We start from the raw sequence: 72,089 nt of genomic DNA, 5'->3' as shown, positions 1-72,089 counted from the left end.
AGGCTCAGCGGCCATGGCTCACGCGCCCAGCCTCTCCGCGGCATGTGAGATCTTCCCGGACCGGGGCACGAACCGGCGTCCCCTGCATCGGCAGGCAGACTCCCAACCACTGCGCCACCAGGGAAGCCCCTCATGGGTTTTTTATAGATTAAATTAGATAATTCATGTTAAATATTTAGAGTAGTGCCAAGCACATAGCAGTGTTGATTAGGAGTTAACTATATTTATTACAGTTTGTTCTAAGTATTTGTTGAGTTAAATTAATTCAACCCTCTTGGGTAAAACATTTCTTATTTTCTCACCTCCTATCAAAATCCTATTCTAGCTTTAAGAACCTGCCCGTGAGCTAACTCCTCTGTGAAATCATTCCCAATGCCACCAGGATTATTATTTTCACAGAGTTGTACACTTGCAACCTTATATAGCAGCTGACTATAAAGTTACTTCAGGAAATAGTTATGGTTAACTATAGTTGCAATAATGTAAGAAATTGCTATAGAGTTATCAACTTTTTCTCATGATAAAAAACATGATTGTCTAAACTCTTGTGTTTTGAATTCAATCTTTCTACTGACTTGCCTAAGTTATTCTAAAAATTGTTCTTATGGTAGGTAGGATACTCTGACAAACCTGAGTGGGAATATACGAAACTCTATACTTGGTCACAACTACAGCAGAATTTTAATTTATAAATTGGAAGGAAAAAAATCTCTCAAGGTACCCAGGTAGCATTAACATATCAAAGATGAAATGTTTACTCAATACTCTAGTAAAATCCCAATTTAATTCAATCTTTTCCCATGCAGGAATTGTTTTGGTATCTGAGGAACCATACTCAATTTTCTAGGTAATATTAAGGCATGTTTTTGATGAGGTAATCCATAAAATTTTATTTTCCTATAATGAAAAGTAAATATATACCAGGCATTTTCCCTGAATAAGATGAAAGGGATTTTACAATTGTCAGGACTTGATAGCTTGTTAGCTCAGCCATACTCCATGATGTGGTTCAGGAGAGTGGTGCAAATAATCAGCAGTGAGGTTTGGTGATGCCTTTTGCAACTGAAACATAAGAGTAATCTAAGTCAGTCATTGGCTAATGTGGTTTTTAGCCCTGAAATAATTTTTCATGTCTTTTCTCTAGTTATTTAATGAGAATAATCTATATAATATTAGGTATTATTTCATATTTTAGTGAGATCATACTTTAGTTGCACCATAGCAAACACAAATCTGCCTTGACCCAGTCCTAAATCTTGTGAGATTGTGTGTGTGTATATATATGTGTGTGTGTGTGTGTGTGTGTGTGTGTGTGTATACATATACACATATATATATATTTAATGTCTGAGATGATCTTGACTTGTAAAATGCTCATAGTGGCAAAGATAGAAAGAAAAAAGAGGAGAGTTGGATGTAAAATGAAAGTGGAAAAGATAAAGCCTAAAAATCCAAAAGTTGAGTTTTCTCTCAGGGTTTCTCAATGAAATTGTTTTCTCTTGCACGGACCACTTTCTGTTTCCCTGCTACAAGTGTGAGGAATACAAGAAAAATAATGTCAATTACTTCAAATTCATGTACCTGGATTTCATGACAGAAGGGTGTTTGATTCCACCAGTAATTCAGACATATACCTTTCAAGCCCTAGAGAATCCTTGGATCACAATGAAGCAAGCATTTTATCAAGTGTCTAAGAGCCTCTAATAATAGGTCATTTCCTTCTCTTTCAAACATAATGATTTTCAAATATAAGCTCTACATATTTTGAAATCCATAAAAGGACATGTAGTGGTATGATTTATGTATACATCATAAATATTTGAGAAATTAATTTCACATATCATCTTTGATCTAATTCTAAGTTCTTATTAATTTTAGGATACTCTTAGCACCTGTCAAAGAGAATAAGACACAACACACTCAACCACTATCTCTTACTACTGTTAAAATTGGCATTGATCAATTAAGCCTTCTAAACAGATTCTTTCTTTGGAGTAAACTGGACTATAAGGTAATCCTAAATATACAGTACTGAAACAGAGACAGCCAGTGCACCTAATGTCTTCATATCCCTTTAACATCCTTTTTAGCTTATACACAGGGCTGAATTTTTCCCCCTCCTAATTCTCGCTCCTGCCATTTCCTAAGATATGACACATACAAAATTACAATAACTAAAAACAACCTTTGACAATGTGACTCAAGGCATGTTAATTTTTTAAAATTAATTTGTTTGGAGTATATTTGCTTTACAGTGTTGTGTTAGTTTCTGCTGTACAGAAGGCATGTTCAATTTGAAACCATGGATTGAAGTGGTCTCTCCTTTTCATGAATAAACACAAACTAAAACCTAAAATGTAACTTTAACAAGCTCCAGGCCTAAGGAAAATACAGACATAACATATCCTCCCTACTAAGAATAGCACAAAACAACCAGCTGACTTTGCAATTGACAGAATTTTCAGTATTTCTGTTTTCCCCATGGTACAAAAGCCCCCACTTCTGGTAATATTATTAGGCTCCACATGTGAGGATCAAGAAGCCAGGTGAAGACAATGACAAACAGAGTTGAGACAGGGAGAAATAAACTCAGAGAAGGAGAGAGATAATGAATTTATAAACGAAAATTCTAAAACACGTGAAGGAATCAAATACCAAATACAGCTGAAACGAAATCAAGAATTGGCACATTCACTTCAAACTAATGGGATATTCCACTAAAGATTTTAAATATCTACATTTAAGATACTCAAAGTGATAAACGGAGGAATAACTTTTATTTTTTAAATGGGAAGGAATTATTTTTTTATTGAAGTATACTTGATTTAAAACATTGTGTTAGTTTCAGGTGTACAAAATTATTTTTTTAAAGAAGAAAAAAAATGGCTAGGTATGAAAAAGAACAAATTCTATATTTTTAAATAAAAGTAATGGTTATTGAAATGAAAAATAATTCTATATTAGGCAAAGTAGAAGAGAGAACTAGTAAATTGGAAAGATAATTCAAGAAATTAAGAATGAAGGACAGAGAACAAGGAGAGAAAAATATAAAATAGAAACTCAAAATAACATGGTAAAAATAAGTCCAAATGTATTAGCTTATCGAAATACCATGAATGGCTCAAACTCCTTATTAAAGGACAGATTATAGGTTGAATTTTTTTTAATATAGCTCTAAGTTTCTGGCAAGAGATATGATAAAGTTATGAGGAAAGCTATGTTATTTCAATATTAATCATAAGAAAACTAGTGCAGCAATATTAATATCTGATGGCATATAATTTAAGGTGAATATTAATAAGAATATCATGTACAATAATAAAGGATAAATTCACTAAGAAATGGTAACAATAATGAGCTTATTTTCAACTAAGAATTAAGAGTCTTAAATATTTAAAGCAAAACTGACATAATTACAAGAAGAAATGGATACATTCATAATATTAGGAGATTTCAAGTAATGGTAGTCAAAGCACACTAAATATTAGTTAGAATACAGGTTTTTTTATTAATTAATTTTTATTGGAGTATAGTTGATTTACAGTGTTGTGTTAGTTTCTGCTGAACAGCAAAGTGAATCTGTTATACATATACATATATCCACTCTTTTTTAGATTCTATTCCCATTTAGATCATTACAGAGTATTGAGTAGAATTCCCTGTGCTATAAAGTAGGTTCTTATTAGTTATCTATTTTTTCTATATAGTAGTGTGTATATGTCAATCCCAATCTCCCAATTTATCCCTCCCCCCCTTTTCCCCCTTGGTAACCATAAGTTTGTTTTCTACATCTGTGACTCTATTTCTGTTTTGTAAATAGGTTAAATGAATGTATTGTTTTAGATTCCACATGTAAGTAATATCATATGGTATTTGTCTCTCTCTGTCTAACTTCATTCAGTATGACAATTTCTAGGTTCATCCATGTTGCTGCAAATGGCATTATTTCATTCTTCTTATGGCTGAGTAATATTCCATCATATATATGTACCACAACTTCTTTATCCATTCCTCTGTTGATGGACATTTAGTTTGCTTCCATGTCCTGGCTATTGTAAATAATGCTACAATGAACATTCAGATACATGTATCTTTTCGAATTATGGTTTTCTCTGGATATATGCCCAGGAGTAGGATTGTTGGATCATATGGTAGCTCTATTTTTAGATTTTTGAGGAAACTCCATACTGTTCTCCATAGTGGCTCTACCAATTTATATTCCCACCAACAGTGCAGGAGGGTTCTCTTTCTCCACACCCTCTCCAGCATTTATTGTTTGTATATATTTTGATGATGGCCATTCTGACTGATGTGAGGTGATACCTCATTATAGTTTTGATTTGCATTTCTCTAATAATTAGTGATGTTGAGTAGTTTTTCATGTGCCTGTTGTCCATCTATATGTCTTTTTTGGAGAAATGTCTGTTTAGGTCTTCTGCCCATTTTGGGATTGGGTTTTTTTTTTTTTTTTTTTTTTGAGCTGCATGAGCTGCTTGTATATTTTGGAGATTAATCCCTTGTCGGTCGCTTCTTTTGCAAATATTTTCTCCTATTCTGTGGATTGTTTTTTCATTCTGTTTATGGTTTCCTTTGCTCTGCAAAAGCTTTGACTTTTAGTTAGGTCCCATTTATTTATTTTTGGTTTTATTTCCATTCCTCTAGGAGGTGGGTCAAAAAGGATCTTGCTGTGATTTATGTCAAAGAGTGTTCTTCCTTCATTTTCCTCTAAGAGTTTTATAGTGTCCAGTCTTATATTTAGGTCTTTAATCCATTTTGAGTTCATTTTTGTGTATGGTGTTAGGGAGTGTTCTAATTTCATTCTTTTACATGTAGCTGTCTAGTTTTCCCAGCACCACTTATTGAAGAGACTGTCTTTCCTCCATTGTATATTCTTGCCTCCTTTGTCGTAGAGTAGGTGACCACAGGTGCGTGGGATTATCTCTGGACTTAGAATATGGTTTTGAACAACAAACTTATGAAGCATGACCTAATAAATATATAAAGAACTCTGTACCCCCCCCAAAGAATGTGTACATAGAGTAATAATTACATTGACAATGCAGTAGATCATAAAGGAAGTATTATCACATTTCAAATAATTGGCAGTCAACCACATTCTATGACAATAGTCTAATGTAATTTGTACCAATTATTAAAGATCATAAAAAATTAAATGTCCTGTTAAATAACTCAAGTGTTAAATTACAGTGGGAATTATAGAGGGAAACAGGAAATAAAAGGGAACAAAAATGTTTAAAATGTTATATATATATGTATTCACACATATATTTTTGAGGTATAGGTAAATATCTCAAAATCAATTCAATGCAGTTAAAAATATTTGGTTTATTTTAAAGTATTATATGAACTTTTTTAAGGGAAAGGATTAAAAATAAATAAGACATACAATTACTTCAAGAAGACAAGAAAAAGAAAATAGAAGCAAGTGAATTAAAAATAATACCAACTAGTTGTATTAATGATAGAATTTGGCAAGATGCATAAAAGAACATGCAAAATGCAATACTGTTCTTATACATTATTGGCATAATGACCAAAATATCAAACTAATAGCTAGTAGGACTAATGAGAAACTTTGGCAAAATAGTTGAATAAGTGACAAATAAAAATCAAGTGTTACGAAATATCAATAATTTCCCTAGGGCTTCCCTGGTGGCGCAGTGGTTGAGAGTCCGCCTGCCGATGCAGGGGACGCAGGTTCATGCCCCAGTCCATGGAGGATCCCACGTGCCGCGGAGCGGCTGGACCCGTGAGCCATGGCCGCTGAGTCTGCGCCTCCAGAGCCTGTGCTCCGCAAAGGGAGGGGCCACAACAGTGAGATGCCCACGTACCACCAAAAAAAAAAAAAAAAAAAAATTTCCCTAAAGAAAATATAATAGGAAAAAGTGATTCATAAGAAAATCCATGAGTACTTAGGAGTATATCTGATAGTAAATATGCAATGTATTCATGGAGAATGTTATAAATCATACAAAAAATGAATAAGAAATATACTATTCTCATGGGTGGAAAGACTCAATATTTTTAAATGTCAATTCTCCTCAAATTAATGTACACATTCAGTAAAATTCCATTAAAAATCAAGTTTTTCATGAAACTTGGTAAGCTGATCCTATAATTCATATGGAACAGCAAGGGGCCAAGAGTTACAGAGTTTTAAAGAAAAATGTGTAGGAACTTGCCTCACCTAATATCAAGATCTACTATAAATCTATAGAAATTTGGGCCATGTAGATCTACAAAAGGAAAAAGAGAAGCAGAAATATATCCATAAATATATGACAATTGTCGCGTTAGAGATACACATTACAAATTCCATATTCCCACCTACCCTTTGAGAACCTACAAACATTTCCTTTATAGTGAGTCCCTCTATCATCCTGTGCCTCCAGTTATGGGGAAACAATGGATTGCATGTAGAACAAACAACTGAATAAATTTTTCTCTTCTAGGAGTTTAGAACTGAGATCCAGGTAACTCTAAGCAGTTAACCTTTGGACATATATAATCAGGATGCAAGATTACCATTGGAAAATTCTACTTTAGGGACCATGCATCTTGAAGAGTAAGTTGAAAGAGAAAATCCACTGGCAAAAAACAGAAAAATAAAGTAGACTCAGAAAAGGGAAAAAAAGATGGGAAAACAGGAAAGTCGGGAGAGATTCCATTTCTGATGGCTTTTCATGACCCGGCTTCTGCTCCTACTGATGCCTGTTTTCACATCTAGCCCTGGCGTAGTGGTCTTGTTTCCTTAAGATATGTTTTTTTCTGTGTGTTTTGTTTTGTTTTGCTTAAACTACTTTGAAAGATTTTGGTTATTTCCAACCAAAGGGCTTTGAGTAATGCACATTGACTATTATCAAAATTCCCTTGTCCCTAACAAAAATGATAATGTCCAACTTTATAAAATATCATGAGCTCTACACCTTCAGTGATAGAACAGCTTTATAGATACATAAAAGTGACCCCAGTGACATTTTAAAAATGAACAAAGAGTACATAGAGAAAGACCACTATTCAAAAACTGTTCCTCTACGCCCTGTAAGTGTAAGGCTGGGTTGAAGTCACCAGAGGCACAATGCTTTTAGGGCAACTATGCTAGCCTTTTGCCATTCATTCAGTATGAACATATTTTGTGGTCTTAAATTATCGTAGTAGCTCTTTGGATAAGGTTCCAATACACATATCACTTAAGCAGAAGTGAAGGGAATGCTGATCCATCGTCATTCACAGTGTCAGCACAGCACACCTGTGTGAAGTGAGGCCAAAAGTGATGGTTATTGCAAAGGCCAAAACTAGATGGAGTGACACTGGTTCTGCCTTAAAATGTCCTTGTCTCTTATTGAATATCTTGGGTCATTTGTTTATATTTTAATTTATTTTTGCTACTGAAATACTATTAGCTTGTCTCATGATTGTTAAATGCCAGTAATATGTAGCTTAATTTCCAAAAACATTTGTTTCTCTTACAAATGATGAGCAGCATGTACACTCATAATACAGCTTCCAGCAACATAACGCCATTATAATTTTGAGTAACACACAGTGGCTTCCACAACTTTTGCTAAAGTTTCTTCCATCTTGTTCCACTTTGACTATCCTGGATGGTGGAAGTATCATGTCCTGTGCCCTCTGAATAGGCTATAGGCTATAGTATCAGGTTCCACAAAGTTATGGTTATCCAGTGTCAGTAATGTAAATTACTTCTTTCTAATGGATTTTGACCAGCACATTCTTTACAAAATGTCCCTACTTTAAAAAAAAATCATTGCCCTCTGCAATACTGAATCTGCAAAACTGTTGCTCTTCTTTTCTTCGGCTGACCAGGGACTGGTACATCTGTGTTATATTCTACAACCCTAAGGACAAGAATTCTGCCGGTAGGTTATAGATGGCGTTCATATTGGAAGTTTCCCCTTTTATTCTTGTGAAACGGAGTGATATACACCTGCTGGCTAAGATATTCTCTTGGACTTTTAGGCTGACCTTAGCATTTTTCATCCAAATCATTTTACTTTTGAAAGTGAAAGGAATGCTATTAATAATTACACTGGGACATCCAGCATAAATAAATACTATACCAGTCACATCAAGATGTATTCTCATTGTAGTTATTATGTTTGTAAAACACCAGTTGTAATGAGGCATTTGGAGGGTTTTATTCTGATTTCCTTGATACCTAAAATTATTGTGCTAAAAAGATGGCACATTTATGAAATATAAGAAGCAAAGTGCTTACAGGACCAAACATTCCTTTCTTTGTGCCACTTCTGTGCTTAGATCTTACCTCTATTGTTGAACTGGTCACAAGATATTGCAATTACTGGTCTCTAACTTCTTCGCTGTACTCAAGCTAGGCGAGATTTGGGACTAGTGCAAAGTTTGTGTCCTAGAAGGAAGTCAAAGTGTATTTTTTGAGGTCATTTGAATAAATTGAAAAGAACAGAATACTTTTGGGAACTTTCTTTTTTTAGGAGCATTAATAAAGATAGGATTATCTATGCAAGGTATATGGTATACTCATATCTCCTAGTATGTAATGTACTTATATGTTAGTATAGCACCATGCAGCATACTAACATATAACTGCAATTTGTAAGATAACTTAGTATATTTGAACTGAAGCAACAACATGGTACAATGTTTAAGAGGATCAGCTCTGGGGAAGGACTGATGGAGTCTGAATCTAGACTAGCATGTGACCTTGGGAAAACCAGCCTTTGTGCATCTATCTGCAAAATGGGAAAGTAATAACACTTCTCTCATGAAGTCATAAAACATAAATGAGTTTTTCACATAAAGAGTTTAAAACAGTGCCAAATTATTGTAAACACTCAAAAGTTGGCTATTGTGTTATTATAACAATAATTATTACAACTACTATTATTATTATTAAAGGCTGAACCTCACATGCATAGATCAATAGAGATACAGATGTAGATGCTATACTCAAAGATTCAGGCTGCAACTGGTTTCCTTACTTATTCACATAATGAAAAATCAACATGTTACACTTAAATATTAATTTAAGCACAGGAGTAAGATCATGTAGGCTAAATAATTCATATGGGAGAAGACAACCGACTTAAATTGAAGTCTATATGCCTGATCCCAAATATTGAAGACTATGAAATAAATATGAAGGACACTTATTATCTCTTATCTCACTTTCCTTTCCAACTTTCAAAGTGTAGAAATGTGTTTAAAATATACCCACTCGTATCTGTGAAGGTAGGAAATAAGTTATCCTTTCTTTAACCTTTATTCTCTTTCTTAGGCAGGACTGAGAAGTGAGAAACACAGGGAAAGTTTATGTGCATAATGAAAAATGACAATTTGAATTTTCCCAAAGATTTATGGATTAACTGGGAAGAGTCACTTAATGTGTAGTAACAAAATATCAATATCATTTGTAGAATGTATGTGTAAAAATGATTTACATGTGTGATATATTCATAAATACCCCACACTAAAAATTTTTATAAACTGTACATTAAGACCTACATAGAATTATTAAAAGTAGGTTATGGGTTATTTAAGTGTTTAAAAAGAGAATTTCTAACATCGTATAGTGATTTTTAAACTCTCTCTCTGCTATTATGTTTTATACAGTGTGTCTTTAGGAAGTTTTAAATGTTTCGACTCAGAACCAACTCAACTGATGCATGATACTGATGAATTCTACAATAGACTAGACATGTATGTGGCTTTTCTTTAAGTCTTAAGAGACTAATTGCTAATGGTCTTAAGCTGTTATATGGCATGCTACTATATTTCTAGGCCATATACTGCTTTCCTTTAGACTCTGCCTCCCAAACAGGCATATCTTTGTGTTATCATTTTAATTTCATATCTAAATATGATAGAATGAATCTCTTCAAAGAAAGGATAAACCCTTTATATATTATATTATATATATTCACTGTGCATAGTATTAGTAGACTGTTTACTGCCATATTGTCATTTATCAGATCTTAGAATACATGTATATATGTGTGTGCCTTTGTGTATATGTGTGCATGTATATGTGTATGTGTTTCAGTATATATAGATACTCTCATAGGCTAATCAGGCAAATTTCCTTTTTAAAAATCCAGTTACTATTTTTGCTAGTTGTTCTGTTTGCTTATCTTAAAAGTTGACATGCAGAACAGGTGTGAAATTCAGAGATCAGCCATTTTCAAAGGGCATGGCAGCAGTTGGGAAGATTGAGTTTCTTACACTTTATATCTTGTGATGTTTGTTGGTTTTTAATCTACTAAGCTTCTTTTTCTGAGGACATGCCTTGTTCTCTTAATTTTCACATTAGCCAGCAAATTAAGTTATGTGTTATTACTCTTTTAATATATAATATGTATAGTATTTCCCATGAAATAGAATGAAGGGAATGTTTCCTGTGCTAGGAAGAATTAATAAATATAGAAAACTAATTTAATTGTTAAGAAGAATGGAGAGGAAGGATTTTTTTCTTTCTTTCCCACATCCCAGATCCACTGTACCACTCTGTCTTGTAGCTACATTCTCTTTGCCTTTTTCTACATTGTCTTTGGTAGTTTATGAAAACATTCCAGCTTTGCTTTGATTAAGTTTATTCATTCTAAAATCAGACCTCAAAGTATCCTGTCCACGTTTCAGGGACAGCATAGGAAGGAGACATCACTGCAATTCAGTTCTATCCACAAGTATTGACTGAGGATTCCTATAAACTAGACCTTGTGAGGTGACTGGAGTGAAGAAGCCACGTTCCTGTCTTGAACAAGCAGATGGTCCAGTTAGTATAATCAGTCAAATACCTAACGCAGGCAAGACAGTTAGTGTCATAAGAGACCTGAAAACGGAGAGATCCCACCAACAGAAATATTAGGAGACTTCAAAAGGATGGGGACTAAAACAGTACATAGAAAATGTACAGAGTTGGGTAGGAAGAGAGGAGGAAAGATAACTGAAAGCGATTTCTAGACAGAGGGGCGTACACGAGCAGTCACAGAGGAATGGATGAGCATGGCATGTTCTAGGGACAGCGTGACTTGCTTGACTGACAGAGGACTTGAAGCAAAAAGCAGTGGAGGGCTTCCCTGGTGGCGCAGTGGTTGAGAATCCGCCTGCCGATGCAGGAGACACGGGTTCGTGCCCTGGTCCGGGAAGATCCCACATGCCGCGGAGCAACTAAGCCCGTGAGCCATGGCCGCTAGGCCTGCGCGTCCGGAGCCTGTGCTCCGCAATGGGAGAGGCCACAACAGTGAGAGGCCCGCATACCGCAAAAAAAAAAAAAAAAAGCAGTGGAAATTAGGGCTGCGTGGTTCAGATGGGGTGATAAGAAGGACGATGCACTGATTCCAACCAAGACCAGTAACTTAATTAGGCATTGAAATATGCTGCAAAATCAGATCTTTGCATCATCTCAGACAAATAAAAGTGATTTCTTGGTGATCCACTATTGATTTACCAATGGTACTCTTTATTATTATGAATATAAAGAGCTGAATATATTAGGAAGAGACTTAGGGAATTTTTCCTTAAATTTTCACATACTACATTGCTTCATATTTGACGATTGAAGGTAGTATGTATGCATCTAACAAATATAGAAATGACACAAAATAAAAATGCTGAACTTTTTAAAGAGTTGTTTGTTTAATAAGGTTTTAACACACTGTAGTAATATTTCTTGTAAAACATGTTCAAGGTAGGCTGAAAGTCTAGTGAAATTTTGATTAGCTATTTAAAGAGATTTGGGTAAAATTATGAAAATGTATTGTATTAATGACTGAATCTATTTTTAAAAGATGAAAAGTAACTTATGTTGCCATGAGTTTTATTATGAATTATTTCTAAAAGTAGAAAAAAATTAAGTAGAAAAAAATTAAGCAAGCTAATTTAATCTGATAAATAAAAGTAACTTTTTTAGTTGTTCTCTTTATATAGGAATACAACTGTGGAGATGCTGGAGGAGCATGGCCTGTCATAGTCCTTTCATACCTTGTTGCAGAATCAGAGTCAGTCCTATTCCTCAGTTCCATGGAATTGGCTAAGACAGGACTTAAATGAACAAACCACGATCTTTATTGCATCGTTCAAATTCTGTATTCACTCAGTGAAATTTTAAAAGGTTAGAGATCATGACATCAGAAATCAGTAGATGTACTGGCTCTGGGGATGACAGCTTTCCTGCCTGCATCTTTACTAGTTTTCCTGCTAGTTTTATGTTTTGCTTTGTTTGCTTTTTTGCAAAAATTTATATGCAAAAATTGAGACTAATAAAGAAGACAACAGGTCTAGTGAGATAAAATAATATTCATGACTGAAAAAATTATTAAGAAAGTATCATGAATGCTATTGGGAAAAATACTTATTTCCCCAAATTTGATCTGGATATTTTTAAGTTTTCCATTTAACCAAAAGACTGGTTTAAGAGGACAGATAAAAGAGGATCCTGTTTCCCTCACAAAATGGTACAGAATATATATATATATTCTTTGAAAAAATTCACTATCAAAATATTGGAACTCATCAGGGAAACACAATTGCATTAAGCCAATGTTCTTGAATATTGAGAGGTGAATGTCATCTCATAGACCTATTTACTCTTACATTGAAAAATCTATTGAGATATTGGTGGCTTATACACATGTGATTTTTTGAGATAGTTGATTTCACTACCTACACTTGCTTGACTCACCAATTAATTTTTAGAACTTTGTTTCTAATAGTCAGAAGCTCAGCAAGATAAAAAGGTGATGGTTATTTATTACATCACATTTCTTACCCACTATAGAAGCAGATGTACAATATACTTCTTTTTGTTTATTCTCATGCCACACCCTTTTGGCCCTTAACCAATACTTGAGGGGACATGATGAAGGCAGCTATGCTTATAAAGTTGACCCTTGTCATGATGATTCACAGTCAAATCTTTATTAACCAGGGGCTGCCAGTTCTTCCTGAGATCCACTTTTCTTGTTCAGCATAGTGATGTGACCAAAACAGGTTGCAAAAATCTACCTCTCCACCTGGCAACAGTTTCATAGTTCTTATGACTTTATTTCTAATTCTTCATAAGTAATGTTTAGAAAGTCAGTTAAATCACCAATTATTTCTTCTTTGCCTGCAGAGAAGTACACAATGGAGTATTTTAAATCCTTTGAAACTTCTATTGTCATATTACAAATATGCATGAGAAGGTATAGTAAGTTAATGTTACTAAAAGTCAAATAAAAGAGATTTTAAAAGTTACATTCTTTTATGTATAAGGGAACAATTACAGTTTGGGCACCTGTGTTCATAAAGTAATATAGTTTTCTTTGCATTAATAAGATATGGCATATTGACTGAAACTCTTAAAGGTAGAATGCAAAAACCAAGCCATTAGGAACTGAAGAAATGCTAACCCTAACTTCGTTGTAATCTAGACCTGTCAACAAAATTATCAAGATAGCAATTTTAGAGATAATATTCTAGGTACAGCCTACAGTATCCCACTTGTATTTAATGAAAATATGCTCTCTCAAACAATCAAATATTTGCCCTAAGTTCTACTTCAGGATGCTTGTATTTGTTCAACTAAAAAGTTAAAGTCAAGCATTCAATTTCAATGGGACTTAAGACAAGCATGCAATTAGGGGATTTGGAAATAGTTGTGCACCTAATGAAAATTAAGGAAATCATTTACTACCACATGAAAGTCAGTTTAAATGCTTCATTCTCATGTTGTCTTCCCATGCATGTTTCTTAGGAGTGTAGGATGATATATACAAGTGTTAGTCATAGAATTTACTTTTACAGGTTAATAAACAGATTTCTTTTTCTCTCTGAAGATCAATGTTATGTTCTCCATAAAAGAAATTTCTGTTAAAAAAGAAATCACCCAAGTGGGCTCCCTCAATGTGACTTTCTCCCATATTTCTGGCCAAGTCAAAAGCATCAAAATACATATTGATGCCTCCTCCATGAGGACTAGCCATTCAGGGTATCAAAGGAAGTGCTCTGCCATAGAACAGAGCACAAGGTTTTGCATATATTAGTCATTCAATAAATAGTTGTTGAAATCAATTGTATAAGATTATTTGCATTACCACTATGTGGCTAAAATGATTGGTTTCATTATTTCACATACTTAGCCATAGATAATAACAGTAACTGAAGTCACTGCTGTACTGGGTATTCATTTCTCTCTCAGTAGATCTCCAGATCTACCTATTTGTCTCCTTAAAAATTTGAGTTATCATTTAACAACCTGATAACTATATAATAAATATCACCAATGATTAGTTGTTTGTTCTCTAAATGCAACTTGGGAAATAATTTATTGTTTTATAATGAGAAAAGTTAAAAATTTTTTTGAAGACAAAAAATACTACCAAGTAAAATAGTTCATTAGCAAATCTTTTTTTAATTATTGTTATCATTTACTCTTTATGCTTTATAGGTACAAATTCATTCTGAAGCAGTGTTTCTGGAACTTTTAAAATTTCCAACTCTGAATAATAGTTGACATCAAAATTGTTCAGCTGTGTTATACAGTCTCCCTTTAAAAGAGAAAAATATTGCTTAAAGACAGGCCATCCCCCAAATTTTGTAGAACTGAAAGATCATCTCTTGATTGTTTCAGTCTTTGTCAAATTTGGCTTACAAATGCCCTGACTTTGTAGGTATGCAGGATATAAAACATGTGTATGTGTATTCAGTGTTATTCAAGTGCACAGTGTGTTTCTTCAGGTTAAATCTACACATTTCAATATGCATGGGTGTTGTTCTTAAAAATATGTAATCAAAGTTGAAAGATTCGCTTTATCAAAATGTGCTGATAAATGATACAGTGGTAAATGCAAATTTCATGGTCAGTATTTAAAGACCAAAAAAAAAGTCCTCTGCCATTGTCCATGTTTTATCTATTTTTAAAAACAGTAGAGGGAAAAATACACTCAGGAAAAAAAAAATGAAGCTTTACTGCAAAAGAAATGAATGCAAGAAATGGCACTTTAAGTAGTGAAGAGACATGAAGCATTGAAACTTCATAGCCTGCTAAGGAGCAACAGCTGTACCTAATTTCAACTTGATGTGCTTCAGATCTCATATTCATATAGGTATTTAATGATCCAAACATAATGGTCCTATATAGAATAATTACTTATATGAAGGAGCAAACTTCATACGCATTCCTTTCTAAATGATCCTTCAAGAGAAAAACTGCGCTGGTTCTTTGAACAACGAATAGTCTCTTTCACCAATCCAAATGTTTGGGGCTAAATAGCTTATCTTTTAAGAGAGAATAATAATAGTGCTGAGGTTACTTCTTTTTGACAGACTCTTTTTGTCTTCCCCCTTCCCAGCACAGCCAGTACAATGAAAAAACGTAGAATGCCAAGCCGGTCATTAAGTCATACTGATAGATGGTTACAAGAAATATCAGAAACAAAAGGAAATAAGGTATTTTAGAGTTGGTGTATTTCGAAAGCAGAGATTCCCTTTGAGCTTGACTTTCCTGGGCAGGGAGACTGTCAGAAGCAAGGCTCTCAGATTCCTTGTCTCCTGAAGAGCACAGTGATTGTCCAGAGTTTATTAATCCTTCTTTTTCATTCCTTACCTCTTCCATGTTCTCAAAAGCTTCACTGATTAAAATCGTTGGCCCTAGAGATTTCTCCACACTGCATTCTCCTTGTTGGACAATCTGGCCTATACATCTTTCCCTCCTACTACCTGATGTCACTATTCTTGAACTTTCGGAAACTTCTTCAGGTGTAGACGCAGGATGATGGTGATTCTCAGCACCCTGGATTTCACTTGTTGGATTACAATTATATTTTGATTTAGAAGAAATAGATTGGAGAGTCATGGTAGTAATTGCATTCTCTATAGCAGTGGCCTGTTCATGAGATGGGAATGAAGTTTTAACATGGTGATTAGAAATGTGAGAGCCATTCTGAGAAGCTCTATTAGTGTCTGAGTTTAAAGCAGAATGAATAATGGCATCTATATTCGTTTTCTTTGATAATTCTTGGATCTGCCCGTGATCTCTGTTTTCTGGAAATATTTTTTTGTCTGTTGGTAACATTCCCAAATGTAAATCTAGTTTTGAGGCTGCTTTTTGATAGTCTGTAATGACCTGTGAGGCTTCTTCTACAGATGTTGTATTTCCAATGACACATTTCTTCCTGTCATGTGTCTTCCCAGGATTGTAAATAGATATGGTTTCTTCCATCTCCATTTCATCTACATGTACATTACAAATACCTAAACGTGATTCCTTTTCAAAATCATTGTCATAGATTACACCTACTGTATCTCGTTGACAAAGGGTATCATGTGAATCATCATTTCTCCCTTCATGTGGATCAAACGCTGTTTCCTTTACCTCGATGGGCCTGTCACTTCGTGCTGTCTCTTGAGGTAGCTTAGCAATTATTGCTTTTTCTCTAGCAGACATGCTTTCTAGAGTATTTTCTGATGTTGTCTTAATTATATAAGCTGAACCTGCTTCTGCTTTCTCAGTAATACCATGATCAGCTAGAGAAGACAGTTCACAGCTCGCTGTTTCCTGGCAGGTAAACAATTCTTCTGTAGGATTAGCTTTCAAACTCCTTGCATTATCTCTTTTTTCCCACATGTCTCCACAATCTGCTTGTTCTTTGGTCTGCTCTGTTATATTTGTCTTACTCTCTCTTGCTTTTCCCTGACTTTCCAGAACGTTCCAACTTTGTTTATGCTGGGTGTTCTTATGTTGATCTTCCGGATTAATCGAAGCTGATTTTTCTTCTTCAACTTGGAAAAGATACTCATTCCTCAAAACATTTCTATTTCTTGGTAAACAAGCTTGACCAGGCATCCCTCCTAAAATAGTGCCTTCACTAGTCGAGAGATCAAGGTCTGAGGTTGTTAACACAGCTTCCTCCCAGCTTAGATTTGTCCTTGGTGAATGAAATGTATCTGCTCTGATTGACTGGTCATGAATTGGGGTATCCTTACTCAGCAGAGCAGTTAGGTCTCTGTTACTGGCCCCCATCCCTTCCACACTTATTTCAGAGTGGCTCATCTTCCTTTCTTGGTCATGTAAGATTGACTGAAAATTTTTGCTGTGTTTTTCGTTAACACCTAAGCATATTCTTTGCTCCTCCTCCTCATTCTTACCATTGCCATAAACTTTCTTGGAAGATCCTTTTTCTATAGATTCTTCTGAATGGAAATCTGAATGGAAATCACTTCTTAAACATTCCCAATCTTTTACTTCAGTTTTTTTAGCTTCTCCTTCAAGTTTTTGATTAAGGTTGTCTGCCATTAGTTGATCTGCAGAGGGACAAGATATTTGCACTCTGCCTCTCACTTGGGCTGGATTAGCATTATTATCCAGTACTTCTTTGCTACCAATATGTACTTGCACTAATTCATCACTACTAGTATTTCCCAATGATGGCTTGATTTCTCCCATATCTGAAGTAATTTCCTCTGAAGGTTGATAACTATACTTATTTCCTGAGGAATATTTTTCATTGTGGTAAAACTCTCCCTTTAAGGATCTTTCTCCTGATGAACTTGAAGACAAAGGCCTTTTAAACAAGTCAGTGTATACTTCATCTTGAATTTGCTTCTTCTGTAACCCCTCAGCTTTATTTGGAAAATTGACTGTATTCTTTTCATCTCTGGAAGCAGTACTTCTTATTAAATGTTGATTTATCTTAAGGGATAAAAACACAAAAAATAATGATCAAATGATTTTAAATATACAAAGCAAATTAGATAGGTTTCATTAACTTGGCTAGTAATTATCTGGTATATTTCCTTGATTCGTTTCATTTGTGGATTTTGCACAAATTGTGGAAGCTGGATGTTTTGGGGGGATCCTTGTAGGCTATGACTTGGGAATGAGATTAATAAGAAAAGGGGCCAAAATTAATCACTCGCTTTCCTAGCTTCCAAATATCACATTGTATTATTCAACTATTCTTGCTTGTCATTGCACTTTCTCCTCACTTAGGATATACACATTGATAGCTCCATGCTAATCAATTAGAAAGCAGCTTCCTAGATGCCCCTTTCTGCATTTACACTTGCTGTAGGTGCCCCTATTACAGTTTCTCTTATTAATATGTTTTCTGCAAAGCCTCTGCAAACTATTAATAGCAAAACGTCACTCAAAGAAAAGTGAGGGAGTTAATGTCTCTGCAAATTCTGTTTTAATGACCCTCTGCCAACTGGTGCTCAAATGTATTTGAGCTCTTCAGTGATGCCAACTGTCAGGATTTAACAGTGAGATGCCTGTGTTTTTTTTTTTTTTCCTCATAACTGACATTTGCATGATCTCAATAATTATATGCAAATCTTACGTTTTCCCCTTCTTCTCACATAAGGCTCATGTTACTTGTCAACTGCACAGCTGTCTTGTAAGCCAATGCCTGTGGGTTCCACAGATTTGGTTGTATTTCCATCTATTATAGAGCTTCATTGTTTTATGCATTAACATTAGCATGGAGCAAATTAGCATCTAAATTACAGCTCCCTATTCATTTATTGGATGTACAATCTCAGTAACTTCTAAACAAACTTTTATATTTGAGCCTGCTGATTGTAATGAGGTATATTGGTGAAGTATGTGATTTTTCAGGGCCCTTTCATTATATTCTGTGGTTTGAAAATGATGGCGATGTTAACTTTCAGTTGGTGAGAATTCTCACAATGGGTGACAACTTTGTAGTTTCTTAAAGTTGGAGCAAAGTAAATTGCATACTTTAGTGATGCAGCTTCTATGTCACTATAGAAAGGGTGGAATGTGTGGAGAAAGAGGTGAGCTCCATTTCTTTTCTGTTTCAGCACTGACACTTGAAGAGGCAAATGTCATTTTAATCTTAGATGATTATGAATCCATGTATCCTAATGATATGAGCTCCAACCAAATACAGTAAAGGATAAATTGCATTATGTGACTCATTTACTCCTATTTCTTCCTTTGTGATAAAAATGCTATCAAAACCATCCCCCTAAAAATCCCAAATAGATTGAAAGTTCACCAAGTGTGAAATTTATTACAAATTTAATACTAAATTGTACAGTTCTGAATTTGTTTCCTGTTTGAAAAATATGGCACAGGCTATTTTATCCTCATTTGCTAATTTAATACTTTCCAATGATATAGAACTTAGAGATTCTCACAGATGGAAGTAAGAAAAAAAAAAAAGGCTGCTAAATGCAAGAATCAGACTTGTAGAGCTGGACAGACCCTAACAATCATCTAGTCCAGCCCTCTCATTTTACAGATGAGTTTATGATAAGTGTACGCTTGTCACAAAGATTAGAATTGCACATCAGGATAGTACTACCTCTTCTGTAATTCCTACAAACTATTACTCAGAGCCACTGGTAAATAGGTAAGAAATGAATGTCATTAATTTACCATTGCAGAGACCAGAAGCAACATACTGAAATCAAAGTGCTTTGTTGATCAAGCTAGAGATGCAAGGACAGAATAGGCTGTGCTTTCACATTTGCAAATTATTTATTAGTTGAAGCTATTGAAAGGCAGGCATTGCAGCATCTTTGAAGCATAAATGGATTCATCTTCTCTAATGCCGAGGCAACCAGAACACTTACCATCAAATCTAATTCTTTTTCATTATGTTCATCATGTTCCATGTTTACATCTTTTACTTTCTGATTACTGGTTTCCAAGTCTTCCTTGTCCTCATGAGAAAAAACAATTGTTGGGATATAGGTATCTGAAAAGTTAAGAAAATTGCACCTATGTAAGATTGTTATAATTGTAGGCTTTAACAAAATAAATATATTCTGTTTAAAAAGTAAAGATATATTACCTGTAATCTTTGAATTCTCAGAGTTATTCTCATCTGATGTTACCAATGATTCTTCTTTACTGTTAAGTTTAAAACAAAATGTTATACTTTTTTCTGGGATATATTTCTAAGTATTTTTATAGAGAAGGAACTTCAAACCAATTACAAGCCAAACAAATATTATATAACCTTTCACATTTTCTTGCATTACTTTGTATATTTTTAAATTAAATTGATCTCTTAGAATGATGTAGTAATATATATTAGTTCTAGAAAAATGTAAAAATTATTTACACAATTCCATAATTCTAAATAAAATTATTTTACTCATATTAAAACACATAACCAAAGGAAAAATATATGTAAGTGTAGATTATTCCATCATTCATGAATTTAATCTTTGCAAGTGAAAACATTTTTCTCTTCTTTTAAATGATTAAGTTTTATGAACTGACAGTCCATTTGTGGTCATTGAAATTACTTTCTAACATTCCAATTATATTTTTATGTTCCATTTTACTCAAAATTCTTCCATTTGAACTGACATATTATTAACTCTCTCTCTCTAGAAAAGGAGAAAAAAAACAAACTTACTAGGAACTGAAAGGCAGCTAAATTTATACCCAGTTTAAAGACTTCATGTGTGTATTGCCAAAGGCCAATTTTACAACCAAGGCTTTAGATCATTCATATGGAAGCATACATTTTCTTTCTTTAAAATAATTCAGGTTAGTTATACTAGCTTTTCTCTCATATTCTGCATGCTTATTGAGAAAGATAAATACTTTTTTCTTTCAAATGTAATCTCTTTGTAGGTGTATTTGTGGAATTATAAGAATTTAGATTTGTCCATGACACTCAGCAAGAAAAGAGTTAGTGAAGAGCTCACTTTGTGTATAGTTATGTCACAAGTCAGTCTATCAGAAATGATTGACCCAGTCTCCACATTTTCTTGTACTGTCTCAGCTGAATTTTCTCCTAGTGACTTTTCTCAATGACTTTTTCTGCAATAAAAGAAGTACAGAGAGTTCACAATGGCTGATAAATTTGTGTAATAGAGCCTAGTTTTCGTTGCGTGGACAATGTTGATTCAAATCCCTGGAAGGCTAATCTTGTTTCAACAAATCACAAGAAAATTGCAAATTCTTTCATCTTGTCCATGTAAGAAGTAATTCAGCTTTGTATACATTTTATGATGCTTAATTTTAGCTTTACCAAAAATATTTGGTACCTTGAAGTGGGCCCAGAAATGAAAATCATGTTTTTACCTAAGTATAATTTTATTAGAAAAATATTGTATTTCCAATAAGTGATACTGCCTTAATCTATAAATCTTTATTGTTTAATGAGGCCTATAATTATGCAAAGATTCAATTTTTGTGTAATCCAACTGCAAGCTGACACATTTTTCTTTCATAGAGTACATAGAAAATCTATGTACTCTTAAAAATATAAACCATTAAACAGCATTTAATTATCCCTTCTTTATCTTTAGTACCATAGCAATGCTGAAAATCTCATTTGTAGAGGGAAAGATCATAACCATTTAAAGCTTTTTGTTTTTGCCTAAGCAAAATGCTATTAATCATTTTTCTTATTAAATTCTCTAAAATGCTTTAATTTTTTAAATGATTGCATCAAAAGGAAAGAAACCTGCTTTTAGCTCACTTTGGGGACAAATAATTAGGTATCAAACCATGTATTATTATATTGACTTCTTACAAAAACATATAAATACAGAAATATAGGAAGGAAATCTTAGATTCAGGGGTAAGTACAAGAAAGAGAACCTGAAATAGATGAAATTTAAATGTTATATCAAATATCTATTAAAAAATGAATAGAAAATGTGTAAGACTTCTACAGGGAAAAGAATAAAATTGTATCAATAAATATTAAAGACCTAGAAATTGTTGAGAGATATACCATGTTCATAGATAGGAAGAAGATTGTGAAGATATTATCTCCAAATTTGATCTACAGATTCAGTTCAATTCTAATCAAAATTTCAAAACAGGTTTTCACAAAATTTGAAAATATGATTCTGAAGAGAAGAATAAAGGACTGAAAATAGCTAGACTACTGAGAAATAGCAGGGTAGAGGAACCTGCTCTACCTAGTTTCAATAGTTCTTATGAGGATATAGTTATTAAGACAGTTATATTGGTACAGAGACAGGCAAGTATTGAGAGCTTAGTACCAGATCCCTACTTATATAGAACTTTGGTATATGACAAATATAGCATGTCACCAAGCAGGGAAATAAGGGACTTTTCAGTAAATGGAGATGGGGAAAGTGGCTACCCTCATGGAAAAAAGATGAAATAGGCAAAACATATATTCGATAATCAATTCCACATGGATTAAGATCTTAAATGTCAAAAACCTTGAAATTCTTAGTAGAATATGTAAATATCTTTCAGACCTCAGAGTAGAAAATGTTTTCTTAAATAAGAAAAAAAAAATAGTGACTATAAAAATTGTCAGTTTAACTCTATTAAAATTAAAAATTTTTGTTCATTGAAAGACATCTTTATAATAGAAAAATATAAATAAACTGTGAGAAGATGCTTATGTTATACAAAATCAACACAAAATAAATATCAAAAGTATATGAAGAACTTCTACAAATCAATAAGAAAGCACAAGCATTTCAATGAAAACAGGGGAGAGGAGCACACATTTCACAGAAGAGAAAATACATATGGCCCCTAAGCACATAAAGGATGGGCAGCATTATTAGAAGACAGAGAAATGCAAATCAAGACCACAAGGAGATGCTATTTTATACTTATTTAATTGGTAAAAATTGCTATCAACTGCATAAATTGAACCATTCCAAATGCCTATCAACAGAAGAGTAGATACAAAACTTGGAATACCACAAAAGGAATATTATAAAGCACTCAAAATTAATAAACTACAGAAACATACAACAATATGGATAAATCTTAGCAACATAATATTGAATGAACAGTGCTAAAACATTACATCAGAGGAGGTTCTTTTTTATTGAGCTAAAACCTACCAAAATAATTTAAATATATTTATCAAGGAATACATATAATATAATACATAGAATATAACAAGAAAGGTTGATTTTCAAGATTATGGTTTATCAGTTGGGTGAGTCAGAGGAAAGAAATGAGCAAAGGAAATGGTGAGAAGTCGATTGTTTCGAGTGGTAGTTTTGCAGGTGTTTATTATTTAAAATATATAAATGGTTAAATACTAGTTTTATATAATTTATTAAGACAAATGGGTTGCTGTCTGGCCAAAATTACAGGATGTTTATAGATAAAATTCCACTCCAAAATCCAAAGTGTCTGTGATATGACCAATTACATTTAAAGGGTTTAATTAAAACCACTTCAGAAAATTTGAGGAAAAAGGCAAAGAACTTGATGGTTGATGAAGATAGGACCCACAACTATATACAATTGTGGTATAAGTGAAATATGTTAGTGAATATTTCTAGTCTCCCCTTTATATTCCCTGAGTCCTTTGGGAGCAGGGGAGTTTCTTATTGATCTGTATTCCCAGTGGCTAATACATTACCTGACACATAATAATGGCATAATAAATGCTGCTGAATAAATGCACAGTGTCCTTTCCTCTCTTCCCTTCTGTCTACTTCTTGTCAAAATTATCATAACATTATTCTTCTTTTCTTTCCTCATTAAAATCTATTTTCATAAAAGATTCTAATAAATTAAAACGTGCATATTTTTGTGTGTCTTATAATGTTTACCTCCCACTCCAAAGTTAAAAACAATGCTTTTAATTATGGGTTTAAATAGCTAAACAAAAATTTTTAAATCTTCTAATATAAATTTAGAAATTAAAAAGTCAAAAAGGTATGTAGTTTGTGGAGGGATAGTTCATTTCTAGTGCACCTTAAATCATATAATATAGTCACTAGTATTATTTAATCATAAGAGGGGTCATTCATTCTTCTTATAGGTATTTTGAATATCCACTATATGCCATAAGTTCTAATAAACACTGGGAAATCAAAGATGAATAATATATATGTAGCCTCTTACCTCAAGGAAGCTATAATGTAATGATGGAAATAGACACATCAACAGGCAATTATTATAATGTGATAAATATTATAATATATAATGGGATATGATATTCTCTAGAGAAAAAATAACAGAAATGAGGAGAGCACTCAGTTGGAAGAATCAGGGAACTTTTCACAAAGGAAGGAACATTCTAATTAGGTTTTAGGGAAAATAGGAGTTCCTCAAATAGAGAAAAATGGTAAGGTCATTTCAGGCAGAGAGAATAAGAAGTGGTCAAAGAAGTACAGGTAAGAAAGCACAAAAAGAAGAGAACCATCCAGGAAAAATGACATGTTAAGAGGGTTTGGACTGTGTTTTGAGGAAAGAATGCCAAGGAATAGAACTGGGGTTGGTTTGAGCCAGGTTTAAATGGCTTAGCATGCCAGGAAATGTGGGACTGAATTCTTTCTGTACTTTTAAACCAGTGCTCCGGTTGCAGGGGAGGGGAGTGGAGTTAAATGGGAGAGAGACACCGTCAGATTTACATTTAGGGACCAATCTCTGGAAGTACATTTAAGGATCTATCTTAGGAGAGCCTGGATGGGATGAGCCATAGTGAAGCCGGAAGACAAGTCAGGAGGCTCCTTCAAAATTTCAGGCACAAATAATGACTGTTAAAGGTGATGGCAATGAGGAAAGAGAAAAGGCATCAAATATGAGTTAAACTTTTGATGTAGCATCAATGCGATTTGTTGATCAATTCCCTAAATGTAGATTTTAAAAATGACTTCTTTCTGCCTGACCTTGGCTGTGTTCATGAGATTTAGAAATCAAGTGTTGCCCTTTCCAAGACCTAAGCAAGGGAGAGTTAAGTCTGGTGGCTCCTGCACTGTTAAGTCGGTAAGGCCTTGAATTAGTCTGCTGGCTGGTTTCTGATGTTTTGTATACTGGGTAATCTGCTTCTCAGGTGCCCATGTAGACACCTTTCAGCCTTTTTCTCTAATCTCTGGTATGTGTGCCTGGACAGTGCATCAACAAGTTATACCTAGTTTCCTGGCTTTTATTCTAGTCAATTCATAGCGAAAAAGAGCAGAAAGACCTGGATTCAAATCACAGTCTTTCCTGTTATTTACCTTACTGAGTCACTTACTAGCCATGTGACCTCCGACAAGATACTTAACCTCTCTGTATCTAATTTTTCTCCAAAATATTGCCTAGTCCTTACACAGGGCAATTATTTATCATAATTCTCAATATGCGGAAGTGTTTAATAAATATCACTACTGTTATTACCATTATTATTAGTGACATGTAGTAAATAATGCACTGATCATTAGTTCTATACTGCCACAGTACCCGATTTCCGTGCTTCTCCTGTTACTTGGAATTATGTATATTTTTTAAAGTTTACTCCATTCTCTCATATCTTTAATTTACAAGTTACTTTTTTTTTACACAAGTTACTTTCAAGAGTAAAATTTGCAGCCCATGATGACATACTAGCTTAGTTTTTCTAAAGTATACTCTTATTATCAGAGGACCACCCTCCAAAGAAAGATCACTAGACCATCAGTGAAAGTAACTTTTTATTTAAAATACAAATACAGGGCTTCCCTGGTGGCGCAGTGGTTGAGGGTCCGCCTGCAGATGCAGGAGACACAGGTTCGTGCCCTGGTCTGGGAAGATCCCACATGCCGCAGGAGTGGCTGGGCCCATGAGCCATGGCCTCTGAGCCTGTGCTCCGCAACGGGAGAGGCCACAGCAGTGAGAGGCCCACATACCACACACACAAAAATATATATATATATACAGTGTGCATGGGAATGCTAATTCACACTTTCTGCTATTACCCAATTGATTTATTCACTGTCAGAATTTAGGCACCCTGTTAATATTCCTGCAGTTTCTGGGTATGTGGCACTTATGCTTTTGGAATTATGGTTAATTTTAACACTGTCAAAATGTAGTAGTTTTAGTATAAGTAATAATATCATTTTTCCTCGGTTTCTGTAATGCTATTGTGCTAAAAGCCCATATGTCTCTTAAAATATAAGTAAAACCTGTTTCACCCAGTCTAAGTCTGAAGTGATGGAATTACCCAACTAGTCACGGTAAATGTGAGGATTAGGTTGTAGGTAGCAGAAATGTAACTCTGTTCCAAGAGGAATCAAAAAGTTGGCATAAAAAAGGATCATTTCCAAAAGGAGTCATGAATATTGCATTTGCGTCTCTTTAACACTCTGCTTGAAAGTACTGAGCACTGCCTAAAGAAAACCAACTTGGAATTCTTAGGCATCACCTCTCACTCTGATAAACGCTAAAAAGTCAATATTGAACTCTTCAAGAAGACGTTAAGTGTGCCTTCTTTGTTCAAAGCTTGTGCTCTCATTTGATTTCCTCTACCCACTCTCCCTAAATGAATGGAGAGATTTTAAGTTAGAAATATTATGTACCTCACTTGAAATTTTTTTAAAGACACTTAAGAAGAATATATCAGGATTGGCATTGCTAAGTGGATACTTACAGAAATACTGAAAAGGTTTTCCTGGAATAAATAATTACATATTGTGTACTGTTTGTTTTCATAATTTTATGGTGATATTTTTCTAAAATTGGACTTTCTAGCATTCTGACATTTTATAGCCATAAATTGGAGGAGGGAGGAAAGCAGAAACTTGTACTTAATGAGAGGTAAAGTTCATAATACATTAACCAACTACTAGGGCTTAGTATCTATTCCTTTGGTGTTACAGTACCGATAGTCTTCTTTTGATCAGGAATAAAACCAGAACAGAAGAGAAATATTTGATCAAAAGAGAGACAATTAGAGCAATAAATGTCTAATTGTGAACAGAAGTGTCTAAGGAAAAAGTTTAAAGGCATAATGCAAGAAGGAATTTAGGATGAAAAGATGAATTAAAATTCAGTTCCTTGATGATAATTCCACAGAGGAAAACAAAATGAAGACAGTGGGGATTGAAAGAAACAAGAAATAATCTCAAAGAAAAAACATCAAAAATTTTAAATGGCTTCTATTTCCTTTAGATGCTGAATCTGGAGACTAATAACTAATATGGTAAAGAACATGGTTTTTGTGGGGTTCCTCATCTTCAAAGTGAAAGCTCTGGATTAGATTAGGGATATCAAATACAATACTCTCATGCTGGCCTCCTTCTCTCGCACCCATGGAAAGCACTGATAACAGATCAAGGGACTTCCTAGCTGAGACCAGATTGAGCCCTGTGATCCTTCTCTATACAACCAGGCAGCCACTACCCCTTTATTTCTCAACCCCTTAATTGCTCAAAATGGAAACAATTTGCCTTTCTCAATTTTGACATTAAATAACATGCTTTCCAGTTTTAGGAGTTCCATATTTATGTAACTAATAGTATTCCATAAATATGATTATGAAATGTAATTTGGAAATTTCTTAAATTTGTTTTCAAAAGATATAAATGCTAGTAGGAGCAATAGAAATAACCATTAACTTTGCAATACAAAGATAAATTCTCAATTAAATCTTATGGTCAGCATTTCAAATTTAATACCTACAGAAGTCCTATCCACATAGTTTGTGAGCTAGACTTACATTATTTATAATGCAGGTTATACAATGATTTATTCCCAAATTATTTTACTATGTCCAGGTAAAAGTTTTCAAATAGTGGAACATTATCAATATCTACAAATGATTGGGATAAACGAATATGTTGGATAATATCTATGATATAATCTAATTTATTACTTTTAAAATGTAAGCATAAACCATGGCAAACCACAAGCCCCTTGAGTAAAGTCTAGTGAACTGCTCAAGTATTCAAGTAACTAAGAACATATCACCACATTAGTGACCAGATGGTTTTATTGAGTCACTTTCCTGTTTTCCACAAACCTGAATTGCTATGTTCCTAAAAATCTTCTCTATTTCTTTTACTAAATTAAAACATTACCTATTGCTTCAGTGCTTGATCTTGAAAATATATTGAAAACGATGGTATGACGCCTTCTTGATGCAGGAAATTTCAATAGCAGAGAAAGAAGCAACTAAAAAGCATAACCTTGTTGAAGAATTCTTTGGTAAGTTTCTTTTCCAAAGTTGCTTCATTTCCTAACTCTTTGTCTTCTGCCAAGGATTGCTGTTTTCAAATCTGCTTTGTCATGTCAAAGCAGTGGGTGCTATTTTTTCTTGCTCACCCACCCCACAGAAATCAGGGAGAAAAAATTATTTGGATTTAATTCTGTGATTGAATCTGGGCATCATGTGCAATTTTGTAGAGATGGGATCTCCTTAGAGTGTCTTCCAAAGGAGTACTAAATTGCCAGAATCTAGTGCTTAATTAAGTCAAACCTTGGAGGTTCACGTGTGAACAACAACAAAAATTGTAGGTTGCTTTGGGAGAGATGTAATTACAAGCAGAATCCATGAATTTTCAGTGGAAGAAGAGTTATAGGTAAACCTGGCCCAAGGGACTTCTCTGCCACAATCTGCCAATTATATTCTACCAAGAGAGAAATGTAAGTGTTTTTAAGTGATGGATACTGGAAAAACTAAAGAATATACATCAGACAGATATCAGAAAAAAATTCTTAACTTTATTGGTCTAAAGTCCTTATTTTACCTGAGTTCTTAATGGAAGTAATTGTTATCCGTGGAGCGTGTGGGTGACAAAAAAATTAGTCATTGTCCAGCTGAGGTTCTTACTACTTCAGAATTCTGACATTCTGATTCTCCACAATTCCCGTATAAAGTGATTTCTAAGAACTTTATACAGTATCCATCTTTTGAAAATTATCAGAATATTGTTAATATCTATTTTTTCCTAAGGATACTAATTTTCAGGCATTATTTCCTTCATAAAGATATTGATTTGTTTGTGTTTGTGTAAAAAAGTCACTATCACAAAATCATGACTATGAGCTAACTAACTGCAATTAAGGAAATCCTGATTAAACATGTTTTCTCTGTGAAATCTACATATAAGTATCACCTAAGATATTTGGTCTGTTAAATACTGAGATTTGACATCCAAGCTCTACAGAATTTGTATTAAATATTGTTTTGAAAACTGTTTTAAGAAAAGGTAATTTAAAATGTAAATTGATATTCCCAGAGTATCTGTGGAAAGGTAGTATTTGGAAGGGCTAGGAGCGGGAAGGAAAACAAAGGAGCATGAGACTTCCAGACTGAAATCAAATCATTCGGAAGTGACACTTCTCAAAAGGATCTGTTGCCCAGCTGAGGGTGGCAGCCACTCCCCTGAGCATCTGTGCCCTCTATTGTTCCCCGAGATAGTAAAGTTTACATGGGGTTATTCATTTTGTTTTTTCTTTAATGGGGAACAAAGTGCCAAACTTCTTCAACTCTTTCCCCAGCTTTTCTCCTATTCCTGGCTCTTGACAGAGAATTTCAAGCATGTATCAATACTCTTCCCTTTATCTGGAGAGTAAATCAGGTGAAATGATGTATAATTCAGTAAAATATTGCTAAAGCAGTTCTTCAGTATTTCGTATAGGAGATGGTAGGTTTTATGTTCATAAGAAAAATCACCAAGTATCTTAAATATAATAATTAGGGCCAACAAAAGTCAGAGCGTGCCAAATCAAGTTAGAAATGTTAAAGTACTGCCTTCCTGTTACTGCTTTTAATTAAATGTTAAATTTAAAAGTTATGAAATCATTTTTTTAAAATCCTAGGACCTTTTATTTATGGCTATGCAATTAGTAAACGTCTTGTATTTTCTCTAAATTTAAAATTCTTTTATATTTAAAAATTTTTTATATTATCAGCTACTGCTTTTTAGTTTTAATAAGTGTTTAGTAACCTCTATCATATGAAATCCATTGGAATTCATTTCCATTTTCAAGAAATTCAGTTTCACAAACATTTTTAAACTACCTACTCTACTTATGCTAATCACAGCATAAATTGATATATCAGGGAAAAGAGAAATATGGTAAATTGGGTTGGATGTTTTGTGTTAAATTCCAAATAAGAACCCTATTATCAAACTGGATTTGTATTTAACTGCATTTGAAAAGTTTTCTAGGCAGACTTAGGAAGTCTTAAAGCATTATTTCTAAATCTAATGCTTTTGTGAACTTACGTCACACATTAAAATCATCTTAATGCACCTTTTTGTCAAATCTTCACAATAGGATTACAAAAGGAAGGGAGGAGAGGATACATTTAAAAAGCAAATGATAAAGAACTCAATGGAAGCCTATTAGGCTACCTGTTGATGAGGCTGTAAGAGAGTCATTAATATGCGGATCATTGACATGATAGTCCATAATGACTCCTCCAGGGACACTCATTCTATTGTGTCAGAGACTAGTTAGGGATTCATTAACGTGAAGACTCGTGACTTCTTAATATGCAAATTATTAATGCAGTGCACTGAGGCATACTCACAAATGTCCACATCTTGTGTTACAGGTTTTCTTTGCCAGCCCTTCACCCACACCTTTTGTGAATTAGTATTTTCTTTCTGTCCTCTTGCGGATTTCTTCACAAAAGATTCTGCACTCCTGTGGAATCTACCACTTCATATTCAAAGACCTCCTCTCCTTCAGCCCACATTTCTTTGATTTAAGGCAGGTTTATAAATACAAACCACTTGAACATTTTGACTAAGTCAGTCAAAATTCAGCACAAAATCTGATTTGATATTTTTCTGCAATGTCAAATTGCTTTTTGGCTAAAGGCAGAACAATGTGAATGAATCACTTGTTTTTAAAAAATGAGATTCTGAAACATGAATAGTGTAACCAGCAGTTGAATAATTTGCTCTGAAGGTGGGTAGAGAAGGAGTAGTGGAATCGAAAAAAGAAAAAGAGAGCAGAGAAAGGCCATGAAAGAGGACACAAGAAAGAAAAGTGCAATTAAACTAAGAAGAGTAAGTGTTCGTACCAATGTAACACATTAAATGAGGAAATGGATTTAAACTGCTCCGTGTCTGGCATACAGCAAGCAATCAATAAACATTAGCTATTATTATTACATCGACACTTTGCACTTTGCAAAAAGATAAAATTAATATCCACATTCCCTGTTGAAACAATAAGAAAAATGTTATGGAGTGAAAGTTGTTCAGTCCTTGAATTAACATACTCTGAAGAAGGGGATCAAACGTATAGTCCTTATTCCTGCAGCAGAATTATCTACAGAATTCATGGAAAGGTACTCAAGTATCTTTCAAAGCTTATACACATACCATGTATGGGAAATATAATTTTTCATCTGGGACTATGTATGCAACCTATATTCATTTTCTTGCCATTTTATTCTAGCCTCATCTAAAATAAAATACAATCTTTTACTACTATTTCTCTACTAAATTTCAGGAGAAACAGACCCTTATTTCTAAATAAGGTTCATCAGTGTTGTAAGATGTATCAATATTTCATTTTTATTGATGAATAGTATTCCATTGTATAGATAACACTCACTTTACGCATTTACCAGTTGATGGGTATTTGAGTTGTTTCCACCTTTTGGCTCTTGTGGACAGTGCTTCTATGAACATTTACATACCAGTGTTTGCATGGACTTATGTTCTCATTTCCCCTGGGTAGATACCTAGAAGTGAAATTGCTGGGTTTATGATAATAATAATAATAATAATTTGTTTCTCCACATCCTCACCGATACTTGTTATTATCTGTCTTATTGATTGTTGTCATTATAGTGGGTGTGAAGTGACATCTCATTGTGGTTTTGATTAGCATTTTCATAGTAACTAATGATATTGAATACTTTTTCATGTGCTTATTGGTCATTAATATATCTTCTCTGGAGAAATATCTGTTTAAATCCTTTGCTCATTTTAAAATTAGGCTGTCTTTTTATTATTGAGTTGTAAGAGTTCTTCTGGATAAGTCACTTATTAGATATATTTGTAAATGTTTTCTCCCATTTTCACTGTCTTGACTGTGTCTTTGGGTGCAAGAGTTCTTAATCTGGATGATGTCCAAGTAATATAATTTTTAAATTAGCTTTAAGGTCTTTACTAACTTGCAGAGATCCTTCATAGAATCTATTTGATTAAAACTCTTTAAATAAGAGGCAATATTATTTTTAACATAAATAATCTTTATTAGTGTAGTTATCACATGCAACCAACTACATTTCATATTCTTGCTCATGTTATTTTCAATACTAAAATGCTAGAAAATGTCCACCAGTTATTTGTCCTAGCCAAGTTCTAGACTGGAATAGATGTAAGCAGATTCAGGGATGATGCAAATGAACCTATAGAGTCAAGAAAAGAAGTCCAACTGATTTAAGAAGCTTACAGTACAAACACCACCTTACTCCTCTGGTTGGTGCCTTTCACTGGAAGAGATGGAATAGGCAGGAGGTGCTCATCACTGCCAAGATGGCTCTCCCAGTTGAAGGCTTTTGGATCCCTGATTAAGTAAAGCAAAATTCATTGCCAGCAAACCTAAGAAGATGAACTGTAAAGGCCTCACTAAGACAGACTATGGTTAGCGATTAATAGAAGAGCAATATGGTGCTGGTGCTTGGGAAGGACAAGTTGAGAACCAGTATGAACTAAAAGGCAAGGAACAGGTGACTGAAGAAGTTGGGCCACAGGCTGGGATGGCTGAAGGAGTCAAATGCAAGGGCTGAATCCTGAAGGGATGCAGTTATGTTGCCAAAGATGGGGATCTCTGCCACACTTTTAACAAGGCAGCACAAGACTTTACAGTCAACCTTCTGAAGAATACATCTATCAAGTGGCTTTAAAAGGATTCAGTCCTTCTACTGGATATCATGCTAAGTCAGAATAATGCTGGACAAAATTTAATGTGTATTCATTCAGCAAGTAGTTAATCTGTGCTAGGCATCATGCTAGACGTTAAACTACTAGCACAAGCTGAGATTGAACCAACTCTGACTTCATAGAACTTACAGTCTAAAGAATGATAAATAAAAACTGGCAGTATAAAATCACAGCTGTACATTTCATGACTGGGGAAGCATGGAGTGCTATAGAAGAAAATACAGTCGACTCTTGAAAAACACAGGTTTGAACTGCATGGGTCCACTTATATGCAGATTTTTTTTCAATAGTAAATACTACAGTACTGCGTGGCCTGCAGTTGGTTAAATCTGACGCTGCAGAACCATGGATACAGAGGAACTGAGTATATGGAGGACAAACTATAAGTTATACTCAGATTTTCAACTACAAAGAGGGTCAGCACCCCTGATATCCCCATCATAATAAGATCCATAACAGGGTCCATACAGGATCCATACAGGGTCAACTGTAATAAGATCCATAAGTCAAACTCAGGGAAGGCAGTAGCAACTGTGTATATACATGGGCTTATAAAGAGAGCAGACTGAAGGAAGATCATATCCTTTAATATGATTACAAATCATATTTAAAAGTTTGATTTTTTTCTGAACTGTAACATATATACTTTTCAAAAAGAAAAGTAAATACTTTCTAAAAGTTTACTTCATTCTAAATGGAAATTAACTTTACCATGCTATTTAAAGTGTCTTTTTCCCCTTCCCCAAGTCATCACAAATGATGGGGCAAAATTTCTTTAATAGATGCCTTATTTAAAAAGCTTATCTTTTGTATTGTAATTCCCACAGTACTTAATGTTGCTATTAATGCTTAAAAATCCCTCAGGCCATATTTGCAAAAGCATTATTTTATTTGCTAATTTTTCTTTGTTTAATAGCATTATTCTTTTGGTGGATACTGAGACTAATTGATTTTCAAATTAAAAGAAAAAGTTACAACTCAAAACACATGTGTTTAGTCTTTTGTTTATATCATTCTCAACCCTGGTGCATATCAGAATCAGCTGGGGAGCTTTTTAAAAATACCAGTGCCTGCAACCTGCCCCCAACCAATGAAATTGGGGTCTTATAGGAGGATCTAGGCATGGCTGCCTTATTTTTCCCCTTCCTATGTGCACCCAAGTTTAAGAAACACTGGTTTACACTACTATTCTACCCTGGCTTTTACTATATCAAAGTATGGTTAGTGGGAAAATAAATCCTTCAGTGAAAATACTTTGCTCTTAAGATTTTCTATGGGGTGGGAGGAGAGGGTATACATAATCAAGCAGGTTAGCAATAATGTAAATTTTATAGGGATTTTACTTCTGCTACTGTTAGGTCTATTAAACAATTAATTTTTATTCATCATGGGGATTACCAATCCATACATCAGTGAATTTAAATTTACTGATTTTTTTTAACTGAAAAGAAATCTAGATGCTGTTTAGGGTAAGAGACATTAATCTTTTCTACCCTAACACTGATCATGTTTGTTAAGATTTAGACCTGGGATGGTAAAATGTTTTCCAGTTGTACTATGGCAAATTGCCCAAACAATTATTGTAAATGCAAGCACCGTAAAGTGTATTGCCAAGGACACTAGTTGGTTAGATCCCATAAAAGAGACAATTAGTCTTGAGATGAAAATAGCAGAGATGAGGTGACAGTTATTTAAAAAGCAGAACACGCAGTGTAATGGCTTAAATGTAAGTTGTGGATAATGCTGATAGTTTAATGTGTTTGGAGTTTATAATATATAAAGTAATGTTTCATATAAAAAGATCAAAACTGCTTATATTCCGGTCTTCTTTTTTCGTCATTTGCTACATAAGTAAAGGCATTTGCAAGATTACACTTGCTATCTTTCCAAATCATCATTTTATGATGGTTTGCTTGATTTATTATATGTATACAGTGTTAATTTATGAGAAATATTTTCTTCTTACAGGTATCAATTTACATAAACTTATCCAGTATCTATAGTACTCATAGTCTATTGTCAGGATAATCGAAAAAATTTGAAATAAAATAATAATAGATAGAATTATTCAGTGCTTTTTAAGATAACTCAAATGTGGAATTTCTTCTTTGATTAGATTACCTGTAACACAACTGCACCTTCACCAAGACAGAATTGCAACTCAGTCCTTCAGTTGCAAAGATGAATCTAAAAGATTGGATATAGGGATTTGGGCAGCCAGAGAAAGCCAAAAGGGACCCTAAAAGACTTTAGAGTCAAAGACAAACTGCTGATGACATATTTTCATCTGTACCTTTGCTACACTTCCCCTTTCTCTCAGAGACCCTGTGGGTAGTGATGGGTCCTGTGGGAAATAAGCCCAAGAATGTATAGGCGACCTAAAGAGCATGAGAACCTAATGTAAACAGAAGGGGAGATCCATCACTTGAACTTGCTTAGAATATTTGCACTGGTTGCTTTGTTCTGCATGGAACTCTCTTCCCCCAGATTTCTTCATGACTGACTTTCTTCAAGTCTCTGATAAATTGTCATCTTCTAAAATAACTTACTTATTCTTTATGTTTATTACTTATTAGTTTTCCTTCCATTAGAATGTAAGCTACATGAGGACAGGGATTGTCATTTCTTTCATGATGTATCTCTAGTACTGAGAACCATACCTGACACATAGTATGTGTTCAACAAAGATTTGTTGAATGTATGAAGATCCTGTATTCATTTCTTCTAGTCATCGATCTTTTTTTTTTTTTACTCTCTTTTAATACACAAGTTGACAAGCATAGTTAGAATTTTGATACTAATATTTTGATTATTTTTTTCATGTGAACCAAGATTCATACCCTCTTAATCTTGAGGTCATTGGTACTATAGAAAAAAATATACTAGTGTAATTTCCATGTATTCATCCAAGAGGATAAAGACTGAGATGCCTGGACTAATCTTTTTCACTAAATTAAAACGTAAACCTTAGATTTTGAAGGAAGAGTTTGGGCGAAAAACAATTATAGAAATAAATTTCCCCTAAGTGTCACCAGAGTAGTAAAATAAATCACCCATGAAATAGTACAGAAATACCTAAAAATTAGTGCCATAATATATATGTGTGTTTATTTACGTTAAAGATGACCTATAGCAGAATTCAGTTAATATTGATAACGAGAAAAGGATAAAACCTATGTTTTAAACATTCTAACATACCATAACAGTAAGTAAAAAAACAGTTATGAACATAGAAAATCAGTACCCCTTCTTATGGACAGTGACCTACTTCATACTTTTCACTCTTTTCTGCATACACTTTCTGGATTGATATAACTAAAATAATACTTTATCCCTGAGCATAGAAACTAAAGTTCAAAATCCTTGGTCTAGCAAGACTGTGCAATTCTTTTTCAACCTTTTTCTTCAAGTTTGACTCTCACAATTCTTTCCATTCCAGGCAGTCAAATTGACTAACAAAACCTCCGACTTATCTTTTTTACTGCCATGTCCACAAGTATTTTTTATTCTATGTAAACAGTCTCCTAACTCTTCTCCACCTACCATTACCAAGTTTTACCATTTCCAGATCAAGTTCAGTTCCTCTGTGATGCTGTTTCTGATCAGGTCCGCCTGCAGTAGTAAGTCATTTCTCTAAAGCCTGTTGCTCTGCATCTCCTATGCTCTCCTCTAAGTCTGTGTCATTCCATTTGTGTTAATAACTAACTTCTCATGTACATAAATATTATCCATTTATCAAATTAATGCTTGAAAATAGAAGCTAACTAGAAGAATCCTACATAAATTAAGGACTCTGTAATTTCTTTATGGTGAATTGGCTGATTGGGGCACTATGGTTCAAAGCCACAGGGAATTAGAGACCTTAAATCACAAAAAGAGCTTTTCCTCTTATATATTTCCTGGTCTTGATCAAATAAATCCCTTTTGCCTGAATTTCTTCTCATGTAAATGGGACTGGCCTTTTGACTACAATGTATGAAAGTGATCTAGTGGGAGATAATTTTATATCAGTTAAGAAATAATGATAGAGACATTTAAAGTATGTATTCCTTAAGTTTATATAATTAGAAATTTCTAAACCACAGAACAAGCTAACTTGTTAAAGTAGTAAAATATCATAAATTTAAAGTTGTCGATGGACTATAATCCATGCACAAGATGAGAGTCCCACCTGGTTTTGTAGACAAGTTCTAATAAATGTTACTGATGCTCAGATAAAAATTAAAAGAATGAAAGCAAACTGGTCCAAAATTACCATAATTGGTCAAGGAATTCCCCAGGAATTGAAGAATAACACAGAAAAAAAAGACTCTTATAATCACACCAAGATAATTTTGAGGGTTTTCCAAAAAATTAATTGCCTCAGAATTTACAATTAGTCAGAGACAGGAGTATTCTGTTGTACTAATAAGAATACCCCTCCAGGATGCTCAGTGAATAGCTAAGCTTTCCCCAGAAATTGTTTAACTCAGTCTCACAAATGCCATTTTCAGTAGGAACCCATCCATATTTGTATACTAAAAGTTAATTGGACAACAACAAATGTAAATGATAAAACTTTAATTTTCAGCAAGTTTCATTAAAACACTTCTTCTGAGAAAGTGAAACATAACTATTTACAAATGCTATGCATTACCTACCTCAATAATACATTTATACTTTGGGTGGAAACTTCAGGTTTTATACAATAAAGCTCTTTAGGATATTAGGAAAATTATAGTAAAACTCTTAATGAAAACTATGAGATGATAGTTGAGGGTAGTGATGTAAGAGTTAATTGATGTGTCATTATAGACGGGGTATATTATTATTCTGCCATATAAAATATGTAACCATTTATGCTAATTTCCTAAAAACATATATTTCTTTCCCAATTCTTATATCATAAAAAGAAAAATAATATAATTTTTCTTTATTTTGTTTGTTTGTTGTTTTTTGTGGTTCGCGGGCCTCTCATTGTTGTGGCCTCTCCCGTTGCAGAGCACAGGCTCCGGACGCGCAGGCTCAGCGGCCATGGCTCACGGGCCCAGCCGCTCCGCGGCATGTGGGATCTCCCCGGACCGGGGCATGAACCCGCGTCCCCTGCATCGGCAGGCGGATTCTCAACCACTGCGCCACCAGGGAAGCCCTAATAATATAATTTTTAAATTTAAAGCATTATAATATAATAATAGTACTATTTCCATCTGAGTTTGTTAATATTTTCACAAAACATTTTAATTGTAGTTTATATTCTGCAAAAATCAGCAATTAGCTACAAACTAGAAAGTCACCATTGCTTATGGTTTTCAAAGGTAAAAGCTTTTGCTTATAAGAATCAATGTAACTGGACTCCTCTTATATAGTTTTAAAATATTTATATACAAGAATATGGGAAGTCTTCATATTATTCCTATAATTTTTTTTTAAATCTAAAATTATACCAAAGTAATTTTTTTTAAAAAGACTCAATAGGAACTTCCCTGCAGTGGCTAGGACTCTGTGCTCCCAATGCTGGGGGCCCAGGTTCGATCCCTGGTCAGGGAACTAGATCCGCAGCTAAGACCCAGCACAGCTAAATAAATAAATATATATTTTTAAAAGTACTCAACAGGGCTTCCCTGGTGGCACAGTGGTTGAGAGTCCGCCTGCTGATGCAGGGGACACGGGTTCGTGCCTCGTTCCGGGGGGATCCCACATGCCGCGGAGCGGCTGGGCCCATGAGCCATGGCCGCTGAGCCTGCGCTCCTCCACTGGAGAGGCCACAACAGTGAGAGGCGTGCATACCAAAACAAACAAACAAACAAAAGTACTCAACAGAATGTAGCAGATTCATCATACTACTTTGTAGGTTTTAAGGTTAAACATTTACATGCACTGCATTATTTCTCTTTAATTGTTTTTGTTTTTATGGTTTCATATAAGCAAAGACCAAGAATCTGCAATCTCAAGACAGAGAGGATGTGGTTTAGGTGTTTTGGTTTAGGTACAGGGGAGGAATCTGGTAGAGGCAAAAGGCCCAGTCAAAGGAAGTCATTAAGGTAAAGAAAAGCAGACAGAACAACAGCCAGACCCAGAATCCACAGGTGTCAGAATCAGTGAGTGCCCCAAGCAGCAGCAGCAGCAGAACCAACAATACTGAGAGTATTGGCCCTGGTCCTGGCCCTGGCAAAGAGAAAGAATGAAGGACTCAATTCTGATCAGTGGACATTCAATATCTGCCTTTGGTCTTTTATTATTCAGCCTGTTGGATTTTTCTCTTGTCCCACTGGTCTGGATTGTGATATGAAGGAAGCCAAAAGCTGACCAATGAGTATTTCTTTTATTTGGGATGTTAAGATTACTTGACATTACAGAAGAGTAACATTGTACTGACTCAATGAATCAGCTCTTTAGAAGACAGGAAAGAAGGAAAGACTAAATAAAGTGTCCTATAGTAGACTATATTAACTTATTTCTCAATTTGATCTTTCTTTGATACCCTGGTAACTAAATTAAATTTAGTAACTAAAGTAAATTTAGACTACTACAAGATGTTAGTATGGTTAATATGTTCAATTCTATATTTAATTTTGAATCAATTTATGCAACAAATATGTGGTTATTGAAGAAATAAATTTCCCTCTTAGCTGTTGTTTTTATAATGTGTAAGTATGGTTTTTGTATACTCTGTTCTTTACTTTTAAAATAATGTGTTGTTTTAAATAAATTTATTTATTTATTTTGGCTGCTTTGGGTCTTCCTTGCTATGCGCAGGCTTTCTCTAGTTGCAGCGAGCGGGAGCTACTCTTCGTTGCGGTGCATGGGCTTCTCATTGCGGTGGCTTCTCTTGTTGCAGGACATGGGCTCTAGGCGTGCAGGCTTCAGTAGTTGTGGCATGCGGGCTCAGTAGTTGTGGCTCGAGGGCTCTAGAACGCAGGCTCAGTAGTTGTGGTGCACGGGCTCAGTTGCTCTGTGGCATGTGGGATCTTCCTGGACCAGGGCTCGAACCCATGTCCCCTGCATTGGCAGGTGGATTCTTAACCACTACGCCAGCAAGGAAGCCCCAGAAACGATGTTTATTTTTATTCAAATGAACAATCATTACTTATGTGGCAATGGAATCGAATATGAGTGTAGAATTAATAGGAGTTGGCAAAGGAGAAATCAGTTCTTATGTTGACATTTCTTAGTTGCATGACTGGAATGATGACTATGACTTTAAACAAAGTATAGGATAGAGGAAGAAGGATTAGGATTGAAGGGGAAATGTAACTTTGGTTTGGGACGTAAGGGAATTAATTTGCCACATGGATATCCAGATGGAGATGACCAGTAGGACCCTGATTTTTAAAGATTGTGAAAACAATAAAAGCACTCATCATTAAAATTATAAAAAGCATAATTCACTCTTTAAGTATTCAGAATGGATACTTTAGGATTTTACCAGGCTCTACGGTTATCGGGTTTAATCAATATTTTATCAGAGCTTTTCCACACAAAACCCTTTGTTAGTCACAGTGGGGAATAATGCTTAAACTAATATACCACTGCTGACCTCAAGGATCTTGCAATCCATTTGAGAAGATGGCACACACATAAAAGTTTTTAAAAGTGCAGGAAAAGGCCACCATTTGGAAGGCCACCATTGGAAGAATTGTGGCTAAACAAATATAGAGGGACATATGACAAAAGTCCTCTTCTCAAATAAAAATATCTGATAAACAGTAAGTTTCACTGCAAGTTAATTTCTTCGCCTATAAATTGCATCAGATGCAAACATGGCAAACAGCAACCCTTTCATTTAAGGAAAGTTGTTTTATTTTGCATCATAGGAGTAGCTACTCCATGGGAAAATATTGCCGGAAACGCTGGTCATTTTAAGGCAGTATAGTAAAGCTATAAAAGGGCAAAAGCAAGTTCCATAACACGGATAAATAGACAGTAGGAGTAGCCCTGGTGAACTACACCGAGTTTTATGAGATTTGTAAACAAATGCCTTGAATGTTCATATAACTGCCATTGTCTAAAGCTTAACTTGGTTTGCCAAAGGTAACTTGGAATGAGGTATTACTAATACAAACAATATAAAATACTAGAAAATTATGAACTATCTGTGAAAAGTGAAAAGCTCATATATACATATGCGTGTGTGCTTTCCACACAAAAAAGCAATTCATCAAGGATAACTTGAATGTAGGTGGGCAATATTACTTATACTGCTCCCTATGTTCAATTTACTAAATAAATTATCAGCTGGATTGAAGGTACCAGTCCTCTGTACATATTCATTGCTTCAAACAATACCTTTTAATTAAAATTGTACACACACATAGACACGTACACACAGAATCAATAATTTTAACATATATTAAAATGACTTCTGCTTGTGAACACAGTATTAACCGTTCTACAAAAAGGTACACTTACAACAGTTTAAATTTCAGCTGGTCAATGTTACATTTGGTTTTTACAAATCTATTCAAAATTTCTTTTCAATGTACTTACAAAATTATATTATTGAATGAAATTGTATTAGAATGAGATTTCTAAAAAAGGGTGTAGCCATTATTCAAAATTATTCCTTATTTGTCTAAGAGAGTTTCAACAATTCTAATACAGCTATCTTTTTAGGTAGGTTTGAGAAATAAATGACATGATCTTCTGAAGTACTTTTAATTTTGTGATTTAGTAAAATAAAGCCTCTTTCCCTTCTCTAACTCCCATAAGAGTCCAATACTCAGGACTCAGAGCTAAGGAGGGGAGGATTAGGAAAGCTTCTTAGCTAGCCTATTAACCTATCCAGCTGCCCCGATACCTTGTGTCCGGCAGTGCATGGTCCTTGTAATGGTGCTATCATTCACTGCTTGGTGATGACTTTTTTCTTCTCTGACTTTTGCATTGAAATACTACAAACTAGTTTATTAGTTTAATCATTAGGAACTCAGGGAGGAAATCTAAAGTTGTTGAGCTTATTTGACATGGAAAATAGAAATTAAATACTTTAATTTTAAAGTATAAGGATAGGAACTCCACCATTTAATTCAGTTGAGAATCAGAGTAAACAAATGACAAGATTAAAGGTATAGAACAACATGAATGGCTACATGAAAAACAGAATTTCCTGATCAAATACCTTACTAAAGAACACAATCTTCCCAGGAGATGTTTAAAAAGAGAATATTATAGCATTTGGCTTGGGTAGTTTTCAGAATAATCCTGCCTGAGAGCAAAGGATAGAATTAGATGGTCTCTCCTACAATACAATTTAAGGAAGACTGTTCAGAAATCAAGTGCTGTATTAGCATTGGAAAAAAATGATTATAACGTTATTTACACTAAGCACAGTAGTCTTATACACTTACTCAAGATTATGTGTGAAGATTATATTTTTTTTTCTGCTTGTACCTGAATGTGATTTTAAAATTCGGTGAGATTTTTCCATTGGCAAATACTCAAGAGATTTAAGTTGTAACAATATATTATTATAAAATTATTTATAAACATTAATCCTCAGGAGGAGATATTAGTAAAATGTGAAAATACTCAGCTTTATATCATATGTGGCTTATGAAGCTGAAAGTTACCTGAGCAGTTCCATGTAATTTGTAATTGTGTGACTACATCCACAGTAATTTTTAAGAATGAAAATCAGCTTAGGGTTTTTATCACAGCTTTAGAGTCAATAGGTTAGCTTTGTATCATGGTTTAATTCTGTAAAACAAGCAGAGTACCATCAGTGTTAAATGGGTATAAAATCTGTTTCACATAATTAGGAAAAGCATCTACAATTTGCATGCTTTACAGGTTTAAATTTGGGGGATATTTTGATCTTTTTTACTACTGCAAACTTCAAAAGGGGTGAATGAAATTCAAATCTACAACCGCACCCAGGACAATCATTGTCTTATGGTGTTAGAATCCCATTTATAGTTTTGACTTGAATAACACTGAGGTACAACACAGACAGACCATTTTCAGAATAACTGGAGGGGGAGGGAACAGTAAAATTTCCTAAAACAGGTTTGTTTAATGTACAATTGGTCTCTGTCACTAAACAATGCTGTATAACAATCCAGTTTGGCAATCTATTTCTATTTGTCATAAAATCTTTAAACAGCAGGATAGTATGGCTGAGGTTTCAAAACCAGTTATTATTTATATAATAGATAATAACACTACCATGCCAGTTACCCAAGTAAAGCTATTAGAGAAGCAGAATAAAAACCAGAAAAGATTTGAGAGTTTATGCCCTGAGGAGCTTTTTCTTTTTACATAGCGGTGGGGTACAGAAAATGCTTCAAAAGCAGAGAAATGACCAAAATGCAATGGTGTCTAATAGATCTTCTTAGAGGAAAAAATTGTATCAAATTCAGTTTCATTAACTGAGTTATCTGTAATGAGGTAGATGGACCTAGAATCTGTCATACAGAGTGAAGTAAGTCAGAAAGAGAAAAACAAATACCGTATGCTAACACACATATATGGAATCTAAAAAACCAGTACTGATGAACCTAGTGGCAGGGCAGGAATAAAGACACAGACGTAGAGAACGGACTTGAGGACACAGAAGGGGAAGGGGAAGCTGAGACGAAGTAAGAGTGTAGCATGGACATATATACACTACCAAATGTAAAATGCATTGGCTAGTGGGAAGTTGCTGCACAGCACAGGGAGATCAGCTCAATGCTTTGTGACCACCTAGAGGGGTGGGATAGGGAGGGTGGGAGGGAGGCGCAAGAGGGAGGGGATATGGGGATATATGTATACTTATAGCTGATTCACTTTGTTATACAGCAGAAACTAACACAACATTGTAAAGCAGTTGTACTCCAATAAACATATAATTTTAAAATTCAATTTCATTTTCTATTCATATGTATACAGGGATGATAAGGTGAAACTGTGTATAGCCAACTCAGTTTTTTAGTCCAAAAGAACCATCTTAAGAAGAACTACCTTAAGAAAAAACATGTTGTACTTCATTAAAAAAATACCTAAAAGATCCAGTCGATGTTCCAAAATTTTTTTTGTAACCCAGAAGTTGCTGGAATTGGGGAATCATTTTTCCCCATAGTAGCAATGCCATAAAATATTAGCTTCCCTGGTTAGTGCCCCAAAGCTTATTGAACCCATAATTTTAAAACTATGTATTTGTACTAACCTGGATCCAGGCAGCAGGAATGATACTGAGGGGAAAAATCATCTCTCCATTAATCTTGGGCATAGGACTAGCCATGTATAAGATTTTAAAATATGGAATTTATCACCAATGCCATTTTGAGTATCTACAAAGTGTCAGCAACTGGGATAGATGTTTATATATGTTAGCTAATGTATTTGTCATAGCAGCTCTTCCAAGTGGAGATTATTATCCCTATTTTATACCTGAATAAAATGGATACAAAGCATAATTTATCCAAGTTCATACAGCTACTAATTAGTTAGAATGAAAGCCCAGATCTGCCCTACTTTAAAGCCCATGCTGTTTCCAATATGCCTTGTTGTTTTTGGAATCCTCCTTCGCTCCCAAATACACACACACACACACTCCAGACCCCCAGGGTCCTCCTGCTTCTGTGGAGCCCCTACCAAAACTCTGTATTCAAATCTGCCTTGTACCCCATAGTGCTCCCTGTTCTAAAATTATCCATTTCCACTGTCTCAATCCAAACTCAAATCCCATTTGTGCAGCTGACCTTAATTGGGTATAAAATAGAGATAGTCCCTGCCAGCCTAGACGTCTGCATTTAAGGAAAGGAATTTTTAAGTGTGTGTATATTATATAAATGTGTGCTTACACATATAAACACACACACACACACACACACACACTTATATATGTATGATCTTTTAAGTCTGACAACGCAGTGGACAGTTAGGCCCACTTCAGGTGACTGCCCCTGAGGTTACTTCTCTTATACTATTCCTGTTGGGGTGCTGGGGTAAAACCTTGGAACAAGGACAAGAGTCACAGTGAGCAGAATTGGAAGAAGATGAAAAACTTAAGTGTCCCACTTCACAATCACCTTTTGCCTGGAGCGTTATTGGCTCAGAGTTCTTGGGCCCTGGTCCATTTTTACAGGCTGCAGATAGACTTCAGGTGGGAAGTAAGCTCGTAGAGATCCCAGAGGATCCATGTGAGGCCTGGCATCCATAGTGATTCCCTTCAACTGGGGCTTGAGAGAAACCCTGAGTGGTAAGACCCTCTTCTTCCTCTTCTCTCAGAGAAGATTCAAAACTACTCTAGGGAAAGTCTAGGCTTATAGGGGTATGGATTTCCCACAGGACCAGGAAGCCACAAAGCCCTGGTAGATCTCCACGGAAACTCTAAACTAGTTGGTTCCTTGCTGTCAACCAGCTGGCAGCTTCCAAACAGTCCTCCTGATGGGTTCTGTGCAGCTGTGTTCTGGGTTTCCATATGGCCCTGCCAGAGGTCCCTCCCTTAAACAGACCTGGCTTCCACAATTAGCGTGCACTCAAAACAGGTTAGTTATGGAATACATTAAGTCCTAAAGGCCTCATGGGGCTGTTGACACTTCTTTGCACTACTTCCAGGACCCCAGGTTATACTGTAAGTGAAAATTAAGGAAGTCTCACACTCCTAAAGCTCTGACTGGAACATGCAACATGACCATATCTTAGGCACCATTTTCCAATGCTTTTCTTGGCTTCATTTTAATGATTTTCCCACCCTGAAAGATAAACTCTCTCTAATCTTAAAGTCATGCTTTAGAAAGTATCTCTCTCTTTCCCATTCTTGAATGTACCTGGTTCTGTTCCTCAGGGGCAAAAATTGAAGACTGATCAATTTTTTTCCTTTGGCATTGAAATCTTTTGGGAATTTATTTGCATTCACTTGGCCAAGTTATAAATACCATCCAACACCTATATCATGCCATTTCATTACTTAAAATAATAAATTGGTTTCACTTAACAAAATACAAAACCATATGAAGTCAGTCTGTGTACCCAATGGTTAGGAACATTTAGCAGCTGTTGGGAGGTAAAAAGAGATGCTGAAAAGGTCAGTCCGCTGTCCAGAACACAAGATCAGTTATAGATCACAGATCCGAGAAGACCTGAAATGTAATGTAAGTAGTTCTTTTTCATCCATGGCTTCCCTGGTATACCCAATGAATCTGAGCTTTGTTTTGGTGTTCTTTCCCACCCACCCCCTCTGCTCTCAGCCCCTGTGAGGCCTGTTCCCTTGGGGCCTCTGTTTTCACGGGGTCATGTTTCCAGCCATATGCCTAACAACACAGTACCTGACACACAGGCCCTTAATAAACACCTGTGGAATGAATTTTGAAACCTGAACAAGGAAGACTATGATGTCAGGAGAAACAACACAAGTCCAAGAACCAAGAAATTAGTTAGCTGAACACAATTTGATAATAATGATGACAATTATATTTGGGTATTAATGACTACTTTATATGTGCCCAACACTTTACTAGAAGTTTTTAAAATATAATCTCATTTTATTTCAGCTTAATCATCACAACATTGGGCAGGCACTATTACCCCTATTTACAGATGAATAAACTGAGGCTTTGAGACGTAAAGTAATATGTCCATGGCCACATAGTTAAGTGTATATTAACTGAGATTAATATGTGTGTCTGTTCAATGCCATAATCAATGCCTTTTTTAACCCTTTTGATCTGGTCCTCCATTTTTTCATCTATTAAACATGGAAATTTTAATAGTCATTAAGATCTCTTCCAACTTTAAGATGTTCTAGATATCAGGTGGTTACATCTCCAGAAAATTTAGAATTCAATGAGTTTCACTTGTTGATTAAAATCCTGCAAAAGACAAAGAAATGGCTCTCTAAAGCTAAAAATTTAGAACCCGTGAAAGGAAAGAGAAAAGGAACTTTTGGGCAGTTTGGGCTTTTCTAGGGTTTTTCAGATCCACCTAAAGCTAGAGTTAGCCTTGTCTTTTTACAGGAGTTATTATTTACTGATAACTTACTATGTTCCAGACACTATGCCAAAACTTTATATGTATTATTTTATGGAAATCTCTAACAATGTCTATGAGATAGTACTATTGTTATTCACAATTAACAGAAGGGGTACTAAGTTTAACTTGCATAAGGTCACACAGCTAGCATGTGGTGCAGCTTGGACTCAAACCCAGATTTGTTTAACTCTGAAGCCCCAAATTTAACTTTGAAGTTATACTACTTGTGCATGCTATTTTTAGTTTATTTATCTATGTACATTTAATATTATTTATATCAATGTCATTTAATTCTTTTTGTCATTTATTTTGAAATAATGCCCCTGAGATGTAGATCAGAAATCTGCTTAGTTTGTTTGCTAACACATACACCAGTGCCACATATGTGGTGACACTTACCGAGTATTTCATGATGCATGCCCTTCAGTGCAATTAAATACCTTTGGGTCACTCTCAGTCATATGCCTGTGAGTTACAAACTCTGTTTCCCTCTCCCTCTAGATATTTCTTTCTGTCCAAAGTGGATGGATTAATAAGAATCAAAGAAAACAGAAAACCACATCGATATGGAGGTTTGCAAACTCTGACCTGAAAAAAATCTCCATAGAGAAAACATAACAGAAATCCTACCTCACTCAATGTGTTCCCACAATTCATTCTGTACTTATTAGAAGGGATTATTGACACTTTTAGAAGATACAGTCTCTGAGACCCTGATAGCAAATTAACTTTGGTATCAAGAGGAATTCAAGTTAGTTGTTACTCTCTACATTAAGACAGACTTATTTTCAGTTTAACTCTGACTTTTGTTACACACTATTATTAACCTACTTGCATGTATGAAGTAAAAATTCACATACATTTCTCTTCTGCATTTATCTTCTCAAAGAAGTGACCTCCAAATTAAGTTACATAGGAAGTGTGGAAATGCTCAAAACAGACCCATTTAGATTCTGTAACTTTTGAAGGGAGGAAGATATTTTAGAAGCTATAACTTTTTTGATCAAATAAGTATTAGTCCATTTTTGCTTTAGCCAAGTACACATTTTGTAAAAGAACACTACTAAGGTGTGCTGTTTTTCCCTAACCAAATTCTTCACAATGAAATCCAACTGCAATATTCATTTAGAAATTTGATAATGCTCTCTTGTGTGAGTTTTAGGAATATTTGAAACCCCATTGCATATAAATTATATCCTGGAAAAGCTGTATAAATATTCTGTTATGGCACATGCTGTTCTAAGGATCTGTCAGAATTTCCTTTATACACTCCATTTTGAGTGGTATATAAATCAGATGTAAAAATTCATGTTGGACTGAAATTCAGCGCAAAAGGCCTCCTCCAGAGGCAAATGTTTTTTTTCAAAATGTGGTTTGAATTATGTTGGTCATTTTTAAGTTATAGAAGTGCAGAAAATGTATTTGTGGTTTTGAAGGAGAGAGATTTTTCCATTTTTATAACTCATTAGGAAACTTTACGGGCCTTTAGACCATTTTGTGGTTTAGCTCTTCTCAAGTTTTTCCCCAAAGCAATATTAGAACTTGAATGGTGTCCGCTATGAATCCAATGCTTACTGTTCTGAATACAAATGTGGGTATTGATATATATCCAGTTATACATATCTTAGACTAGGAGAAGTTTCAATAATATCATGACTGGGATAGATTAGGCCTAGCAGTTAACCTTTTTTGTTCTTGCTATCAAGTCAAGTTTGCTCTATCAAAGGAATCCTCTATCTTTACCATAGTTCAGAATGTAATGCTTGTAATTTTAAATCTGCATTTCTTAACTTGCAGAAAAATCCAGAGTTAAATGCTGCCTCTTTTATGAGGTCTTTGACAATAAGGCTATACCTTTTTTAAGTTTCACTTTTCTCTAATATATAGGGCAACTTGCAGCATGTATATTAGATATTCACAGATGATGATCTTATTTGTAAAGTATTTAATATGTATATGTTTATAAATAGTTTATTAAATAGTGTTAAACTTATTTTATCTATATAGCTAACATGTTGCTGAGTAATTTCATAAACTAATAAACTATTACTTTAGCACACAGAGATTATGATTATATTATCTCTCAGTAGCATCAGTTAAAACCTGAGAAACTTTTGTTTGGAATAAGAAATGTAGCATATCTCACAAAGTCAGATAAACCAATCTTTCAAATGACTTTAAAGGATAAGGAAAACAGAAATATTTTATATGATTGAATTGCTTCACCTACATTATATTTAGTTCTTTAATGCATTAGAATAACACATTTACTAGTTATTATTTATTGCCGTATAAGAGATCAAGGCATTAAAGCATAAGAGGTTAGAAATTTCCCAATGTAATTCTTTATGTTTTTATTTAATTCCACTTAGAATCTGGGTGTCTTGATTCTTAATACAGTTCCCTTTTCATCATCTTACACTATTTCTGGTGCAGTTACTAGAATCCTTGGGTCTAGTGACAGTTACGGTGGACCATCCAGAGGGTAATCAAACATTTGCCTGTGGCTGGCAGAGCAATGTGGATTTTTCCCTTGGGACACTGAGGAACAGGAGAAATCCATCTCCTCTTGGATGTTTTATCTACTCGCCTACTGTCATGGAAATTAGCCAACTCTACAAGCGAGAGAATTGAATACTCAGTTTTCTTTATTTTTTTACATTAACAGGAGAGCAAGGTTACTAATGAGGGGTCATATCCCAAATCTCTAATCTATAAAGCTTATATCCTTATTTCTATTTAGGTCATTTTTTTATTCTGCTCCATTTACTTTTACTAAATTATACTACTTTGTGTTCTATAATGTTACATTTGGTTATAATTATAAATTTTTATGTGTAATTCATGCATCACTCATATACTTCTGTCTTTCTCTTAGCTTATCATTAAAGTCATAGCTCTTCCGATTTAACTTAATATGTATCACTCCAAACATCCCTGTATGACTCAATCAGTCGTTAAAAAGTTTGTTACAGCTTTGGGGGGAAGTCTATGAATTTCTGAGCACTAGATACATATTGAAATACAGTTTTATGTTAATCAGAAATGTTTTGAAGTACGGCAAAAGTATTTAAAAACCACTGAAAATAAATATACATTAAATGACAAAATAGTTTTATATGTTAAGAATCTAGATTCCATGGTTTGAATTTAAGCAATTTATAACTCGCTAGGTAGGCAATATACACATTGCAGTCCCCCTGCCATCTGTTACATTATACCCATATTTTCCTTACATTTGGAGGAGAGATAACACAGTGCTTTTATTTGAATAGCACTGACCTTATTAAAGCCTAGCACCATTGTTTTTATACATAACAAAAATATATTTTTAAACAGAATGGCTATTTCTTACAACCAGTGAAATAAAGAATGACCTTAAATAACCTAAAGATTATTAAAAAGTAAGGAATGTAAGATATATCCTCACCTTGATTTTACCTTTAAGCAGCCTTTTATTTGTCTGTTAGGAACTTCGTCCTGTAGTTTTCCAGGCTCCAGCTCTTGTTCTTTCTTTTGACAAACCAGTATATAATTTGTGCCATTATTATTTGACCAAAATGTACCAACAGAAGTTTCATAACGTATACAAAACTCAACTTTACTGCCATCTTTTTGATAAGGAGGAACCAATAAAATCTTAAAGGAGAATTGGTCAGTTTCACCATCATATGAATTTGGGACATATTCTGCTAATATGTCATAATATGTCTGCCAGTCATCTAAGGACATTCTCACATATACTAACTTCTCAAAAGAAATATTCAAAACTCGGATAATGCCCTTCATACTTGTAGATCCAGGAAGATACTCAGTTGATTCCAGTATTGCTTTCTGTACTTGAAGTTGTTGCATAAGGTCTTCTTTTGAAGAAGGCAAGTCAAATAGTGGAGATAAAACGTATTCTTCTGTGTGGAAAATGTCCTTCATTAAGTCAAAATCAGTTGAACCACTCGGAAATTCCCAGGAATCAAATTCTTTAACAGACACAAGATTGAACCCAAAGTTGTCAGCAAATGAAACTCTTCTCGCACCTGAAGCTGGAGTGTCCAGGTAAAGGTCTTCAGATGAATCAGAACCTCGTCTGCTAGGTTGAGGGGAGAAACCAGGTCTGAAGGTAGCTTTAACTTCTTCATCTTCAGAAAGAGAATCAGATAAATTAGGAACTTCTAAAAAGTTATCTTTGCTAATCTGACTAGGTTCTTCAGAAGGCTCCATTGGGCTCTCTGATATCAAATAAGAGAGAACTGTACAACTAGTAGAGGCTGATACTTGAGACACTGAGGCTTAAAATAAGTATAAGGTTACAGTTGACATTGCAGAAAGGAGTCAGCTCTATAAATAGGTCTGATGGCGTGTAAACTATGCTCACTTGCCTCCAAAGGCCTTTAATATGATAGCGTCCATGTTACTCTCACCAGCATGTTTCAGGTTTAACCCTCAGTTTTAAAAGTTGCATATGTTTATGAGTTCCAAAGAGACATCTTAAATCATTTTCTGCTGTGTTCAACAATCTGAAACTTTAGAATAAAATTATTATTTTAACTAGTTGATATTAAAAATGAAAACTTGAACCATTTATTTTAAAAGACAATAAAATTAGTATCACAATACTAAATATGTAGTTTGAGCTAAACCCATCCATTGGAGCAGGCAAGGGAAGACAGGAGAGAATGAGAACATTTATAGAACTGGAAAGATCCAGTGTCTAATAATAATGATAGCTACCATTTATCATGGATTTATATATAATGTAAACTCTAAAGGGTTAAATAGAGGTGCTGGGAGTTCTGAGGAAAGAAACATGATTTAGATGGAGAAGGTATCATTTGAAATAAACCATGAAGAGTAGGTAGAATATATACATCCAGGGTTGGAATGAGGTGGATTTTCCAGGTGGAAGAAATAGCCTAAGCCAAGGCCTAGAACAAATAATTAGTCAAATCTGTTATTTTAAACATTATTGTTTCTTTCAATTAAGCCATGGAAAGATTCAAACAAGTAATGTTTAATTAACTTGAAAATATAAGTGGGCAATGGTAAACCTGGCCCAGGAGTAAAATATTTATGTAGAATAAAATGTTCATCTTTGGCAAATTGCCATTTTATGCCCACAGAGCAGAAGTTAATACCATGACATGTTGGGGTTCTATGTGAGTTTTAAAGTGTGAACAGCCTGTTTAGACTCTCATATTTTTTTGTATTAGTGTAAAACCCATTTTGGAATTGGCAATTGGGAAAAACCTTAAAAAAATTTAAACATACATATGCTTTGACCCAGAAAGTGCTCCAGCTATGAATTTGCCCGATCAGTAGGGATAAGTATGCGAAGATAAATGTAGATATATGTTCATAATAGGATTGATTGGATTATTTTTAAAATTCTAGAAACTATCTAAATATCCATCAACAGGGAAATGGACAAATAATGTTACACCCATTCAGTAGAATGTTTTACAGTCATTACAAAGGATAAAGTACCACTTTATGTGTTGATATGGAAAGGCAACCAAAATAAATGGCTAAGTGAAGAAAGGAAAGTGTGCACAAATATGTGCATAGAAAATTTCTGGAAAGACACAAAAGAAACTATTAGCAGTGGTTATCTCTAACCACAGAGGTTGAAGGTTCTAAGGAAAAGGGACTCATTCATTTCAGTTTATGGTCTCTCTACTGTTTGAAATATTAACCATGAGAAAGGTTTTCTTTCAATATATCTTCAACTCAATAAGTGTGAGAGGTGATTATTTTTTTTTAAAAAGAGAATTCAGTAGCATAATTTCTTTAAAATTACAGCTTTATAAATACATTATAACTTACTGAATAATTTGAATTGCATACAGTAGCGGATCAAGCAATTATTTTTGAAATTAAAAATAAATAGTGTCTAGGATAAGAGAATAAAATTATTTAGGCTTTACCACATAGCTAGAATGGGTGATGACCACATGGGTTGTTCAAGAATGGAAAATGGCTGTGGAAATGACTATCCCTTGCAAATGTAATGACCATTAGCCATGAGTAGCCATATTCCAAGGTACCTAAAATATGTCATTAGCTAGTCAAGGAAATTCATAACAAAGTACTCCATAGAATTTGTAAATAATCCATACAGTCATATAAACAATAGAATAATGAAAATTTGCAGATAGAATAATGAAAATTTGCAGATAGAATAATGTACTAAAGTAGTACATCCAAGGATTATAAGCAGAGACATGGAGATAAAGACCTCTGGGTTTGTACACTGGCTGTGACACTTACTAGCTGGGTGACCTTCAGAACGTTGCTCAAATTTTCTAACCCTAAATTTCCCTGATTGCTAAAATGCAATGTTAACAATTAAATGAGATGCTTGCTAAAATGTTTAGCACAAAACTTATAGTAATAGAAGCAATCATTATTTTTATATCTATGTATGTCTGTGAAAGGTTGATTTTAAGATACACCGATAGATCAGATAGATACATAGATAGCTAGATGGACAGACATAGAGAATCTACCTATACAATATTAAGTAATGGTTTATAATTTGCATCATTTTTGTCTTTTTTTAAAGGCTATAGTATATAACATTTAGCTTTACAAGACATAAAGTAGCTCTACATTAGAAAATGGTCCTGTATTTGAGCTTAACTTTCCTGTTCTTAATTTCTCTTCCCACAGAGCAATACTCCCTTGATTTGTAATAATCACTGCCTATCTTTTGGAGTGTATAACCTTTGCGTAATTGTAGACAGTTGACATATTCCCCCTTAGTCACCACTTAGCTAAAGCAGAGTGATTTCATCTTTTCAGTCTCTTCTCACATGTCAGTCCTTTGGCACTTCTTATCGTTTTGTTACTCCTCTGTGAACTCCTTCCAGCTTGCCTATATTATTCTGTTAATGAGCTGCCCCCAGATGAATGCAGTAGCACGGATCGAGTGTCTCTGGGGCATGTAAAGAAACTCTACCAATTTCAGCCTTGTGACTCGGTGTTTGTATCAGTTAAAATTCACATCTCCTTGCTTTTTTTCCACATCATAGATCAAACCAACATCTCATTTTCTCATACTCACTACTACCTCAATTTTAACGTGACTTTTACCACATTCTTCCTCAATACCTTAGGTATACCAGTTTTATCAGAGTTATGACTTTTTAAAAAAATTATTTATTTGTTTGTTTACCAAACGGCAGCTCAAGTTTCCACACATTCCACTTCCTTTGTATTAATCAAACATTCTCAACGTTACCTTTAACATAAAAGGCTCTTTCAGTCAGGATCCCTGTAAATAGGAAGTAGATGTCATGCTCAAAATAAGATAATTCCAGGAGGGTTTATTTACAAAGGTCTATTTATAACGTGTAAATGCAGAAGAGCCACAAGGGTTAGTACGGTAACCTGGGGCCAATCGCATCAGAGCTGTTACATTCCTCAAGTGAAGAGGAAAGGGGGCAATCGTCAAAACTTGAAAGCACAGAGTTCCGTAAACTATATACCAGCCTGAAGGGGATCAGTGATATTTGGTCAAGGGACACAGCCAGCTGAAGATGACCTTGCCAGGAGTGATCCATGGGCAAAAATACACTGAATTTACTCTTCTTCTTTCCTACACTATCCTGCCTGGGCTACCCATTTGCCAGAGGCTATGGGTTCTATTACAGTTCATTCAGGTCAGTCTCCCAGAGCAGAGAGCAGGGTGGAAAAGGGGGAAAAAAGTGGTGAGTGGGTATGGAAGAGCAAACAAAAGATATTGGAGATTAAGATTTTGTATTTACTTATCTTTATGTGCTTATGCGCTATATTTAAGCATATGTATGTGTTGCTCTTTCTTCATACATATTCCATCTCAATGCCAACTGAGTTTCTATTACCTGATCTTTTATTATCCTAGCAAAAAAGTTCAAATATCTAAGATCTTTAAGCTCTGATCCAGTGGAAGCCACATAAGAAATATAGAGCTTATCCATGGATGACTAAGAAAGAAATGATCTTTTTGAGATTAATTATAACGTGGCATTTGTTTCCCTTGTTAGCGTATCTTTATCTGCAACCTAAACTCAAGAAAATTTTGTCAAAAGAGAACCTGGACCAGTGATTCTTAACAAGAGATACATAGTAAAAATCACTGAGTGAGATGTTCAGACTCCACAGGCTCAGGTGCACTATCAGGTCTACTGAATGTGAGCTTCCAGGTTGATGCTGCCCCGCAAGTGATTCTGGTATACAGACTGGTTACAAGGCATGACCCCATAGGGTCCAGGACTTAGGTTCTAGTTAGAAAGAGATGTAGCTATCATACCTCAAGTACCACATGCTTTTTTTTATACAGAGGCTATAAAATACTTTTACAAAAAAAATGACAAAAATTTAGTTGGGTTTCAGAGTATCAGAACTTTAAGGCATTTAGCAATCATCTAGTCTAGTCCCTTCATTTTCACATAAGGAAACTGAAATCCAGAGCAATGAAGGACCCCATCATTTGATAACAGAGCTGGGACTTGAACTCAGCTCTCTCTTGCTTTCAGTCCTGTATTCTCCATATTATCCATCCATACACCAATTTGTAATTAACAAATTAATCATTCTTTGAAAAATAGTCATTAAAATTCGTTTGTTCTAGATCTAGTTTATTTTTTTAATCAATTAACTTTTGTGAACTTTCTTTTTTCCATTTGTTGAAATATCTCCAGAGGTGTCCAGATAATTTTTATTTGTGGCAGAGTCTCTCAACCTTTTTTAACCTATGCTCCTTTGGTAAATATAATATCTTACACTGTTTTCTCTTGCTCCCTCAGAGACTTTGCTATACTCCTATTTGGGAATTACTGGTCTCAGTTATAAAAATGAATTATATGATCTCTTTAGAACTAATATTGATATTTATTATTTTAAAGGACCGTTAAAGGGTCCTACTTCAAACATAGCTTGAGACGCAGATTTGTTCATCAGATCCCAGTCATTGGAAAAAAAAAATCCTTTGAAAATGTTCACATCTACCAATAAAGCATACCCAGATAAGTCAGCAGAAAATGAAAACTTTGCCATATGAAGGTAAATGTTTAAAGGGATGTGTCATTTATTCCGTGGAGAGGTGAATAATTCAGTATAGGTAATTGATCATGTTATAACGGAAGGGTTTGCCACCAAAGGCAGCATCTAGATTCTTTAGCTTAATTTATAAAAGAAAAACTAGTAACATACTCAAGCACCAAGAGCTTATTTTATATGGATTGTATAATGTGCTTTAATCTCCTTTGATCAAAATAAAGGCATATAAGTATAGAGTAGTTATAAAAATCTAGAGTTTTAAGGACAGTTAGCAAGCAAGCATCAGGGCTACCCCCTTCATTTTACATATAAGAAAACTGAAATCTAAGTGGTCAACTGGATTCTTACCTTGGGTTGTGGGTGATTTCAGCATTAACCTTAGAAGGAAATCATATTGTAAACTTCTGAAAGACATACCATCTGATAATATCTTAGTAAATTGTTGATTGACCCATAAAAAGCATGCTCATAGTATATGTGTTTTGATATTAAAAAGTACAGCTAAGCACACTGTACTAGGAATAAGTAGGCCTGAATTCTGGATTCACGTTTATCACTAGGAAATTGTATAACATTGGAAATTATTTACCTGTTTCGTATAAATACCCAGATATTTATTTAAGATCTCCTCAAAACTTGGGAATCTGCAAATCCTTGAACCTTTTATTTTGAAAGTTGCCATTTGTATGTGAAGCAAACATACAGTGACTTCCTTCTCTGTGCCACATACTGTGCTAGAACCTAAGGCTACAAAGTTAAATATAAAATATACAATCTTTTCTCAATAGCCTAGCATCTAGTGGAGAGATAGGCATCAATAGATACCCTCCATCATAATATAGTTCACTTTCTTGCCCTAACATCCTTAGTCATTGATTGGAAAATTTGGGGAACTTGGTTTACAATATTCTTCTCTTTATTGTGTTAGAAGTATATTGTGTTAGAACTGGACTCTTGTCTCGTAGACAGGTTTTTAAATTATTTTATCTGCAGCCAGGACCGATCTATTCCTTTTTTATTTTTTATTTATTATGTATTTATTTATTTATTTGGCTGTACGCGGGCCTCTCACTGTTGTGGTCTCTCCCGTTGCGAAGCACAGGCTCCGGACGCGCAGGCTCAGCGGCCATGGCTCAGGGGCCCAGCCGCTCCGCGGCATGTGGGATCTTCCCAGACCGGGGCACCAGCCCGTGTCCCCTGCATCGGCAGGCGGACTCTCAACCGCTGCGCCACTAGGGAAGCCCTATCCCTTTTTTAAAAGAAGTTCAGACTCCACATCCTACAAAATACTGATTCTTGTGGCTGCTGTTTACTTTGTTAATTTTGACTATTTTTTCAGAGACTCTAGTGTTAGAATGTTAACCAAAACTGCTCTGCTCAATTTTCACCTCACATTTTTCCTGTAGGTGAGGGAATCAGCTAAGAAATACTTAGGAGTCCACCTGAGAGCGCAATATCCCTTGGTATGATATAGATAGCCCTAGCCTAGAATTGCTGCTTTACACAATTAAGAAAAGCAAATTCAAGGGTTTGTTTCCCCTAATTATATTAATGTGAATTATCAAAAAATTATTTTAAATATTAACCTAATACTTAAAGTTATAAATTCTAGCAGTTAAATTTTAGATAATGTTTATCTAGATTCATTCTGACACATTTGTCATATTTTTCAGACACAAATGTTTATTTCACTAAACATATTTAATGGTGGAAGTTTAATAAAGTGGTTAAGAGTAAGTTTTGGAGTCAAACAGACCTGGTTCAAATGCCTACTGTTTTCCTTATAAGCTTTTTGCTTTGGGGCAGGATGTTTAACTGCTCTGTGCCTCATTTTTCTTTCTATGAATGGAGCACAATAATGTTTAAGTCATTGGGTTGTTGTAAAGATTAAACTAGAACTTGTGTATAAGCAGTTGTCAACAGTGACAAGTCTATATAAACAATAAAAATTGTGTATATCATTATTGTTATTCTCGCTGATGTTAATATTGCATCTCTCCATTCTTGAGAGATGATATAGCTGTGGGATTTGAGGACACAGTGTATGGAGATGCACTGCGTATGTTCAAATCCTGCTTCTATTTATTAGCTGAGTGACTTTAGGTAATTATTTACCTTTCTGTGCTTTTATTTCTGCATCTGTGCAATAAGTAATACTAATAGTTTCTACCTCCAAGAGTTGTTACAAGGATCAAATAGTTAATGAATGGAAAGCTTATGAAGCAATAAAAAATATACAATTATGGTGGCTAAAATTTACAAGGAAAAAGATCACTTGAAATCTCATCATCTAAATTATGTGACATGATGTAAGTGTTAGCTAATGCTACGGTGGTAATCATATTGCAAAATATAAATTTATCAAATCAACATGTTGTACACCTTAAACTTGAACAATGTTACATGTCACTTATATCTCACTAAATTTTTAAAAATCCAATCATCTAGTGTAGTCATTGTGTATGTTTCTTACATTTTTCTTCATGACAGTTTCATGAGAAAAATTATCCATTTTGTGTACCACTGTATTTCCATATATCCCATATTATGTAAAATGGATGAGTGGGTGTATGCATGGATGGATAGAAAGATAGATGGATAACTGGGTGGATGGGTGGATGAGTGGTAGGCAGAATGAATGACTTCAACATAAGCCATCATCTTCCTGGAATTCAAGTATACCTTTTATTACTATTTCTGTACTTCTGCAATATAGTAAAAATTAATGTTTATAATGTAAGATCCTGAAGTAACTTCAAATTATTAAAAATAATTATTCATATGTGGAATATGTGGCAATTCTCCATCTGCCAAAATAATTTGTTAAGCAGAGTACTCTGTTCTTTGTTCAGGCTGGATATTTCCCATAGTAAACAGAATGTAAATACCAATGCATGTGGTTGGTGACGTTTTATTATGTGCACATCCAGATAAAAGCAGAAGAAAGAGTTGCATTAGTTGTTTCAGATTCATTTTCTACTACACTATTTTAGAGGTATATATTTTCTTTCCACTGAGTCACCATAGGTTCAGACCACTAGAACCTTCTCCACTTCATACTAGTCCTTCCTTGTAGTTATTGAATTCAATAAATTGTTTAAGATAGAATGAAACAACATAGGGCATGGAAGGATATTCAGAGTTTCTGGGATTTTACTTTGGGAGCCTACAGAAGTAAGCATTGTAGGTAACTACATTTTTTTCCATTCTACCTACAGGGTAGTATTGTAATATATGTGACTTACTTTTTTATGTCTTATGTCATTTGAGTTGGTTAATATAGGCAAAAATTCAGCATTAACTGTGGATTTCTCTCAAAATTTCAAAGACAGGTAAATGCTTTATTCAATGCTTGGCACAATTTTGGGTGATGATAAATACTTAATGCTTCCACAACAACTTAAAGAATCTCAAACTGAATTTACCATGCAGGGTAGGATGCCTAATAGTGTTTAACATTATAACAAAGCCAGCAACATTGTCAGTGTTTGTGTCACCTATACATTATTTTAGTTAACCAGGCCAGGACCTGTGATATATGTGTACAGGACACTGCCAGATATGTGGGTAGAAAACAAAGGGTCTGAAAAGTCTCTGAAATTATATTTTAAATTTATTCATGTCTACATTTTACTGTGTTGACCATACACAATTTTTATTCCAGGTCCTGAACCAAAAAATTTAAGAATTACTGATATCTGCAAATAATTATTTGACAACCAGGAGGAGTTGGTCCTGTGAATTAAAAGTAGAATATGTGCCAGTCTCTGCCTTTCGTGCACCTAAAGTTCAGCCCAAACTGAATCAGTATCCATTATAAAAATCTCTTTGCTATGTAGTATGAAAAATACACGATGGTGTTTATATCAACACATACACACATTATGCATATCTAATCTGACTATTGAGGTGAGCAATAAATAGAACTGCTTAATTTTTCATAAGGCAGTCCTGGTAGTGAATAGATATAGTTAGCATCATTCTAAATTTTCCCATGGCAAAACATCTTTGACCAATAGAGCAGTCAACTGTCACTAGATTATTTCAGGTTTTTGCTAAGAATATAAAAAAATCTAGGCATAATCTAATATATTGCTTAACTGAGTAGTTTAATAATATATATTTTTTAAATTATGTGACTAAAAGTTGTCAAACATATAAGGAAGTGAGAAATATATTTTCTTTTAAGTGGAATCAGCTTGATAGTTTAAATGATTTGCTCACTGATGAACAGTGTTTGGCAAATTGTTTGGTATGACCCACTGGGGAGGTTGTGTTTGTTCATTGTAAGGTTGACATTATTTTGTCTTAGAGTTGAAAAGCTCCTTGGAAATCATTTTATCCAAAGTCCACCCTTTAAAGACTCCCTGTTAAGATTATTTAATAGGAATGCTTCTATCTTTACCTTGTATAAATCCAGTGATAACAAACTCACTTCTTCATGAGGCATCACATTCTACTTTAAAAAATTAATAAAAGTTCTGTTATTTTGTGCTATAGTTTAATTTATATTAGTTTTGGGGTTTTATTTTTGTCTCAGAAGCAGGATTTGATATTTTCATAAGAACTTACTGCCTTAACCAAAGTCTTCATAAAAATTTGTGTCAACTGAAGCAAAACTTTTAAAAGTACTACATTTATTCTAAAACTTCAAAAATCATTAGTGTGAAGCCCACTGAGTTCTTCCTAAAGTGATCTTAGCCATTTAACCAACTAGTTTGAAAAATAGATTACCAATTCCAGCAAGAAATCCATCTCATACTTACTCCCAATAGCTGGCTCTAAAGGTAACCACTGTCTTGACTTCCAATCACCACTGATGAGTTTTTCTTGTTTTTAAGTTTAATTTTTCTGGAACCAAACTCTTTGGCCTAGTGTCTTTTGCTTAATATTATATGTTTGAGATTCATCAATTCTCTCTGTTGTATACTCTTCTATTTTATGAATAGATCATAACTTATTATTCATTCTACTGTTGAAAGACATGGGTTTGTTAATAGATGAACTGCTAAAGACAGTTATCCTGTAAACATTCTTGTATATGTCATTTGGTGCACAGGTGTATGCATCCCTGTTAGGTATATACCCAGGAGTGCATTTGCTGGATCTTAAGGTATGTGTACATTTACCTTTAATAGCTACTACCAAGCAGTTTATCAAAGCGGTGGGACAAATATACACTCCCAACAGCAATGTATGAAGGTTTGAGTTACTTGAAGTCCTTGCAAGCCCTTGGTATTGTCAACAGTTTTCTTTGTCACCCTGGTAGTTAAAAAATGGTATCTTACTGTTGTTCCCTGATGTCTAATGAAGTAAAGCATCTTTTCATTTTTTGAACATTTGGATGTCTTCTTTTGTGAAGTGACTGTTCAAGTCAGATAAATAGATCAATAGATAGGTAGATAGATATTAATTTTTTTTGTCATAAATACATGTGTGCATGTCTATATGTGTATTATTTCTCCCATTATGTGACCTGTCTTTTCACTCTTAATGGTATCTTCTGATACATGGAATTTATTATAAGTAGAATTCATTTACCAGTCCTTGAGGTGAATTCTTTATGATTTACCTTTCACATTTAAATCTACAGTCCATCTGGAATTGATTTATGGATATAGTATGAGGTAGGAGAATCAAGATTTATTTTTGTTGCATAAAAATATCCAGTGTGTGCAGCATAACTTATTGAAAAGATTGTTCTTTCTCCCTACACCTTTCTCCCTACAGACTTACATTTTAAGAGCTTAGACTAGAAAACTTTTACACAAAAGCATAGGCATAAATATTTATGAGCTTGGATTAGACAATAGTTTCTTAGACATGATACCAAAAGCACAAATGATAAAAGAAAAAAAATAAGTTGGACTTCATCAAAATTAAAGACTTTTGTGTCCAAAGGACACTATCAAGAAAATGCAAAGACTACCTACAGAATGAGAGAAAAATATTTGCAAATAACATATGATAAAGGTCTCATATGAAAAATATATATAGAGCCCTTACAACTCAACAATAAAAAGACAAATAACCCCATTCAAAAATGGGCAAAGGATTTGAATAGGCATTTATCCAAGGAAGATTTATGAATGGCCAATAAGCACATGAAAATATGCTCAACCTCCTTAGTAATTAAGGAAATATGGATCAAAATCACGGTGTGATTCCACTCCATACCCACAAGCATGGCTATAATCAGAAAGCAGACAATAACAAGTGTTGTTGAGGATTTGGAGAAATACGAAGTCTCATGCATTTCTAGTGGGAATGTAAAATGCTATAGCCATTTTGGAAAACAGCTTGGCAGTTTCTCACATGATTAAATATGAATTGCCATATGAACCAGCAATTTCACTCCTAGGTATATGCCCAAGAGAAATGAAAACATCTATCTACACAAAAACTCATACATGATAGCCCAAAAGTGAAAAACAAACAAACAAACAAATGTTCATCAGCAGATGAATGGATAAACAAACTGCGGTGTATCAATGAAATGTGGTATATACAATGAAACTGTGGTATAACAATGCAATGCCATTCAGCAATAGAAAATAATGAAGTTCATGTTACAACATGGATGAACCTTGAAAACATTATGCTAAGTGAAAGAAGCCAGACAGAAAAGGCCACATATTGCATAATTCCATTTATACGAAATGTCTAGAATAGGCAAATCCATTGAGAGAGAAAGTAGATTAGTGGTTGTCAGAGGCTGAGGGTAAGGGGAATGGGAAGTAACCGTTCATGGGCACTGGGTTTCTTTTTGCAGTGATGAAAATATTGTATAATACTGATGTTGCACATATCTGTGAAAATACTAAAAACTCACTAAACTGTATACTTTAAAGAGTGAATTTTAAGATATGTGAATTATGTCCCAATTTTTAAAGATACAATTCTCTGGTTGAAATTCTCCATCTTGCCCTATTTTCTCGCACTATTTTCACAACGATTTTAAAATCCATGTCTGATAACCATTTTTCTTTCTTTCTCATTGGTCTTGGCAGGATAATTAGTCTGCCACAAGATATATGGCATCGTAACAGAAAGGGAAGTTAATTTTTCTGTCTTTTAAATATACCAATTCTCCCTCAATGTGTATTAGTGTAATTGATTTTATGAACCTAAATGTAAGATAATATTATTCTTGTCAGCTTCTTTCATCTGCTATAGCATCCAGCTTTCATATTAGTTATAGCATTCAGCTTTGTTACAACAAGCATTCCTAGGTAGGATATAATTTTCTAACATCTATATTCTCTATAGATTTATAGGTGCAATATTTCTAAATTTCCTCACCCATACAAGTACAAACTTCCAGTAAACTAGTAACAATGATCTATGAGATTGTTCTGATAAAAAGAAAAAACTTAAAAGCTGTTTCCATGGTTTTTAGATTGTCTCCAGCAAGAAAGTGTTTGAAAAAAATTAAATAGAACATATTTCTAGAGCAATAAAGAACTTTAGCTAAAACCCTTCTTTTTTAGAGATGTAGATATTAAAGGGCAGGCACATGCATATCTTGACCGCATCACAGCTAGTTAGTAAAAGGATGGCATTAGTCCCAGAGGTAGTACTTTTTATCTGCTCACCGCTTTACAATAAATTCAATTCAGCTGAAATCCACTGGGGAGAGAGCAGCATATTATGAAAAGAGCATTAGAGTCTGGAAAATTCTGTTCAAACTATGGTTCATATATTACCAGTCATGTGACCTTGGGCAAGTATTTAACTTTTCTAAAGATTCTCATTTTCTTTACATATGTAAAACAAAGATGATAACTATACTGTTATGAATGTTAAATGAGGTGATTTTTTTTTAAAGGTCAAGCACAGTGCCTAGCACATAGCAGGTGTTCAGTTAGCAAATTAAAAATAAGGTAGTTTATTGCCTTAAACTCGTGTAAAATATTACATTTTTAAAGCACAATATTCATTAGATATTAGCACTTTTATAACATTTTATTCTGTTTCTGTCTGTGTAACTTTCATTTAAAGACAGTAACTTGTAGTGTTTAGTTTGCACTTGAACAACCATAGAAGAGTCCTAATTATTGTATCTTGTTTCATTGAAGATGTTAAGTCCCAATCTTCCTATCTCCACCCCCAAACCCCATCAGCCCATCTGAAAAACACCCACCTATACTCCCAAACCACACCAAAACAGCCTAACAGAACACAAGAACTTCCTACAGGCCTAAAGTGTAAAGAGGTGGGGATGGGAAGTCTCTGATACTACCCCTTTCACGCTTCTGGAATTTAAACTTATTTCAATTTGATAATTCCCTCAGAAAGGATAAATATACATTCTTTCTCATCCCCAGCTTCCACAGAAAGAGAATGTGATTCCTCGTCATGTTCTCTCATTAAAACAAAATTTCACTATCATAAAACAATTAGTTGATCTCCAAGGTCCTTTTTAATTTTTTGATTCTGACTCTATGCCACATGAAATTTATTGCAATGTGCTTAAACTTGTATATTGAATTTTGCCAATTTGTTCATTGTGTGTGTACATGTATGTGCTGGGACAGGCACTATTGATTGACCCCCAGAACTTCCATTTTATAAGATTCACTTCAGTAAATATTTATTGATACTCTAACCTCGTGAAAAGATGAATAAGAACATGCCCTTGCCTTCAAGGGCACCACAATTTATCACAGAAAATGTAACTTAAATAACTTCTCCATTGTGAATTAGACAAATATTTTTGTATGCAATGATTAGAGTTCATGCTTTTACTTCCTTAAAAGTTTATCAGCCTGTGACTTTCTTTTAATTTTTAAAATGTTAGTGCATAGCTTTCCACACATCATTTAGGTAAGTTGCCTACATCAAATATGCATCATGGGCTTCCCTGGTGGTGCAGTGGTTGAGAGTCCGCCTGTCGATGCAGGGGACACGGGTTCGGGCCCCAGTCTGGGAAGATCCCACATGCCGCGGAGCGGCTGGGCCCGTGAGCCATGGCCGCTGAGCATGCACATCCGGAGCCTGTGCTCTGCAACGGGAGAGGCCACAGCAGTGAGAGGCCTGCCTAGCACACACACACACACACACACACACACACACACACACAAATGCATCAGGTTGAAGCATACTGGATTGCTATGGTGAATGGTGTTTTATTCTTATTAGGAAATCTGCATATCCAAGAAACAGACCATGAAGAGAGTATCATAGTTGTCACTAGGTTCAGATCAGACAACATTATGAGCTCTTTTCCATTACTTGCACAGTATTATAGGACTGGCTCAAAATTTCAGTTCATCTCCATCATTTTCACATATGATGAAGTGAGAGCTAGCTATTGAAGGGCTGCAAACGCATTTGTATGATATCATATTTCCCACAGCTCCAAGTACACAGCCTTACTAGAAGATGTTTGTGTACTAGAACATGTTTAAACTGGAAGGGATTCTAGAGAGCATTTTGATCCTCTGCTTCATTTTATTGTGAAAAGAAGCAGGTCTATAGGAAAGAAGGGAATTTCCCCCCTCCTATTATGAGTGTGCTAGCAGCATAGGCAAAGCCAGCACTTCGTCAGCTGGCTCACAGTTCAATGGTCTTTCCCTCAAACTCATTAAGCAGATCTTGTTTAATAACTAAGAGGACTGCTAGAAATGTGTCCCTGTGCCTTTCCTGAAGGAGTCCTCCAGATCAGTAGTAGCTGAACCCTTCTTTTCTAGATATTTTTATTGTATCCATACTTAAGACAGGGATGGTCTATAAAATGCAACTCTGAGAATCAATCAAGTCCCCTTAATGGAAGTGGTATCTATCCTCTTAATCGAAGTAAACCACACTGGGATAATTATCATAGTCCATTGCAGTGAGAAAGTACAAAGATTGTTCCTCAACTGATAAAGGTTCCTACAACACTGATATGTCATCATTTTTCTGCTTATCCCCACTTGGAAGCGATTTCTCCACTGCCTATCTGGAGTCTAAAGGAGAGTGCTTTTTATCTTTCTGAAGAAATCCTTTTAAAAGAACAATAAGCATGTGTTAATGTAATATGAAGCTATTTACCATACTCATTTATATAAGAAGCCCTATGGGATAAATTTGCATCACGTATTATATAGAGTTCGCAAAAGATAAAAGAAACTTTAAAGAACAATAGAGTAGAAAAGAAAACAGAGTTATGAATACATGGACAAGCAAACTAACATTAGATCATTTTCAAGTATAGTTTTAAATAAAATATAAAGATGTGAGGGAAATGATCTATTAAAAACTGTATTAAGGAATTAGAATTGTTAGAGAAGATGTGATAAATACATACTGTCACTACTTCCAACTGATTGTAAAAGTTTTAAATTTAGGTCTGGCCTATTTCCTTTCCCCAGGAGACTAATCAAAACTTAAACTGGAGGTGGGAAGGTGTACAAGGTTTCTGATCCAGAACTTTCCCAGACATGAAGGGTAAAAAAAAAAAGTCCTAGCTTACTTGGAAGGCAATACTTTTTTCCATTCTTAAACACCAGAAATTATAACTACTGCAGCAAAGAATAAGGATCAACCATCTTATAAAATTATAGGTTAAGTCTTCTGAGCATAGGTGAAGTGAAAATAGAATATGAATAAAGTTCATTTGCCCAGTCTAAAATTCAGAAGTGGCATAGCAATCTCGGTTTCCAAGATTCAAATTACTACAATCAGCATACATGGTCTGTGGCCTGACACTGCAAATACCAAAAAGGAAATAAAAATCTCAAGTCATTTTAGTCTACTCTATATGTCCAGATGTCACTCATTCACCCTCTACTGAAAGTTGAGGAGTTTGGAGGCCAGGCAGGTGAATTTACTTTCTACACCATCCCTATGAGCTTTTCTCTAAATTATCTAGTGACACAAAAGATCAGCTTGAAACTTATTGCTCACCTCTTATCTGTTCAACGGTTTGATGGAACAGCAACGAATATCGTTAAAGACAATGAGGCATCAACTCCTTTAATTATTCTCTCTTAAGAAGCTGCCATTTCAGACCATCTATTTCAGATTTGGAATCGTGACATTTTAACCTCTTCTTGATTAAAGGTTTCTATCTCCATCTCAAAGAATGCTTACTTATATGTGGTTTCTCACAAGTGGCTTAACCTTTCTGCATCTCAGTTTCATCCGTTATAAAATAGAGATAATTACAGTGGGTTCTATTTGCCCTGCATGTGGCAGTCATGATCCATGCCTGGACTCCCTGTAAGGTCTTCATATGGAGTTCGAAATATGTCCTAAGAGCAAAGAAAGAACAGAAAACAGATTTGGGACTAAAAACAAGGCAGGGCTCAAGGCAGAGGAGAGTTGAATGTTGATATTCTAGAGTCCTTTGGTATCTTTCTGTCTTTTATACACTTAATTCATTTACCTAAAAAATATATAAAAATATCATCCACAACTTTACAGCTGGTATAGATTAAAATTTTCATCAAGCTTCCAAGTAATATAGCACTTTTCCTTTTTAACAGTAATAAAAACACAAAGTTGAGAACTGATGTGATTTTAGTTTTCAAAGTTATTTTTCTAAAGGAGATAAAAGTTGTGGTATACTGATATTTTAATGAAGAAGTGAATTATTATTCCATCATTTCTCCATTAAGAATGAAAACAGGGCTTCCCTGGTGGCGCAGTGGTTGAGAATCCGCCTGCCGATGCAGGGGACACGGGTTCAGGCCCTGGTCCGGGAAGATCCCACGTGCCGCGGAGCGGCTGAGCCCGTGAGCCATGGCCGCTGAGCCTGCGCGTCCGGAGCCTGTGCTCCGCAGAAAGGTTTGTATTACTTTGTCAGTAATTTTAAATTTGAATGGCATTTATACTTCCATTTATTAATTATAGACTTTTTGTATTGTCACTGAAAAGTGCTTTTAGGCAATCTGTTCCATCAGTCATTAGTGATTAATGGTTTTAGTCTATATTGGTAAGTATTTTGGAAGTGTTTCTCACACGGTATAGATAATACCTATCAATAAATTCCAATGACTATGAACATGTCTTTGAAGCAATTTGTTCTTTCTCTGTATTAGAAGAACTATGTACAGCTGTTACTAGTAACATACTATCAAAATGTGATCCATAATCAGATATTAATCCAATGCCATTGATAAACACTGAGAACTTAAGGAATTTTGACAGTATTCACTATTAGCAAAATGTTGGCATCATTAAAGTGTCCCTTTTATGACTTTCTTTAATTGACTAGAAAGGCTTACCAATTAATTAAAAAATGCATGTACTTAAACCAAAATATTTTCACAAGGTAATATCTCCTTGCTTTAGATAAAATAGCAAGGCCAAGGCAAACAGGAGACATTGTTTCTATGTCAATAGATTATGATTTTATTCCTCTTTCAATAAGTGGTCAAATGGAATGTTCTTATTCATTTTATGTGAAGAATGTTGAAGTGGAAAGAAGTTGTTCACTAAATTATTATTGATTTACCTATTATTTTTAATAGCCTTAGAAAATCAGATCCTAATAGAATTTTGACAGGAAGAAACCATTTGCCATTAAATAAATCCTAGTATATGAGGTAAATTTATTCTTTAGTTTGATTGATGAGACAAAATTCTAATATCTTTAAATTTCCTTCTAAATATAGTAGTCCTTTTTGATATTAGACATGTAAAGTTTGTATGGTTATGTGTTTTGTAATATATCTTCTAAGAAAAATGGATAAAACTTTCTATTTAAGTCTCAGCTCTTTGAAGAAATAGTACTATTTTCACATTGACAATCAGTCATATCATTCCCTGAACACTTGAAGAGCCTGCAGGTTTACAAAGTTAATTCAAATTTTAAAATAAAAATTTGGCAAGTGAATATAGTTCAGTGTAATTGAAACTTGCCCAAATTTATATTTATTTGATAACAATTCTGTGACATTCTAGATTTGATTTTTTTTGTTTTTGTTTTTTATTCCTCAAACAGCCTATAGCATGTTTACTTTACTTCCTCCTCCAAAGTGTTAGATTTCCAGCAGACAACTAAGGGTTAAGTATTTAATTGATATTTTGAATTGGTCAAGAACCACTCACTTGGACTCCCGAGCCTCTTGGTCCTATTTTGAGAGTGGCCTGCCCCATATAAGCCATAATACAGTTTGTAAATTGTCCAACTTAGCTGTTCAGCTGCCGTAGCCCAAAGTTTAAAAATATGTAAGTGGGTCAGTTCTAAAATTAATGCCTAACTTTGCCTGAAAACACTAAGAATATTACCCATCACAAGAGCTGAAGTATCGCCCCCAAGCAGACAGAAACAATCCCTGGAGAATGACTGCCCAGGATGATGGCTCTGTGACATACTCACTCTACTCTCCTGTCTGCAGCCCTTGATTACAACCTAGGGTGCTCTGATCCTGCTTTTCAGACAAGAACAATGTTGGTTTTAGCTGACATGCAAATGAAAATAGGCTGATCAAATGAAGCACAGTTAAATGATAACAATCACAACTAACATTTATTGAGCATTTGTAATTTACCAGACATACTCCTTTAATCTTCTAACAATTAAAAAAGAGAGGCATTATATATGCCTATTTTACAGATTTAAAAACTGGGTTTGTTTAAGAGGTATAGCTGGAACTTGAAGAAAAGCCTCAAAAGTCTATGTCCTTAATCACCACATTATACTGCATTTTGCATGTATTACTTTCCTTTGTGTCTATTCATTATTTATTGAGCACTTAAAATGTGTCAGCTAGGGATTAGGGATATAATGATAAGGTTCCTGTCTTCAGATAACTAATATAGTAATGGAGACTGCTATGGACTGAATGTGTTCCCCCCACCCCTTGGCAAATTCCTATGCTGATGCCCTATTCTTCAGTGTGATTGTATTGGAGATAGGGTCTTTAAGGAGGTAATTAAGGTTAAATGAGATTATAAGGGTGGAGCCCTCATCCAATACAACTGGTGTCCTTATTAGAAAAGGAAGAGACACCAGGAGTGTCCATGCATGGAGAAAAGGTCATCTGCTAATACAGTGAGGAGGAACAAAGGAGAGACATCTCACCAGAAACCAATTCTGCGAACACCTTGATCTTGGATTTCCAAGCTCCAGAACTGTGCGAAAGTAAATTTCTGTTGTTGAAGGCACCCAGTCTATGGTATTCTTTAGGGCAGCTTTGAAGACTAGTACAACAACACAGATACATATATCATTTTCTATAAAAGAATATGAAAAGAATAGATGTACAAATCAAATATCTGGAAAGAATAAATTTAATTTTTTTCTAATAAAAATATGAAGATGGGTTACAAAATATAATCCCTAGAGAGCATGCAGTTTTTTACTTTTGTCTATACCTGATATGGTCTTCTTCAAGAGGCCCCCCTCTGGTTTATTGAGAGAAGTGTTAACTAATTGTCTAATCCAGTCTAAAACTTAATCCAACAATTGAAGTAATACAGTGGGGTACTATTCAGGAACTCCAAGAAACTGTTATCAGTCTCTCAGACTTATTACTCTTTGTTCTGCCTCTCAGGTTCATCTCCAACAGGGCATCTGCATGTGGCGTACGGGTGACAGGGGTGGGAAGTTCTTTCAGTGAAGTAGTCTGGCTCTTCCAGCCTCCTGGTGGTGTTCCTTGAGTGCCCAGTTTCTGGATGCTCTATGGGCCTCTAGTGCTAAAATGTGAGCAAGAAAATTGTGAACCATTCTTTTGGCCTCTGCAATGTACAGATTGCTCCCCTAGTGGGTTCAGCCTCAGTTTTGCCCATACTGCTGATATCAACAGTAAGCTGAATGTCTCATTCAATACAAGCCTAGGTGGTCCACTCACAGAAGTACACCACACTGCCAAGTCTTGGAACATTGCCAATCAGACTCTTAGCCACCCAAGGGCCTGTGCTACACAGGAAAGAGTAAGAGTGAATTGGAAAAATAAAATATCAAGTTGTGCCTTTAAAGTAATTCTGTTATGGCTGAGTCCCAGACAGGATGGTGCAAAGAAAAGTATGAGGGGGCCTCCACCCAAAGTCCCAAATGGGGATGGGGGTGAGGCCTCACTCTGCTCCCAGTGATATTTATTCATAGAAAGGATAGATCTGTTCATCATATTCTCTCACGTCTCTCTTTTCTTGACACATTTCTCCAAGATTTGAAAGGGACAGGCTTCTTTTCTATCCTCTTCCTGTCTAGAATGCTTATGTAAATATCTATGGACTAAGTTCCTAAGTCTATGCTAATAATAAATAATGAAATTTGGAAAGACCAGTTCTCAATCACTGAGCTCCAGACTATGGCCTTGCTACAAATTCTATTCTTGAATACTAATTACTACCTCAAACTTTATCTTTTCATTCCTTTTGGAAGAAACCTTCACCAAATCAAAGCAGAAGGATCTCTTTGATGGAATATAGTTCAGAAAGGCAAAAGGGTAAGCCACGTAAATAATGTTCAACATACAGATCCTATTAAACTCTTGCTGAGTGGCTAGAGGTGAATGATTGATTCTGACTTAGAAATGCTTCCCAGAAGAGATAATCTTTGCGCTGAATCTAGAAGGAAGAAAGGAATATTTGTTAAAATATTTTTAGGATCGGCTCAGTTTAAAAATGCACAGCCATGGGTTTTGTCTAAACTGGGCACATTTTTATATCACCAGAGAATAGGCAGCAACAGCAACAAGAACACTTGACAATTATGGATCAAACTCAATAAGTCTGAAAAAAAAAAACCTCTTCCATTAGTTGACAGACACTATAAGGCACCTATTACATGCTATGAATTGTGCCAGGTGTTACCAAAAATGGAAAAGACACACTCCCTATTATCAGGCAACATACAAGCATACTATTGAAAATGCTTAGCTTGCAGTGCAGCACACACATTTTAGAAGGGAAGAAAAGTTGTAATCACTGAGTAGGGTTAAAAAATAATTTTCCAAATGATAAAAGTCAAGTATTTCATAGTAAAATCAGGACTAATCCTTTTATTAGAGTCCCATCTATCCAGTTGTTCAGAGTCACAGATGGCACCTCCCTTGCATTCCATGAGAAGAAATATGCTGAAAGATTATGACCAGTATAGGAAAGTTTATTGAAAGATTATAGGTAGAACAGGATATATTTTGGCACACCTGTTTATTATTGAAACTCTGTTTACAATAATCACTAAGACTGTTAATCACCTGTCCAATAGGTATTTTTAAGTTTATAAGTTTACACTCATTATTCTTTAGTTTCATAACATTGTAAGAAAAGTTCACAAAATACAATTCTGAAGGTATAATATGTAAATAATCATTTTCCATTTATTGAGTAAAAATTCTTTCTTTCTCTTAACTTATAATACTATTTTTTATGTAAAATGTATTTTATTGAATACAAAGTAACAGGATATAAATGGAAATGAGGCAGGTAGAAAAACTAGCTTATAGAGTAATAGTGTTATGACAGAAAACAAATACTGTCTGATTAACCAACCAATAAAGTATTAAAATTATCATCTATAAGTATTTTTAAATCAATGACATTCTATAACTTTCATCATTACTGCAACTGGTGGGGACAAGATTGGGTTT

General features: G+C 34.6%; 1 protein-coding gene across 1 annotated transcript; it reads right to left on the bottom strand.

Moving 5' to 3' along the window:
• Positions 1-12,748: 12,748 nt before the first annotated feature.
• Positions 12,749-50,839, bottom strand: PPP1R3A (protein phosphatase 1 regulatory subunit 3A). The gene is made up of 4 exons (XM_059074586.2): positions 49,958-50,839; positions 19,821-19,879; positions 19,600-19,724; positions 12,749-17,689 (listed from the first exon to the last, which is right to left on the bottom strand). The coding sequence occupies exons 1-4, from the start codon at positions 50,743-50,745 to the stop codon at positions 15,308-15,310; spliced, it is 3,354 nt and encodes a 1,117-aa protein (XP_058930569.1). The 5' UTR covers positions 50,746-50,839; the 3' UTR covers positions 12,749-15,307.
• Positions 50,840-72,089: the final 21,250 nt, after the last annotated feature.

The sequence above is a fragment of the Kogia breviceps genome, chromosome 9, assembly GCF_026419965.1.
Source record: "Kogia breviceps isolate mKogBre1 chromosome 9, mKogBre1 haplotype 1, whole genome shotgun sequence".
NCBI lineage: Eukaryota > Metazoa > Chordata > Mammalia > Artiodactyla > Physeteridae > Kogia > Kogia breviceps.
Note: the sequence above shows the minus strand (reverse complement) of the source record. Positions and strands in the feature narration are given on the sequence as shown.

Bases quoted from the DNA above. Each gene is read 5' to 3' on its own strand.
- PPP1R3A (XM_059074586.2), bottom strand. From the start codon at position 50,745: ATGGAGCCTTCTGAAGAACCTAGTCAGATTAGCAAAGATAACTTTTTA. The intron at 19,880-49,957 runs GTGAGGATATAT...TAAACTTAACAG, and splicing joins TGCTTAAAGGTAAAATCAAG to TAAAGAAGAATCATTGGTAA. The intron at 19,725-19,820 runs GTAATATATCTT...TTAACTTTTCAG, and splicing joins TGAGAATTCAAAGATTACAG to ATACCTATATCCCAACAATT.